At 35.4% G+C, this 60,948-nt stretch overlaps 3 protein-coding genes across 5 annotated transcripts; 1 reads left to right on the forward strand and 2 right to left on the reverse strand.

Annotated features, from left to right (window-relative positions):
* Positions 1 to 2,921: 2,921 nt before the first annotated feature.
* Positions 2,922 to 21,706, reverse strand: LOC109104128 (echinoderm microtubule-associated protein-like 2). 3 transcript variants are annotated; one of them, XM_042739671.1, is made up of 22 exons: positions 21,213 to 21,706; positions 17,319 to 17,504; positions 16,881 to 17,007; positions 16,055 to 16,159; positions 12,067 to 12,095; positions 11,168 to 11,297; positions 10,074 to 10,223; positions 9,246 to 9,315; positions 8,393 to 8,503; positions 8,129 to 8,224; positions 7,401 to 7,535; positions 6,861 to 6,960; positions 6,491 to 6,645; positions 6,091 to 6,216; positions 5,611 to 5,742; positions 4,948 to 5,015; positions 4,687 to 4,775; positions 4,355 to 4,452; positions 4,168 to 4,255; positions 3,983 to 4,078; positions 3,657 to 3,787; positions 2,922 to 3,561 (listed from the first exon to the last, which is right to left on the reverse strand). In XM_042739671.1, exons 1-22 carry the CDS (start codon positions 21,280 to 21,282, stop codon positions 3,436 to 3,438), a joined length of 2,418 nt encoding a protein of 805 aa, XP_042595605.1. In that variant the 5' UTR covers positions 21,283 to 21,706; the 3' UTR covers positions 2,922 to 3,435. The 3 variants fall into 3 exon arrangements, with proteins under 3 accessions (XP_042595605.1, XP_042595606.1, XP_042595607.1); XM_042739672.1 differs by lacking the exon at positions 21,213 to 21,706 and adding an exon at positions 18,951 to 19,123; XM_042739673.1 differs by lacking the exons at positions 16,055 to 16,159; positions 16,881 to 17,007; positions 17,319 to 17,504; positions 21,213 to 21,706 and adding an exon at positions 14,350 to 14,539.
* An 11,776-nt stretch (positions 21,707 to 33,482) lies between these two features.
* Positions 33,483 to 52,238, forward strand: LOC109103160 (gastric inhibitory polypeptide receptor-like). Its single transcript, XM_042739674.1, is given in 14 exon segments — positions 33,483 to 33,734; positions 41,839 to 41,998; positions 42,541 to 42,637; positions 42,983 to 43,090; positions 43,938 to 44,056; positions 45,400 to 45,506; positions 45,871 to 46,024; positions 47,748 to 47,907; positions 48,055 to 48,122; positions 48,219 to 48,287; positions 48,768 to 48,856; positions 49,475 to 49,613; positions 49,768 to 49,809; positions 51,095 to 52,238. Coding segments are annotated over 13 exon segments (1,563 nt in total). The 5' UTR covers positions 33,483 to 33,734; positions 41,839 to 41,941; the 3' UTR covers positions 51,449 to 52,238.
* A 1,691-nt stretch (positions 52,239 to 53,929) lies between these two features.
* LOC109103161 (cytochrome P450 2M1-like) lies at positions 53,930 to 60,317 on the reverse strand. Its single transcript, XM_042739677.1, has 9 exons — positions 59,975 to 60,317; positions 59,191 to 59,353; positions 58,936 to 59,085; positions 56,853 to 57,013; positions 56,240 to 56,416; positions 55,889 to 56,030; positions 55,622 to 55,809; positions 55,389 to 55,530; positions 53,930 to 54,205 (listed from the first exon to the last, which is right to left on the reverse strand). Exons 1-9 carry the CDS (start codon positions 60,164 to 60,166, stop codon positions 54,021 to 54,023), a joined length of 1,500 nt encoding a protein of 499 aa, XP_042595611.1. The 5' UTR covers positions 60,167 to 60,317; the 3' UTR covers positions 53,930 to 54,020.
* Between the last annotated feature and the right edge of the window lie 631 nt (positions 60,318 to 60,948).

A 60,948-nucleotide genomic window follows, 5' to 3' on the forward strand; every position in this document is an offset into this window, starting at 1 on the left:
AGTTCACAGTATTCATAAAACAGTAGACAAAAAGTCTGCAGTTGTTCTACTATTTCTCGCAGATTTTGATGTGCGTATCAGATGGACAATTTACTATCCCATGAGGCCATGGAACAGTATTTATGAAAAGCCAGTCAATCACACCACCAGATGGCCCTATGACCCATCAAGAACATTCATGTTCTGCCAACTGTGGCAAAAAAAAAACTCTATACTCATTGGTTGCCACAATCTTGAAAATTATGTCAAATGATGTTTCATGCTGAAGTTGGGATGATCTGCCACAGGTTTAAAAGTCTGATGTCTAACTTGGAACAGGGTTCGAGACATCGAAAATTCTAATTTGTCTGGAATGCAGCATAAGCACATTTTTAAAAAATACATTCCATTTTTTTCCTATTCCACTGCTTCAATCTCACGTTTTTCAATGCAAAAATACATCCTGCTTGAACGGCCCCTTTAGTATGAATACTGCCAAATCAAGGTGGTCATACAGTATCGCAAATCAGCTATTAAAAGGGAAAAACAAAAAAAAAAGGAGAAAACATAACAGGCGTCTACATCAGGATACTGCTGTCAGGGTTTCTTTTGCCATACTGACAGGGTGACTGTACTGTATCCCGCATATTAGGTGACTACTCAAATAAATACGTGAAGATAACATTGATCTGAGTTTAAATTATAATCTTTATCTGTATATTATTTTAGAGCTTCCTCTAAAAAATTTCAATACTGTTTGCACTGGATAACTGAAACAAAAGATTGCAAGAGACTTGTGCTGTGTTCGATTTGTACTCTGAAATGACAAATTGCCAGTATTAACTTTTAACTGGAATGCCCTCCCAAGTCAGAGTTCCGACTCGGAATCTCGGAGGAATTGCAAAAACTCCCAGCTTCAGAATCCAATATGGCTGCTCAGTCCATCAGCAGAAGAGTATATATTGTTTATTAGCCCTTGTGTCTGTCTGTGTCTCAATAAACTCAGTGGTACACACAGTACTCCAACCTGAGGACATGATACTATGGCGTAATCTATGCAAAATACCACTTTTTATTACATTTTAATTGACTAGTATTGCTAACAATGGACTTTTGGGTTTTCTGACTTCTCTACTGGAACATGGTCCAAATTGTTGTGATGTCATTACCAGCTCCGACATCCGACTTCTAGTGTAAATCGATTGCAGCGTTGTATAGCCCCAGTTTCAGTTACCTGGATTAGCGGTTTATACTCAGCATTGCAATGAGTGATGGGAAACATTAGGAAATATCAGACCTCTGGGTGGGGTGACTGACCAATCAAAATCAAGCATTCTAGAGACGCACTTAATAGTAATAAAAAATCCATATTTTTTTCTTTTAATATAGAAAGCAAAGGGGATAAAACTAGGCCCAACACATTTATTGAACAAATGCCTCCACTTTTTATGACTCAAAAGCAAGTCTTTTTTAAGCTCCCATTAGCTTTAATCTCAGGCTGAAAACACTTGACGAAGCTGCTCATCACAGTGGTAGAGCAAGCTCCATCCGGCTAATTCTTCTCAAGAAGTGTTTGTCTAAAAAGAAGAGGGAAAGGCTTTTCATTTCACTAAGAAGCAGATATTATTTCCCCTCCATTCAGGAGATGGAGAGCTGTAGATTAGCGCTCCCACACACAAGGGTTTTAAAAGCCAATATCTAGTGTGTCGTTGCTGAGCAACCAATTATCCAAGATTTGCACTTCCTCTTTGAATGCTGTTAGCTATTAATGTTAGGAATATTTTTTTTATTCTAGGACACTGTAGTGTGTGAAGCATGTCAAGATACAGGCATGCCAGCTTTTTGCACAGCAGACATCAGAGAATTAGATTGCCATAATGCTCAATTAATTATTAATTGTCAGATAAAATCTGAAATTAAAAGACAGAGGCATTTTCTGGCGTAAACTGATGCCAGAGCTCTCTTTGCCTCCATGCTGTGCTCAGCTGTAACAACGTAGAAGAGTGGAGGGGTGTAAAGAAAATTGTTGACACTTTCCCCATTCAATTCCAGAGACACTTACAGTATGCTTAGAGAGAGGGAAGAAAGAAATGGAAGGGCAGATGTTCTGCAATTTCATCATTTGCCACAGCAGAAAGCAACTCATGCCTCCAGGAAATAGGCCTACTAGGACAGTCTATTTATGTACCCACACACATACTTGGAATGAGGTGAAAGTACTAAGTACTTTAATAAACACCAAATAACTATGAACAAATAAGTATATTTGCCCAGATATACACACTGCAGAGTTTCTGTTCTGGCCAGAATGTCAACACTTGAAATTGTAGATGATGCAGGTGGCTGTTTATGGTTAAAGGTTTTAGCCGATGACCTTTCTGACAGTCTCCATGTAAATGTTGGCTGTAAATACACTTCATATTCCTAAATAAACCTCTACTAGGAGAATAGAATGTACTAAAGAAAACAGCAACAGAGCTTTACTCTTGTCATTTTGTTAATATGTCATAACAAATTTAAGTTGTTATGGTATCTATGTAAGCTACTATATATAATACATGTTTATACATATACTGTATATTGTATACATGATTACATGAAATAATTTTGAATCTATGTATTATTGAAATATTGTGTGTGTGTGTATATATATATATATATATATATATATGGTCACATATATTAATTTTAATAATTTCATTTCATACAGTACACAAATGCACACATATACATATGTAAATGTATGCACATGCACACACACGCATTTCTCTATATAAATACATAGTAAAATATACAGTATTTAAATAATAGATTCTGAACTATTTCATTTGAATATTTAAGTCAGTAGATAGATAGATAGATAGATAGATAGATAGATAGATAGATATTCTACAATTAGATGTGATATTAGATCTACCCTTTAAAGATTTCAAGGAAATTCATTGCTATATGACAAACTTTATTAACAAATAAAAGGCAAAGCACAGCTTAAGTTCACCCCTAGATATGCACCAAAAGCCAAGTGCCACAACATTATTATGTACTTCCAATATTAAAATACAACCTCCACTAAGTGACAGCATTATATATTTTTATAGGTTTCTGCAACACAAACAGCAGCTAAAACTCTTTAAATAGGCTTAAATAGTGTCAACAGTAGATAACATGCATCTTCTCCTGCACCAGAGCTCCTTCTAGTGGTGATTCAGCAAAGTGTAATTCACTTTAGACTACAGTTTGCCAAATAGCACTGATTTAAGCTCAGCCTTTACCCCTCAAACAATCACGGTAATTGCATCTGGACCAGAGACAAAACTGACTCTGTACCATAATGTAATGGAAAACCTAATAACACAGCACACAATACAGGCAAACAGGACAGCAGAGAAGGGAATTAGGCACAGCAGTGCTGCCCTCTAGTGGACAGTGAGGTTGTAGCAGGAGGCTCAGAGGTGATTAAGCGAGCACCCATTGAAGAATGCTGGTATCCTTCCCACCAGTAGAGAGAAGATGACTGTCGTCATGGAGAAAGGCAACGTTGGTCACATGGCTGCTATGCCCACCATAGATATGGCTGGAAGCCTGTGGATGAAGTGAAAAAAAAGTTTTATTTATAAAGTATGATTTAACTGATTGGCCAGTATTGAAATTAAAATGCAAAAAAGAAAAAATCTCACCCTTGGCTGGGAACAGGGGTTAGAGAACAAGTGCACTTTGCCAAAATCATCAGCTGAGGCAAGAAGTTTATTGTCATGTGACCTGCATACAGCATTAATGTCTGTGCCATCAGCACCTTCTGGCCAGATTCCTTGGGAAAAAAAATAAATATTCCAATTACATAAATAAGTGAAAATAAAATGGAACAAGTAAAGGTAAATCTATTATTTTGATAATATCCAGAAATCATTATTTCAATATATCATAGCCATTTACAGAAAAAAACTATTAATAATGGATACCTAAGAAATTGCTTTTTTTTCATATTATGTATAAGATGACTTACCAAACACACTGAAACCCAGCACACAGGTGGAAGTGGCCCATTCTAGATTGCGCACTGCATCAGCACTAGTAATATGCTTCCCACTGGATGCTTCCCCTTTTTAACAGGAAAAATAACCAGCCTTTAATACAATGACACCTGAGCTTCATTTAAGGATTAAGGTGTTAGGTGAGAAAACAACTCACAGAATAAGATCTCATAGTCGCCTGAGTTGGTTACAATAAAGTGGCTGTCGGTGGACCAGTCGAGATGAGTGACAAAACTGGAGTGTCCCTACGGATGCAAGACACAGCATTAAACGAGTGCTAATGGTCTCAAATTAATTTGAATGAACAGAAACATATTTGGGATTCATTTTCTTGCAAAACTCACAGTGCATTTGCCAACTCGGCTGTATTTCCTGCCGTTCTCAGTAACAGAGTAGATGTAAACAAAGTTGTCATGGGAAGCCACAGCCAGGTACGCCCCATCTATGAGACAGAGAGGATGTGAGTAGCAATTTTGGACACATACTCTATCAGTCACAAGTCTGGGGTTGTTTTTTTTTATTTTACTGTATTTTAAGTATGCATTAAATCAATGAAAAGTGACAGTAATGGCTGTGAAACCTCAGTTTTGCCATCAATAAATTATATTTTAAAATATTGAAATACTAGGAATAGCTGTGACTAATGGCTAAAAGCACAAAAGAACACTAAACACACCTGGAGAATATTTAACAACGGAGATGATTTCATTGCCGTCTGTATGCATAAAGACAAGATCACGGGTGTCAGTGTCCAGCACCAACCACCTATAAGACAGAAAAAAAAAGGTTTCAATACTGAGGTGTCAAATTACTGTGTTTTAATTACATATACGGTTATGAAATGAAAATTTTTAAAGCTGTTAAATCTTTTGGATTTATTTTTGGATTTGACATGTTAAAGTAAGTCAAAACGTAAAGTTCCCGTGTGCAATCATACCTTCCTGTCATGGTGCCCACAGCAAGCACAGTGCCACTGGGATGAAATCCAACGGCACGCCCAGGGTCCTAGAATAAAATATAAATATAATGTAAAAAACAAAATATAATATTTTATATTTATAATAACTCTATTGTAAACCATATGCATTTAATTTTTTATATTTTAATATAAATATTAAACAAAAATAAATCACAAGTATGTTTTATACAATGTAACATTTTATAATACATAACATTATGAAACATTTTAAAATATATGCATTTAATTTTTAGAATTTAATATTAAACAATAAAAATGAATAAATGTAAAAAATATATATATACAATGTAAAAAAGTAAATACAAATATTATAAAATATATTTAATGTCAAATTACATTATTTTTTATTATTATGTGCATTTAGTTTTTCATATTTTAATATAAATATTTAAAAAATAAAAACGTAAATCAATCTATCTATCTATCTATCTATCTATCTATCTATCTATTATTAATAAATAATAAAAAAAAAAAAATAATAATAAAAAAAAAAAAAAAAACAGACATCTGTCCTCAAAGTGAACATACAGTATGCAAAATAAAACTTGCAAAGCAGATGGGATTGTTTTTGATGTTTATATATTACAGGAGTGTATAAGTAAACACAGAGTTCATTCAAACCTCAATGGCCTTGCTCCACAGAGGCAAATGGGAAGAGGTGTCCCAGAGATAGACCTGCTTGTCTTGACCACATGTCACAAACTGTTCAGTACTGGGATGCACATCCAAGCCCCACAACTCATCAGTGTGACCCTTTCACAGAAAGAAAACAAAGAAACCAGGGTAAGAATGGAGATTTTCATCTGAACAACAAGTCTCAGTCCAGGAGGCCATGTCCTGTACTAATTACTTCTGGGCAGGTAAAACTGATTACTGTGCTATAACATAGTTCAGAAAAACCATATCAGGCATGTAAACACATGTAACTGTGGCTATGTTACATCTGGTCTTATCCTGTTTAACTGGGTGTTTTTTGGCCACTATAAGCTGCAATATGGTCCAGGGCATATGTCGTTTATAATCAAAGGTCTGCCTAGAAAAGACTGAGAAAACGTGGTAATCTTGTTGACTTTTGGCGTAGATATTAGGTTGACAACCTACCTGAACAATGGGAGTGAGGGACCCAGAGAAAGAGCCCCGCAGAACAGAGTTTCGAGTCGTTCCCACAAACAGCTCGTCCTGTTTTCCTTCAGCTAGAGTGCGGACAGGGCCAAAAGCCTCGGGAACCTGATTACACACAGAGAAATATATTAAGGAACATATAATCTGTACATCTCAACTAAAACACGATTAGCACAAATTGTTCTGAATTAAGTGAATTCAGTGCTGATGTAGCTGGATCTGATAAATAACACAAATAAATGCCTAGATTACATTTCAGTACTAGAAATATGATAACATCAAAACAATAAAAGTCGTATTAGAGAGTAAAAATGAGTGTCTGGATTTCATTATGAATGTCAGTAAAGCTTTCATTTGTTTTGTAAGAACACCACTTCACCTCAATTTCATTCTTTTTGCGGTAATCATGGTCCCACAGCAGCACCCTGCGGTCTTTTCCTCCACCTGACACCAGCGTTCCATCTTTCAGCACACACAGAGAGAAGATCCCACCCTCATGGGCTCCCGAAACCACCTGGCTGATCCGGTTTCCACCTTTAAATCAGAGTTTATCACCAAATCAGAGGCTGCACTGAGGAAGTATCTCCAACAGCAGTCAAAAAGATGGATGTATTGTTTTTCTGATTGCCAGTAGACAAAAACATGGATTAAATGTAATTTATTTCTTAAAAATGTGCCATCTGAATAAATATAGTGGCAGGGCAAAAAAACAACACTTTACATGTATAATAGCATAATTATTTCCTGACCTTTTGCCCAGATGTAGATGTTTCCGCTAGAATCTCCAGTGATTGCATCTCCATTCTCAGCAAAAGCGACACAGAGTACATACTTGGGTTTTTCATGTTTCTGAAAGCATACCAAAAATAGGAATACATTAAATAAAATTATTATAAAAGATTTTTGTGCCATAGGGATTTAGAATGCAACTTAAATTTATTTTTTATTAAAATAAAATAAAATATGCACGCAAAGGCATCATTTAGAATAAATAAATAAAAATAAAGTAAAATTAAATTACACTAAAATAAAAAAGAACTGGAATGCAACTTAAAAAAAACAAAAAAATAAAATAAAATAAAATAAAATAAAAAACAAGGATTTACAATAAAATAATAAACCGAAATTTAGAATCTAACTTTCAAAATTAGATGAAAAACTAAATAAAATATAATATTAAATTAAAAATAAATTAAAATAAAAATTTCAGATATAGGCAATCAACTCAAAGATCCCTCTGTGCTGTCTTTGTATTTTAGTCGGAATACGGAAAAATAAATCTTGCAAACCTCAAACAGTCCCTGGCGTTTTGTAAGAGTATTCCCTTCCATTGTCCAAAAGTTGATGTGGGACTTCCCGCAGGTGACAATAAGGTTAGCCTCCATGGGGTGGAAGACAGCACCCAGAACTGAGTCATTGGAACACTGGAAAATCGTGAGTGAATATTTTACACAAAATATGACGCATTCTTCATTTGATGACGTGGCAATTTTTTTACCACTTCCCAATAAGCACATATACATCACCAAGACATCTGGGACAAGCAACTGCACACTAGTAAAACGATCACATTTGTGTGCAAACATGATCATTTTAGCATTTTAAACAAATCTAAATACTTTCAAATCTACCTGAAACAGCCTGAAATGTAATATTCCATAAAAATTATTTATTTGATCCATTGAGAATTGATTGGATTGTGAAAAGTGTGTGTTGCATAATAGGATAGAGCCCGGCAGTTGGATTAGAAGGGGTTAAAAAAATAAGGGAGATTGGTGATGTTAGGTCATTACATTACAAGATTAAAAAAACAATGCAGATGTCAAAAAGACGTCATAGTGCAGGGTTTTAAACAACTCGGTCTGTGAACACTCAGCTTTCTGTTATTGAAAGACAAATCACACAAGACACACTATGCCAGGAAACTGTACATTATTAGGTCTAGTGTTGCTGCATTGTATTAACTTCTTCCCAGCTCACACACACACTCTTCATAGAGCATGTTGCCTTGCCTCACCTTAACCTCCGCCAGTTGCTTTTCTTTCTGCCAGTCCCAAACAGACAAAATGTGGTCATTTGCATCATCAACCGCACACAAATGAGCACCACCATTCTGTGAAGAGGAGAGGTATTATATCCATGTAAAATGCCATTGTTCATTCAGCCATTATCATTGTTCAAACAGTCTTTATCTACACCCATTGTGCAGATTTCTCATATGTCGCATGGTGTCAAAGCACATAGATTATTTATCCAGAACTTAAAAAACAAAAAAGCTTACCGACTTTGAGAAGGCAACGCAGGTGACAGCTCGGTCAACCACTCCTGCTCCAATCACATGAAGAGTGTTTAAACTAACAGAGTCCCACACACGGACATGAGGCTGCAAGGCCTGATGGGAAAATAAATATTGAGCTATATGCATATGATTGGAGCATCTCTAAAACAGATTAAATGAATAGTTCACATAAAAACCATTCATTATTTACTTATTTTATTTACTCATATTTTACATACACTACAGTTCAAAAGTTTGGGACAGTAAGATTTTTTTAAATGTTTGGTTGTTGCTCACCAAGGCAGTAAAGATACAGTAAAAACAGTAATATTGTGAAATATTATTACAATTTAAAATAACATCTTTATTTTTATTATATTTTAAAATGTAATTTATTCCTGTGATGCAAAGCTGAATTTTCAGCAGCTATTACTCAAGTCTTCAGTGTCACATGATCCTTCAGAAGTCTGGTGCAATAGTTTCTAATTATTAGCAATGTTTAAAACAGTTTTGCTGCTTTATATTTTGTAAATACCATGACACTTTTTTTAAAGAATTATTTAAAGAATAAAAACATAAAAGGAACAGCATTTAATTGAAATAGAAATATTTTGCAACATTATACATTTCTGTACAGTCACTTTTGATCAATTTAATGCATCCTTGCTGATTAAAAGTAAATTCTTAAGGCTACCATTCATAAAGCTAACACACTTTGTAAAATGCTAAAACATTGAGGTAAGTTGTGATCACAGTGGTTTTGCTCCTGATCACACCGAGGACTGGTTCAAGCCACGAGATCAACATATATACTGCTAATATAATATACTGCTAGGGAATGTAAATGTGAACTAACTTTGCCATCTTTGGATGTTCCGGCAACTTGTCCTGTTGCTATGGTGACCATGTCTGGATGGATGGCCAAACTGCAAAGAGAGCATTGTCAGGATCAGTTCTTGTCAAAAAAGATTTCCCATCTCTCTCCCCCTCTCACTAGCGAAACAGTAATATGAATGCAGACTGATCCCAGAAAACGCAGTAAACAGGCTGCAACTGTTTTGCAAACCAGCAGGGATTCTGACAGTCACAGAGAGAGAGCATTCCAGTGTTATTTTAATGAGTGGCAAATGCTAATTAACTAATATTTCACAACAAATAGCATGTTGACGATGTCCACACTCTGTTACAGCAGAAGAGATCTACATAAAACGGTTAATTTTACAAGCATTGCCTTGCAGCCAAACAGAAGAGGAAAAAACCAGATGGCAGAAAAGATCTGGTTTGATTGCAGGATATGTATTTGAATATACTGCAGGATTCACTTATCTTGAAGATAAGAGTCTGCTAAGCGAAGCAAGATCTGGCCCTAAAAATGCAAATTTGCTCAGAAACTGGCAACACTTCCTGAGTACATTGGCTCTTTTTGCTGAATGATAGTGCAAAATATTTGTTCATGTAGATGATAGCGTAATGATAACATCTTAGGGACCTTTGAACAATGACCTAGTTTAAGAATAATCTACATATGAAATTGGCAATGCTTATTTTCCCTGTATGACATCAATGTTGGACTGATTTCGCTCCTGCAGTAGTTCAACCAGTGCTGTTAATATTAATTAACAGTACACCAAATGACCAAAAGCATGTGGAAACTACCTAAAAAATCAATATAATGTATATTTACCACTTGACATCATCATTATGGCCCAGATAGTGTCTTTGTTGCTGCTCTTCTACATTGTAGAGCACCACTACGGAAGCATTAAAGTACACAATCTCTCCCGTTGGCAGCAGGTAGAGGTTGGAACGGCAGTCTCTTCCCCTATAGCCGTAACTAATGGAGTGCGTTAAGAAACAAAATAACATTTCCATAGACTGCAGTAAATGACCAAACATGTGTGCTATTAAATTGACACTATTTTGTGTCACATTTAAAATGGTTTCCATTCTAATTAGAAAATTAGCTCAAATTTACTTTTAAAGTCACTGATGCATTTTAATTATTAATAGAACTTGAAAAATTGGAACTCATTAATTAAATTCATTTTCATTATTGGCTATTATTGCAATACTTATTTAATTTTCTTTATTGGTTATTCTCATTTTTAAATTACAGCAATAAATTAAAGACTGGATAAATTCAAAATGATCCATCAATCAAAATGCAACATAATTTAATAGAATCATTTAAAACCTGAAAAATTAACTTCAGTTACATGTAAAGGAGACCTATTATGCCCCTTTTTACAATACGTAATACAAGTCTCAGGTGACCAGAATGTGTCTGTGACGTTCCAGCTCAAAATACCTCATATCATTTTAAAAATGAGTGGAAGCAGAAACACACTATTTTGGTGCATGTCTCTTTAAATGCAGATGAGCTGCTGCTCCCCGCCCCCTTTTCCAGAATAGGGCTGGGTCTTTTCTGCTAGTATCTCAGATAATCTGCTAAAAACATGTGTTTGGTTTGGGTTATCATGTCTATCACGCTGAAATCATGCGTTTTAAACCATATTCGTTTAAACTTCTGATATACGTTTTTTTTTTTTTTTATGTAAACACGTCTAAAGGACACTCGCACAGAAAGCGGCTGTCACATGGCATGCTTTCATGTCTTTTTGCGCTTAAACTGTCAAATACAAGTTTATGTTAAAAACATACGAGTTACAAAAACAGTTTTCTAGGTTGGTAGATGCACCAGGCACCTGATTATAGCACTTACACAGAAAAAGTCAGGTTTTCATGATATGTCACCTTTAAAAAACATCACAAGGATACACCCACTGAAGTTTTAGCTTGCGCTCTGGCAGCGCCACCTTTTGGTCAAGGCTGTAGCTTTCCCTCAGCTGGTCTGGAATATGCATGGTGATTGGACGTCCACGAATGAACATCCTCACGTAACCATCATCTGTTTAAGAGAAGCAAAACGTGAGTGGCCAGACAAAAAAAAGCAGTTATGTAATGTATTGTTAGGGATGATTTGTCAAATAATCCAAGCCCTACTGACGGAACTGTGTTCATTAAGAGACCCATTAAAACACGAGACTGACTGGAAGCATTATGGCCATCCAAAATGGTTTTTAGCTGTAATGCAGAGGATAATGCGATCCAGTCAGGCTAATTTATAAGGGTCCTTTTCCATAACATAGGGCTCAGTGTCTCTATTTAAACACAGATTAACAAATATTACATTACCATAGATATAAAAAAAATGCATTTCCTCAAAGGGAAAAGGAAACCGCAACTGAATAAAAAACTAAACAATCATATTTATTGCAAAACTTACTGCCATGGTTCATATGTACAAGTGTTATTTTAATTTTATTTGTATACTAGTATACTATTTATACATTTTTTGAATTATCTTTAAGTTTTAGTAATTGTACGTGCTTTTTTAGTTTTTGTAAGAGTATTTCAACTTTAACTTATTTCATTAGTAAGTTGCCAAGGCAGCATTTCAGTTTTAAGTTTTTCATCTGATATGTATATTGCAAAGTTTTATGAACAGCACTGACATGCAGTTGCTAGTGTATTGTTAAGTAGTTGTTCGTTTGTTCTTGGCAGTCACATAAAGCACTAAAGGCAAAAGACCAAAAACCAAACATCTATTGATACTGAGCTCTCAGCTTGTTTTAATTAAATTATATTACTTTAAAAAGAAATTGACAAACACTTACCAGCATTGAGGGTGCACTCTTTGGTTTTGCTGAAAGAACAAGGAGAGAGATTTCTGTCAGTTATTCATCCCTTCAAAGACTATAAGCCAGACAAAAAGACCACATAAGTTAAACAAAAACTTTCGAAAAACATTTCTGAAAAGTTTTGTTTGCTGTCTTTGACCTGTGCTTTGTTAGAGGATGACTAATTCATTGAGCTCATCCATTAATCCTGACCCAGCTTTTATGTGGACTCTCACAGAGCTCTGTGTAATGTAGAGAACACTGAATTAAAGTGACAGGATCAAAGGGGGCCCAAAACTGCTTTCAATTTTAGTACAGGCAGTTTACATGACTAAACAGATTTCGGGGAGGTTCCAGGACTGGAGGGGATTTTGCATCAAAAACAAACAAACATCGACACAACTGCTATAAACTGTTGGCTTTGATTAAAAAAAAAGGAAAATAACAGAAAAAACATGTTCTGTTTGTGTCTGAGTGTGCGTGCCTTTTGTAACCACACAGTTTTCTACTTCCTGTTTGCTGGTGCATGACTGTCACGATTGACAGTCTGTCTCAGACAGTGAGACGCAATAAAGTAGACCCATCAATCCAGTACTATTTGCTGGAATCGGTTTATAGGACTCAACTATCCACATGGGGATTAGAACTGACAGCCATCAGTGTCTCTGGCTGGACGTTTCTAGGGCAAAATTAGATGTTATGTAAAGGGAAGACATAAGGATCGTTGGTGCAGATGAATAGAAATGCTCCCACAATGATCTGTTTGTGTCCATGCAGTCCTGCAGAAACCATCCAAACACTTAATTAAAGAAAAACCTCATCTCTAATAACCCCTTTTCAGAGTGGTGTACTGTAGACAAAATTATACAATACTGCCATATATATATATTTTACTTTTCCTTGCATTATTATTGGGCAAACAGTGTTATTTGCATCATCATGTATCAAATGAATTGTCCATCTCTCTGTAAAACTGCATCTGTAACAAAAACATCAAGACCTATCATTGTGTTCATCATTTTTTTCCATCTATGTGTAGATGGCTTAATGTGAAGAACAGTTTTCGTAAGTGTTACCACATTGAGTTCTGGAAACATAAATGTTAGGTAAATATTCAAATATTACACAAAACAGGCAAAATATTTTCTTAATGGTTTGATCTGGTTCTGCATGTGTTTCAGTCTGAACCATGAATTATGCCACTTTTTACTCTCATTTGGACTTAGTGGGTCATCATGATTATTGTAAAAAGAAATCTATTTCTATTTATAAATGGGATTTTAGGAACATTTCAGGACTCCACACACCTGATTTAAAGTGATGACACACAAAATGGCAGCTGACCTGGCAACAAAGCCATTTTCTCATTAGCACATACTGGAAAAATCTGTTTTACCAATAATCACTCTAGGCTGTGTAGCAACCATAACTGAAAATGATGCTGTAAGCATGTACCACTAATGTGCTTGACCTCAAAGAAGCTTTATACTAATGCACAGACTATGCACACACCCGTCGATACCACACACAGCATTGTTGACGTGTTCCAATTTGACAATTTATGTCTTTTATACATTAAAAACACAGCACGCAAAGTATCTCTATGGATTATATTGAATTGCAAAGAAAGTGATTCACTACAAGGAAGTTCTCTGGACATGATGTCCTTCAAACCATTTTCTTTCCTGCAGTAAAGCATTCACTCTAATTTGCCTTTAAAGCTGTCTGTGTGCATGTGCGTGCGTGTGTGTGTGTGGCAGTGGGTGGGTTCCATGTTTAATACCTGCAACCTAGCAGCAAAAACGTTCAGTATCTGTCTCAGACTGCACTAAAGCAATTATTAAAACCCATGCATTATATGCAGCATATCTTCAACTTGAATGGAAGTTGAATGGATAGCTTTCATGTTCATGATAATCAAAGCCAGATGGAAAACATGCACATTTTTGTTAAGTCTCACAAAAAGTTGCATAAAATATACAAAACTGAAGCCTTGCAACAGCAAAGTAAAATCCATATGCAAAAAGATGTTTGATTCTAGACAGCCATGCTTTTAAAGTTTATTGTTCCCATTTGGCAAGTTAAAAAACAAACTCAGCCCAGGTGCGTTCGCTTTGTTTATCGACAGAAGCCATGATGCTGAGAATATTCCTGTTTGCCTACCTATGTTTGCTTTGTTGTGGGAAGCTGAAAGCAATTCCATTATCAGCCTCACCCTAAAACTACCAAAAGTTTTTCTTTTGAAGACCTGAAAGCGCTTAACAAGAACTTCAGCTTTACCTGGTTGACCTCTTCATGTTGTTTGTCCCGTTATTCCGTTTAAGTGCTAGCTGGAATTTGCAGAAGCGTCAGGCAAAAGACTGAGTTCCTTGTCTGAGTTAACTTCAGCTCTGGAGAAACATGGACCTCGCAAACCAATGGCAGGACACTTCCTTAGTGTGCATGACAGCCCCTTTTTGGCTGACCACACCCCCTGTGCTTCAAAGCAGTAATATGAAGCACTCTGTGGTCAAGAGTTTCAGTGGTAAGTGTGTCAACCAAGTGACTGCGCACGGTTGCCATGCACCATACAAAGTTTAATCTCAAACAATCATCATGGCATATATAAAACACTACTAACGTGTCTTATCTGCCATACAAACATCCTGCAGGTGCATGGTGGGTAACTTGTTGGAACTAATACTTAACCCTTTAGTAGACTGAAGCTTTCATTAAGTAGTACTTTGTGATAACAACAAATTCTTACTAGGGTTATTGGAATTTTTCTCTGCTCAAATGTAATTTTTACATAATTCATTCCAACATGAAAACATATATATATATATATATATATATAAAAAAATACTTAATTGATTTTAACACTATATTAAGTGGTAACATGGTTAATGGATTTGTGTTTATGAATGTTTAATGAGAGTTTTTCAGTGGTTGTTATACAGCTCTAATAGGATCTCAGTCAATAACACTTCTATTGACAGATGTCTAACCTGAATATCAGTGTTTACCCTCCTTCCTAGAAATCCATGTATTCACACCATAAATTATTTATCACTCTTTGAACACATTCTTCCTAAGCTTTCTTTCTGTATGCACGAGTAGACTTATTAGTTAAAATATCTTTCTTATTATGAAATGCTTAAACTTTTATATGAAATATTATTACTTTTCAATATGAAATATTTTCACAATTTAAAAGAACTGTTTTCTACTTAAATATATTTAAAAATGTTATTTATTTCTGTGATGGCAAAGATGAATTATCAACAGCCATTTCTCCAGTCTTCAGTGTCGCATGATCCTTCAGAAATCTATCTAATATACTGATTTGCTGCTCAAGAAACATATCTTTATATTATCAATTTTGAAAATGTTGCTGCTTAATATTTATATGGAAAACATGATGCAATTTTCAGAATGAATTGATGCATAGAAAAATGGAATACTGAGCTATTTGAAATATAAATCTTTATTGATATTATACATGTCTTTACTGTCACTTTTGAGCAATTTAATGCATTTTTTTAACTGACTCCATACGTTTAAACATTATTGTAGTCAGAGCTAAGTTTAAAGCAGAACACACAATAGTAACCTAACAATTGCTGATTGTTTTCAAATCCTGACTAAGGTGCTCCCTGACATTTTGTATACTGTACATGTATTTCATAACATTTCAAATCAGCAGTAAAATGACAATGATTTCACACATGGTGCTGATTTAGCTCAAAACATGGTATAAAATAGTATTTTACAAATGGTTTTCTATGGATGGTCCACCTCTTCCCCCTTACACTGTCTCTGGTGTCTTGCTGACCACAGGTCTGGATCTGTCATCTAATTAGACTCTGAGGTAACCTCTATTTTTAGCTCTTTTGATGTCCTGTACTAGCCTTAAGGTTCGGAGGGAAGGAGAAGAACTGAACTTTTATCGCTTCGCATAGAGCAATCATTGAGTTTAATGCACTTTATTTAGATGAAAAGGTACCTGTCTCTCTTTCCACATGTTGAGCTGCTGGATGAGGTGGTTCTGCTGCGGGAGTCTGCTATCTCCTTCTTCACCGTGGACAGGCGTTCTGTGGACATGCTCTTCCTGACACATGGAGACAAGAGCATGAGGTGGAGAAGAATGAGTGAGGCCCAATGCAGAGGGCAGGAAAGAAAGACATCAAAGAAAAGAACAAAACTGCATGACTGTTTCTTGAACATCAAATCAGGGTATCAGAAGGATTTCTGAAGGATCATGTGACACCGAAGACTTGAGTGGCTGCTGAAAATTCAGCTTTGCCTTCACAGGAATAAACTACATTTTAAAATATATTAAAATGCAAAACTTTTATTTGAAATTGTAAAAACAAATTCACAATATTTCATAATAACTGTATACTATTTCACCAAATAGTATTGCAGTATATACTGATACTGTAGTAAATAGGGAGTATGATAGTATATAATTTACAGATTATGTCAGTTTAGAAGTATTAAACAGCACAACAGACATCACATTACATATGATTAATATTAATTATGAATTATTATATCAACTATTATTAATTCACCATACATGCATAAGATTCTGCATTATTATTATAAGATGCATTATTCGTTGCGTTCATGTGATTTTGAATTTTTATTTTGATTTTTTTTTATTAGTATCGATACTTTGAGGTAAAAGGTCCATGTTGCATTAATGTTGTTGGTGTGGAAAAATGAAAATATTTTCAACAAGTGTGATACCAGCATGTGTTCTAATAAATTGGCTTTGAAAAATAATGAGCAATAAATATGATATATATCTAGCGCATAACTCCCACCTTTTGATAGACACCAGCACCTCCTTTTTCGGAGAGGAGGGAGAGGATGGATAGCCACTCAAGTGTTTTGTTTGCACATAGCCATTTGTCAGAGGCTTGGATGGCAGAGCTTGCAGTATCTGCCGAACTACATCAGGAAGGAAGAAACAGAGGAACACAAGTGAGTTCACATGCAAATTATCTTCACCTCCCACATGGAAACTTTTTATGTAACCACTATGTTATGCTTTACAATACATCCCTGTAGCTCTAAGGGTTGAATTATCTTAATACTTAAGAACCTAGGATGCTAACACAAAGATTGCATTGCCCTTAGACAAGGTTAGCCTCGTATTTTTTTCACTGTAAGTTGCTTTAGATAAGTATCTTTCAATTGGCGGCTTTCTAGGCTCTAAAGACATAATGGCAATAAGCAGAGGGTCATGATGAAGCTCTGACCTTTAGTAGGTCCACCTTTCTTGCTGCTTGTCTGTGTGATCTCCTCACAGCAGCCCAGCCTTCTCAAAGCATCCGCCAGCGCCGCCTTCAGCAGCTGAATCTCATCCTCCTGCAGCTGCACCCTCTGCTCCAGGTGAGAGATTCGGTCATCCATCTCCATCCCACTCCCGGCTGACACATTATCATCTGAAAGAGCCAGACAGAGAGTTTTCATATAAGAATTTGTAGAAAATTTAATTTGTAGAGTTTATCCATATCTGTCTAACTTTCTTTCTTCTGCGGAATAAAACAATTATATACTCAAAGACAAAAGTCATACAGGTTTTGAAAGACATGAGAGTAAATGATGACTATCCCTTTAAACCAGTGGCTCTCAATCCTTTTTGACTCAAAGGCCCCCCATAGTCCAACACCATATTCAAAGGCCACCCAAAATAAAGTATATAAGGTATGATATTATAATATTTCCTTTGGTGCCTCTGAAGCTGCTTGTTTTCTTTTTTTTTCAGAAACTTGAATTTATGATATATTTATAATTTACAATTAATTGTGTGATTTCAGTTATTGTAAAAACTTTGTTTTAAATAAATAAATAAATAAATACATACATAAATAACAAGCAATAGTTATTAGGAGTGGGGTAAAAAAAAAGAAATTACTATTAATATATGTAAATTTTATTTAAAAAATATATTACATTAAATCATCCTGCTGTCCCTTGAAAGTTTGCCGGGGCCCCCTAGTGGGGCTTGGCACCCTGGTTGAGAAATACTACTTTAAGGTATTTTTTAACAATTTTTATTATTATTATTATTATTATTATTTAATACAATTTGGATAGAGACTGCAGAAATAATTTGGTTCAAAAAGTCACCCCAATTATCCTAAAGTGGAAAGTCCATTTTAATATAAAATATTTCAACATTTAAGCCATTAACCCTGCTAGGACACCTGTCACTTCATACATCCACTATAACAACACTGGGATCTAGTTGGTTGTAAGTAATTGAAAAAAAAATAATAGTAGTTCAAAGAAAATCTTGTTTGCACAAATAAAAATGTGTGCATTTTTAAGTGTCAAAACATCTGTGATTAAATATATTTATCCATCAAAATGTGTTCTTACCAAAAAATCAATTAAAATCACAAAAAACAAAAAAAAAACTGAAAGCCTGAGCAAACAATTGAGTTTCAACAATGCTGATTCACTGCGGCAGCCATCAAATGTGTTTCAATTAAATATACAACTTACAAATACACACAATAAACTTTTTTTTTTAGCTCCTCAATATTTCACATAAAACAGTGGCTCCTTGTCCCTTGTTTCAATCTCAAGGGCAATGCAATGGGCTCCACGCTAAGTGTGCATATAAAATAAACCTCTTTTAGTGCCTGCACCGCTAACACGTGGAGATCACAGCTGTAAAGCAGCATTAGCAGGTGGTGAGCACGTCAACTGAAATAATAAAAGTGAAAGAAAAATGGGAGGCAAAAGTGGAAGGTGAGAAGAAAGCGGGTTAAAAACTGAATAGTGATGCTGGAAGACAAACGCAGTCTGGAGGAAACTGGATGCTCAGTGACTGAGCGTGTTGAAATATTCATCATCCCGCTCTGCTTGTACTCCCCACCTACCTGCCATTCCAGTCAGTACTATGTCCACCTGTCAGTCACCCGCTCGGACAGCCTGATCCTCTGCAGCTCTCTAGGGGGTTCCTAAAGGTGCCAAATGCCTCCCCGGCCAAGGTTTCTTTCTCCCACCTTCCCCTTGGCTTGCTGGATGGATGATCCTGTGTCTGGACCTTCCTTTCTCACCCTCCCCCACCCCTTTACCACTCAGTGCTGTGTGTAAAGAGTAGAAGGGTGATGTTTGTAACAGGACACTGATTCCTGTCTCCTATGCGGTAGAAAACTGCTGGTGGTGCTGTTGGCTGAGAGAGAGACAGCTTTGGCTCGACTCCAGACCTGTCTCATGCATCAGCCAGGCACTACCAGGAAGTGCACTGACCAGCCTCTCCACCAATGGGACGCTGAAGTGTGTACATGTGTTTGACAATTTATGACTAGTTGCTTTATACCCCTAGGGCGCATGCTCATTTCTCGATTCACATTAGGGATTTTTACTGTACAAATTGAATTGCTAATATAACCTGACCTCAGATAGCTATGCAGAACCAGTGTTTAATATCAGTCAAAACCATCCAACTGTACAACACCGACAGACACTCTCTCTGACCCAGGCTCATCTATACAGTCTACCCATCCATCTGTCATCCAGCCAAACCATCTGTCACAGAAATTGACCTACTGGAAACCCCAAACAATGACAACTATGTACACTGATACTTATCCTTGAGAGAACCTGTAATTCACAAGAACGAAGAGGAAATAGTCGTTTCTAAGTGACACCAATACCAACAAGCTGTGCACAATGGGTGTTAGCATGAGGATGCCATAGTGATAATAAAGAATTTTCAGTGATTGATTGTATGATATTAAATTCAAAATTTTATTCAAGCACTTTAACTGTCTTTATCTATTTTATATATACAGTTTTATGTATTTGTTAAATATTTTCTTATATGTTTGCACCAGCTGCATAAATAAAGATACATATTTATAACATATTAGAAGATATTAAAATGTATTTTATATCAGTGGTTTTCAAATAATGGACAACAACCCACAATTAGTTACAAGTCTGTTCTTCAACACTAGGGGAAAAAATGTTCAATGGAAATAATAAAATGCAACTAACCATATAATCATTAAACTAGGGTAGCAAACTCAATAGGGTTATTGTCGCTAAAAGGGAGGAGAAACATCTTATCTTATCCACATCTTTTGACAGTCAAAGGCCATGCAATGTTTTAGACACGTACATCACATTTCTACTGTTGTTTACAGTATGTATTTATAAAATTGTCTGACATGATGCATATCATTTTGCTTATGCAATATTTTTTTTCCCTGCATTTCTCTTCTTGAGCTTGATTCCTAATCCACTTATCTAATCTAGGTGTTTAATAAACCTGCCATTGTATATAATAAATATTGTTTGCTCTTTGAGAAATTTTTTGCTTTGGATAAAAGCGTCTGCTAAATGCATGAATGTAAATGTAATGTTTTCATGATAAAACTATATTATAATCAAATTTGGTGCTCTGCTCGTTCACAACATGACAGTGTAAAATCTGGCTGCTTTTTGAATAAAAATCTTTTGGTTAACGTTTGTTAATGATTGAATCTTACTGCAATCCCATGTCAAATCATAATCGTTGCATTAATAGTTATTATAATGCTGACAACAGACAAGATGTTTACTACTGAGCTTTATCATGTAAATCCATCGTAATGTTACACACTAGATTACTGGATCACAATAAATAAGTAACTCGGTACATTCTTTCCATCAAAACATTATGCATAGCTGAATCAGATAACAAAGGCCCAGAGAAGCAAACTGCATCAGAATAAAAGGCTCAAAGAAAGAAAAAAAAATGAATGAAAAATGTAAACACATGAGAAATCTCATACTGAAATTCTCTAATAACGTTAGATGTTCATTCTATCTTGGCACTTATCCCAACCGCACATATGCGATAAGAAAATGTCTTAGGGTAAAATAAAATTTGCATGTAGGCTATATAAAACTGATCATAATTTAAACAAATATATTCATCACCGACAACACTGTTTCTTTTGTTGCGCCCTCGCAGGCAGTGACAGGCCGACGCGTCAGTAACATTACATTGCTGGAATGTTCATGTAAAAACTGATTAATATCAAAGACAAAATTCGCCTACGTTATCGACCTGCGTAATGAAAACAAACCATCTCGTGAGGCTCTCTAGCGCATTCATTATGAATGCCCAGTCAAGTCGCTGCCAAACTTACCGTTGCAATACCGAAGCAGAAGCGTGTTCGTGTCACACAGGTTCCCACATGAAGCTACTCGCTCCGACATGTCCTTTTTCTGATCAGTTCCTTTATTTCTTTTAAATCACCAGTCCTCAGATCCGCCTGCCTACTTTCCTGACATACGAGTAAACCTTCTCTACCTTTCCACCGAACAACCCACGACAACCTGTGCTGCCTGCGTTTCTATAGCAACAGCCTCACTGATCTGCTACCCAGAGGGAACAAGAGAGCATGTTTACTCTTGGAGTCCCATAATATGCAGTCACTACTTTCATATATTTAGATTGGTTAGTCAAATTAGCAAGGCCTGGGGGCAAAGGCTACAAAGATATCTGACAATTGTGCACAGGCATTAAAGAGGTGAATAGATCATTATTGTCGCGTGCATCCGGTATAGAGATATTTATCTTGGGAATTTACTTGTTAATAATTGGCCATGTCCTTGACAGTCAAGCAACTGTTTTTCTATTCTCTAACAGTAGATGGCGGTGTAGGTGTGATTAAAACATATCAACTCCAAATGTTTTTGTAGGCAATTTGGTGTCCCATAACATGTTAAAGCACCAGCGCCACAAATCCCCGTTGCGATTAACTATTATCTAATCAAAGAAAACATAAATAAAAATAGCGTTGATTTTTAATCAGTCTCTTACAAGGTGGTGATGATAAAAAAAAGGAGATAGTGGGGGAAATATTTTCAGTTCTAGAGAAGCAAAACATTTGCAAGAAAAATTAAAAGCATTAGTATATAATTTTTCTCATAGGGCTCGATTTTGGACTGGCATTTAGGGCGCCATCTCTTGAGAGGAGCCAATTTACCAGGTAGGTCTTGGCACGAACATAAAAATCTTATCGATAAATCATTGTCTGACTTGTGATATTACCATAAGTCGACTTGAACCATGCCCTCATTAAATTTAAGCAATGTCGCGTATCCAGTGTTTCTTTCGACTGTTTAGTGCCAGACTAGTAATGTCCGATTCACGAATGAATCACTCTGTTGAGTCTGTTCAATTGTTTCTTTCGACTGTTTAGTGATAGCTTGATTTGGATCGCGATTCCGTGTGAATAATGTGAACACGGCATCGTTTGAAAGAAAACTCCAAACTTCAGAATAACAAACAAATTGACCACTTAATGGGGTGTCAAACTCAGTTCCTGGAGGGCCGGAGCTCTGCAGAGTTTTGTTCCAACCCTGCTCCATCACACATACCATGTAGTTTTCAAATAAGCCTGAAGGTCTTGATTAGTTGGATCAGGTGTGTTTAATTAGGGTTGAATCTAAACTCTGCAGGCCTCTGGCCCTCCAGGAATTGAGTTTGACACCCCTGACTTAATGCAATGGATCATCCACCTCTATCCATTGAAATAAAACCTGCAACTACTATCGTTTGCCAGTGATTAAGAAAAACCTTTAAGTTCAACACCTGGACGTGCTGTGAATGACTTTCTTCCTTCCTACTTCAGGGCTTGTTTAAAATAAGTATACTTATAGCACACTTGAATAAACTTCTTTTTCGTAAGAGGGTGAATCTTTTTACTTGAGTCAGTGCACCAGTGACTAGAAACGCCCCAGGTAGGCCTATATATAATTTTTAATATATATGGTTAGATGTCGATCAATTTTTATTGCATGGCCTATTACAAGTTTTAGTTGGGTTGCTTGTATTTTTCATATATTCTGTGTGGAAACTTACTGTGTTTCTGAAATGAGATCACAGCTTTAGTAAACATATTGCAAACTTTGGAAAGTAAATCCTTATTTGTTTGTTTGTGATTATTTTTATTTACAGAGCTGCTGGGAGTAAACAAGCGTACATCATTGCACATTCTGTACTTTCATGTTTTTGCTCTTGTTGGTGTGTCTTATTTTGCCTGATCACTGAACAACTATTTATTTTTGCATCAGTGAGTTGTGAATTCAATTGACACTGAGGCCTCAACAGCCATCTTTGTGTTTGTTTATAATTTTCCCTTTCATTAAGCCAGAACAAGTGAGGCTCTGCAGTGAGGCTCACATGTTCATTTTACCATTTAATCATGAAGTGACTTAAGCCAACCAATTCACAGACCATTTTTGAGCAGTTCAATCACACCCTTCATTCATGAAATAAGAATGGTTATTGTTAATAGTGATTTGTTAATAGCTCTATGGGTGATGCTTATGCACGATCATTATGGTTGGCAGTTCAGGCAAATTGATAACTGGTATATTGACTTGATGTTTGGGGTTTATTTGCATGTGCACCATTGCTCAATTCACTTCTCATTTCATCCCTCACTGGCAACGTGCCAGGGGGAGAAAGAACAAAACTCTCATTTGGATGTCAAATAACAAATGCTTTATGTGTGTGTGAGTGTGTGTGTGCGCGCTCACTGTGTAAGGTCAGAGTTTTTCTGGAGCAGAAAGAATTTTAATTGGTTTGTAGACAAAAGGAGAATGGGAAAGATATGCTCTGTGAATTTTTTTTATTATTATTGATTTTTCCTTCATTCTACTAAAAGGCCCCACTCTACAGACACTGCAGCATTTGAAGGATTAAAAAAATGGTAACTTAAGTCTCAAAGTACTACAGTACATTTTCTTGACAAAGTGAAATAAAAAGCACAAATTACACTTTGATATACTTCATAATTTGATGTACATTTCAAAGGCTTGGGAAACTTGTTTAAATTTGAAGAGGGATAATTTTCTTTAAAGAGATAATTACACTCTATCTGCACAAAACTAGAGTGTTTTGATTATTATTATTATTATTATTATTATTATTATTATTATTATTATTTTTTTTTTGTAAATGTGATACGTCTTAGCAGTTGTAAAGATATTCAAATAATTAATATTTCATCCTCGGGAATCAGTTCTCTGTTGGCATCCATTTGAACTTATAATTTAATGGCAGTTGCTTGGCTGGTGCAAGAAGTGCAATTTGCAATCTGCCATCACAGTCCATTACGTTCAACTGTCAAGAATATGATCGATTGATTGATTTATGCTTGACATTAACCAGACAACATATTTTCTCCTTGTAAACATCCTCCCATTGAAATTTCCACAAGAGATTTGTTGTCTTGTCATATTTCAATAGAAGTTACATTTGTTTGTCATACACTTTCCAATTGTGTAACTTTGAAAAGTAGTTGGTCCATGTGTGGAAGAGTGAATATGCAAATGATTTTGGACTTAAGGAAATACACTTTAAATCTTATCAGTTGGTTGGTATTATGAGTAGAGAATTTTCAAGTCCAATAGTACATATGCATACTTTAAGTCTGAAACTCTATGATTATGACTCACTAATGAATTGATCACACTTTCAATAGAAATGGTTTGGTTTTTGTTTTTTTCAGTGTATAATCCAGGAACTACTGTACATTAAAAGGTGTGTAAGTGAGTCAGTGGTTTCGAGTCAGTTGTAACACACTATGTAAGCCATATTAGTTTTTTTAAGTTTATAGTTGTGTAAGTGATTTAGTTTTTTAGGTTTAGTTGTAACACACTATGTAAGCCATTCTTGCAGTGTGTATAGTAATTAATATACAGATATAGAGTGATAAAATGATCTGCCTGGCTAACATAAAGGTTTTGTAAAAATTAAAGTAATGTCCTGTGATTGTTAGCATCAGTAAGAATAGGATGAAAATGACAAACCAATCAGTAATGTGTTTTGCCCGTATGCCATTTCCAGCAACTGTGTTGGATTGTGTGGTTTATAAAAGGGGTGTCCAAACTCAAACCTTGAGGGTCGGTGTCCTGCTGAGTTTAGCACCAACTTGCCTCAGCACACCTGTCTGGAAGTTTCTAGCAACAAGACCTTGATTAGCTGGTTCAGGTGTGTTTAATTGGTTAGAGCTAAAACTCTGCAGGACAGTGGCCCTCCAGGAACAAGTTTGGACTTGTATAATTAAAATGATTTATGGTCAGAGTTTTTCTTTTTAATTATGGTACAGTAACAATATAATTTACATCTATTAATGGAAATCTATGTAAGCCATATTAATATATATATATTTTTATTGTATACGTTAACATTTGATGAAGAAAATGTTTAAAAATGTGTATATAAACTATATATCAAATAATTTTAAGATGAAGTTAAAAAAAGGTTAAAATCAATTTAAAATAAATGGTTTTTAATAATTCATAAACAAATATGTAAACATTTTTGTGCAAAGTAATTTTAAATGTTGGCAGGGCAAGTGGGACTACTAGCAGAGCTGATTTTGGCCTGTTTAGTCTGATATTTGCCTTACTGTAATAGATAGAACTTTGATCTTTTGGTCAATTGTTGACTCAATCAATACTGTAAATGTCACTTGAGATGCAACACAAACTAGTTTTGACAATACATGCCGATCTTTTTATCAGTTATACTTGTTTCGTCATGTCAAAGACACTGCATACACACATACTGTAAAAATATCTTAATGAATGAGTAATACTCTTGATATCCTTATTTTTTTATCTAGAATTTCTGCTTCTATACACCTGTCAAGACAAGTTCTTTGTGAGCATGGCACTGTTGCCATGATAATAGTAAACAAACAGACCTGCTAAACAATAGATACACCTGAACACCTTTGCATCTTAATTCCAATTACTAGCTCTACGTTTTTGACATCTTGGCAGGGTAACATTCCATTAGTTTGACGCATGGCCTATGAAGCCTAGAAGCCATTTTCATTTCAAGCAAATGTTGCAACGGGGAGGTCCCGACTGGGGTAGGCCTGAAGGTTCAGCTGTCCTGCTCTCAAAAAGGAATGCCCCAAAAATTCTCAGTCTGCCAATGTGTTTTCTTATGACTAGCAGCATGACATAACCACACAGCTGTTTCTGCCTGGAGTAACTCTGCCATAACTGAGTATGTCCCTGTGGTAGTTAGTTACCCTTCTTTAACCCAGTCTAGACTTTCAGTTTTCCATCCTCATTATGCAAGGTTTACCGTATTAACCTGCATGGACCAAGGTTGAAGAAAGTTGGATGTCTTGGAAAATGATTGAGCTATTATACAGTAGATATGTTTTTCTTTAAAGGGATATTTCTGTCATCATTTACTCTCATTCTACAGCTCTATGCATTTCTTTCTTCAACAAACTCTAGATACGATATTTCAAAGGACATCTGGAAACAAATGACATTAAAGCTTCCTGACATCCACTGTATGGGCAAAAAAAAAATCTTTTATATTTCAGAGAAGAAAGTAAGAATATAGGTTTGGAACAGCGTGAAGGCGAGTAAAAAAGGTAAGGATGAATGTAGAGGAAAAAGTGATTGTCAGTGGGACTGCACTTAAGGAAGAAGAAAGTGCATCTAAAAGCTGTGACCCTGCCAAGAAATGTCCTGCATCTATTGATAAGAATGTCTTGGCAATCAAGTACCTTTGCTCTTACTTGTTGGGCCTTGCACTCATCACGGAAACACTCCAGCTGATGGTCCATGAGTGAAATGCTGGTTTCTTTGACTCTGAAAGAGTTCCGCTTTGCATTTAAGCGTGAAGAGCAGACATGTTGATGGTGTCTGGTAAGATTTTTGTCCTCTTCTGATTTTCAAAAGACCTGTCATCCTGTGATTGTTCGCATTATTGTGAACAATGATGTCATTTCACAAAGCGCTTTAATATAGGGACCAATTCTCAAGTTGCGTATGAGCATGGCTATTATTAACATACTGGCTGTTTATTAGTACTTATAAAGCACATATTCTGCATGACCATATTCATATATGAAAACATACTTTTTTTGTGCAAAGAAAACAATAGCATAGACTAATTTATTGCTGTCTATGGAGGATCTGAGAGCTCTCAGATGTCATCAAAAATATCTTAATTTGTGTTCCGAAGATGAACGAAGATCTTATGGGTTTGGAACGACATGAAGGTGAGAAATTAATGACAGAATGTTCATTTTTGGGTGAACTATCCCTTAAATATTGGGAGGTTATTGAGGCTAAATTTGTAGTAAATGGTTTGTTAATAGCGAGAATTAAACCATAAAATGTTAGGTAAAAAATTTATAGTTTGAATGCACTGTAAGTCGCTTTGGATAAAAGTGTCTGCTAAATGCATAAATGTAAATGTAAAATTAAGTGTGACCAATATTTGTATCAATGCCATCTTATTCTCATTACAATAACCCCTTAAAACCCCTTAAAAGAAAAGTCAGTACTTGAATTTTCAAAGCAAGGCTGCAAAAAAGGCCCATATAATCATAAATGGCAACATAAAAAAATCTACAATTCAATTATTAGATTGATTTAAAGAAAAAAAGCTGTGTATCCGTGCTGGCATTTCCCAACAGATTTTAACAGCCATGTGTTGATGTCAGAAAAATGCTGGTAAAAGAAAACAAAGATTTCCAATTTAAATGTTATGTTATGAAAGCTGTTGCCACGATCACTAGAATGAATGTTTTTAAAGACTCTGACCGAAATGGCATTTTCATTTTGATTTTATATTTAGGTCATTTATACTTAATCCTATTTCTGTCAGTTCTGGTGATCAGCGTGGATTGTAGGTATAATGGTGCCAGATACTGAGGTAATGGGAATTAAGAATGCAGTAAATCTGTGCTGGCAAACTAGACTCGTCAGATCAGCTCACTGACATTTTCCTGGATGATTTTTGGGTTTTGCTTCAACTGAGCGCAAAATTTCTTTTAATGGTTTGCAATAGTACTATTTTCTATTGTTATACTTTATTTATTTGGTATGATGTCAGAGAATTTTTAGCAAGTTTAGGTAAATCATTTTGTTTACAACTGTATTATTTCAGTTGCATACAACAGTGGATCACATCTTGTTTTCCATCCCATGTTAAATGTCAAACAATTATGATTTACCAGCATGCCAACACAGGATGTAAATTCTCTGCCACAAACACACACAAACAGTCACTCTTTGTCTTTTTGCGTGTCTATATGGGGCTCCTCTTTTTTGTCAGCATGCTTGCCTGGAGGAATCCCAGATGAAGAGTATAATCTTTTTATTGATTAGTGAGAGAGACCTCCAGATAGCTATTTGTCAATTTCATTTGCTGCACACACAGAGCTTTGCATTTTGATCCTGGCATACCTTGGGTAATCAAGTTTAGGGTTAATTAGCTGGCTGTTCAGGGTACAGGTGGCGGTAAGTTAGTCTTGCTTACTGGAATACACATTTGGTGTAATGTGGGTTACATGCAGTATAAGCTTAGAAATCACCTATCTAGCATGTTTAAAAGTAATTTTTTAACTTTTTAGACAAACCTGGTGCCAGTCACATGAGAGGAATGTGCACACACAGCTACCTGATTCATTTAATCAGAGAATGTTTAATAAAGGTTTCAGCTTGTATGTCTTCAAATATATTTTATGTTTTGTGTTTTGCATTAAAAATATATTTTTTTTCATGGTTCTCCAGACCACAACTACATGCTTGAATAGTGTGTACTGTGTTCAGAATCTCATTTTGTCACTAAACCCATCATTACGTAGACTCATGTGAGCAGTTCTAAACGCTCATTCCATTTTAATCCAGCAGTAATACAATAAAGAGCTCAAGTGTGGTAAACAAACACTATTACAGGTTGACCTGCCGACCTGTGGGGAATTAAACTCTCATGAAATTTCTCCCTCCAGCATTTCTCTGAGGTTACCTACAAGGCCAGACACTCAGCCTTCATTTATTTTCCAGTCATGTTCATCTAACATATAAACATCCATAGTTATTCAGAGCATAACAGAAATGAAAATGCTAATTTACTCCCACAAATGTTACCAGCAGGACAAATCTCATTGTTCTTATCGGTTGTATGTTTGGAGAGGAATACTGAGGATAAGTGGAAGGTATTATAGTGCAATTCAAAGTTACAAAGACTAAAAGAGGAATGTTGTGTATTTGTAAAGATTTACTAATGTTAAGCAGGCTTAAAGCTTTCAACTGCTAAACTAATGCCTTTCTGGACATGCTGATTATAGAACATACTGGAGGTTGAACAAGGTCTTTTTAATGTTTTTTTTTAATATAATATTTGAACCTTTGATGACCCCAGCACACACCTATCTATCTATCTATCTATCTATCTATCTATCTATCTATCTATCTATCTATCTATGATTTTGTCTACAAATTTGTATTCAGTCACTTTTTATTATAAATAAAATATTTATGAATCACTTTTATTATATAAATAAGTGAAGGGGAATAATATTGTTTCTAAACATCATTTAGAAATTTCATTTTCAATTTGTCTTGTTTTTTTAATTGGTCTGAATTAAATAAATGACAACTTTCAATAGGCAAACATTTCATAATTCTTGTGCTCATAATTCAGGCCATTTTTTTAAAAGAGTAAACTCTTCATAAATATCTGACAAAGTGATTGCCTCAGAACAGACAGTTCTGGTACTTTGCTTTCTGCAATTCTTGCCCTTTTTTAATACTAGAAAAAGGTTTGTCAACAGTGCTCAACAGACATCAATAAAACATGGACACTGTCATCGCAGACCTGTCTGGAATGTGTTCATAAGCTAGAATATTTATCATTAAGCTACCGCTGTCGAGACCAAATGTCACCTATTGTGAAGAGATTTTTTTTTTTTTTTCATCTTGTTATTTCATTTCCTCTCAAAGCTCTGCAGTTACTTGGCAGCTTCAGTAGAAAGTGTCAGCTAGTGGAAAGTAGACTTAAACTTTTGGAGACAGGAACCAATGTCTGGAGCTCATCTCTCTCACCAACACCACAGATTTCTACGCTGTCAAACATACAGTATATTTGGAAATATGTTTATTTTCTGAAGGATTGTGTCTATAGAGAACAACAGGTGGGTTCCTGAGCTAAAAATCCCATTCATTTTCTTCATAGAGAAATAGATTTTAATGATTCTAATGATTTTAATTCATAGATTTTAATGATAATGTATATAAACCTTTCAAAACAGATGTACCATGAGCTCGGAAAATATCAGTCTGATATACTTCTGTTAAAACCTTCAGCCAGCATATCGTCTCTAAAAATTAAATCTCATTCTAAAATAATATTTTATTGTTATGTTCTATCTAGGTGATTAACTTTATATGTTTTTTATATATTTAACTAATAATTATAAATCAATTTGTTTGATTGGATTTGTTATTTGCAAAGGTTTATTGGATTGTTGTTCATTCATTCATAAAAGATATTAAGCACAAAGACTTCCTGATTTTTGTATGTTTATTCATTTCATTAATATTCAGAATTTATCTTGGAGCTGCTTGTTATAGTATTAACTGTATTAATGTAGATTAAGAAATTTGATTTAACTGTAATGATAAAAATTTTGAAATCCCAATGAAAAAAATGAATGGAAATATACTTCCAGAACCAAGACCATTAGGCAATTACATTTATGAGCTATCGCTATACAAATGTCTCTAAGCAAAATTGGAACATGTGAAGTGAAGTGAAGTGAAGTGATGTGACATACAGCCAAGTATGGTGACCCATACCCAGAATTCGTGCTCTGCATTTAACCCATCCAAAGTGCACACGCACAGCAGTGAACACACACACTGTGAACATACACCCGGAGCAGTTGGAAGCCATTTATGCTGCGGCGCCCGAAGAGCAGTTGGGGGTTTGGTGCCCTGCTCAAGGGCACCTCAGTCATGGTATTGCCGGCCCGAGACTCGAACCCACAACCTTAGGGTTAGGAGTCAAACTCTCTTCCCCAAGTGTATGAAATATGCAACCATCAATCAACCCTAGAGTTATTTTTATTAATGATATTTTATATCCAGTTTTACTGAACCAACATAATATTATGTCCTTGTGTTTGTAGCCTTCTAAACTCCCTTTGATGATAAGGAGGCCACATGCCATGCATTGTCCATTTCTTCATCCTTTAAAATGCAGATTTATGGTGCCATTCCTCCTAAACCAAGGTTCTTTTCTTGGTGTTGCAACTACTGTGAAATCAATATGCCTAAGTTGTTAAGAGTGGCGATTCATCTTCATTTACAGCTCTTAAACATGTTGTAAATATTCCAATGGCTGTCATTCCCTTTGGGCAAGGATACAATTCTAGAGTATTGCTGTATTTCCATTGCTCTTTCCAGTGTGGACTGATGAGAACTCCAAATAACATTTATCCATAAGACTGTCATTTGTTTCTATACAGATAAAGGATAGCACATCAGCCCTTGCTCTCGGACGTTCACTGCATAAACATGCTCCACTAATGTCTCTCATTTTAATAATGGATATTAATGAGGAAAAACTCCCTGCCAATGAGGTTGCTGTCAGCATTTAGCCTGCATACTGTACAAGCAATATGTACAGATCCTTGTTGAATGTGACAGATTTACAGGTATAAGCTGGCATCTCATCTTAAATCATCCAAGAACAGTGACTTGTTCTCGTGCACTTGTGCATTTCACAGAGCTTCACCACCACAGAGCTGTGTGAATAATTGCTCCAGGTCGATACACGGTTTTATGGATTGCAATAAATAATTGGTCCACTCCTATCCCAGACAGTTCAGTCTATTTACCCTACACTTTGCTGCTTCTGACATTTCTAGGACACTACTAAATTAATTGTTCACCCAATAATGAAAATTCGGTCACCTCATGCCACTTTAAACTTGTTTGACCTTCTTTGGCATGTTATTCCTATATTCTAACTATTCTTTTAAGGAAGGCAGAGTAAATGTTTAAAGAAATGTACATTAGAGCTGTCCAGAATTGTCAACTCTTCATTTAACATGCAGATTAACATTAAACAAAGTAAATGATTTGAAGATCCTGAGATACTCATTAACCATTGTGTTCTTGTACCTGTGACTTTAAAACTGATTTAGTCATCTGTGTCATATTTATGTTCACATTCGAACTTAACTTGAAGTGCAAAAACTCAACCCATCTGAGTCTTATACATTATACAAAATAATATATGCAAAATGAATATAAACTAGCAAATTATTCCTTATGTCTGTGTAGATTTGAACAATCATCCTATACATTTTCCTTAACTGAAGTAGTAGTTTCACCTTTTCCTAGTATAAAATAACAGATAATACAAAATAAAAATTACTTGATAGAACTAATCAGTGAATTCAATTCTGGAGCCTAAATTCTCTGCGAATGTGTCATCAGAGAGAGAATATTAAACAATGGTTGTAAATCTCAAAAGGCAACTAGCATGAAATATATTAGGGACTATTACTACCGATGTACATTCCATCTCTTGGCAAATATTCATTGGAGTCATTCTGGGTTTGGCTCATATCACTCTACTTAGTAATGTGTTTTAATCGCCCATCTTTACTCCTGCCATTGATTTGGGTGTGAAAAGCAGCCAAAATCCCTTATGTTTAAGGCAGGGATACAGGTTGGAATGCCAAACCTTCTCTACCAACAGTGACTCAACTGATACGGTTTAAAAGTAGAAAGTAAAATTAGATGACACATTCATCCCAAAATGTACCAGTAATTGCGCTATGCATTAACAGTGAATCCCACTGCAGATTTTCAGTTGTAAATGTATATAACACATTTAGCCTGGTGGAAAGTGGGTCATTTGTGATTTACATGAATACAAAGGCTAAATATTAACACTGGGCTAACATTTTGTTAACTGTTAATTGACATCAAACCTGTCAGCTAACCTGCCATAAATAAAACTGGATTAGCTACAAGACTTGATCAATTTCTGCCAAGTAAATGTTTTATACATCTATCCTTTTGTTTTAATGCTTATGATTACAGATGTGTTTCAAACATACAGTAATATTTATTGTTGTTTTTGGATGCAAGCCATGCAAGTGCAGTTTTCACATGGAATGTTAGTTGCAGATATGTGAAAAAAATCAAAGTTGGGTGCGGATTTGTTTAACGTAATTGCTATTCTGGAATGCTGAATGTTCAATAGCCTGAATGATATTGTTGCTGCTTTGTTTGTTTTGCAAATGGCAGAATGGTAATGCTGCTATTGATAGCTGATGATAGATGATGACCTATATTCGGTATGATGCAGAACAAGCGTTGGGTCAGCCCATGTTGAGGAAAGTTTTATAACAATACAAACAAACATTTCAACACCAACAACATTTTCACGCCCACACATTTTTTATCCATATCTTTTTTTCTTTTATGTTTTCATTTCATTAATTCGGTGTAATTTCCCAGGAGTTAACGATTTAGTTTATGGTGTCAATTCTCATGAAATGTGACGACGCATTTTTGGCTCCTGGCCCTTTAAAGGACAGGAACATCCTTCTGTCTCGCACAGTTTTGTAGGTGACGCGCGTCCACACGCAGCGTTGTGCGCGCTCTCAGACTGTCTGTGTGATGGACGTGTGGAAGCGCAGATTCATTTCTTCTGACTTTGGACTTACAGAATGATTCATTTTGCCGAGAAGCCGAGCGAAACAACTTTTCTCATTCACTGAGGAAATTAGATTGGCTCACAGCGCCTTTCAACACGACCAAAGGAATTCACAGAACATTTCTTGCTACTCAAGAACATGTTGTTACTCTGAACGGTAGGATGGTGAATATTTAATATATTAGTGAAATTCTGATTTGGGTTATATGTGTCTATACACTATGCCTGTTATATGCTTGTAGCTATTTAATGCGATTCTGATTTTCACCTAAGTGACAAAATATGATAATGTCTTCATATGGGTAAATTGAATTTCTCATGCTGTTATGCATATGGTTCATAATCGACACGCGTTTCACTTGCAAATTAATTTAGGTTGTCCATATGCTTGACGTGACAAGTTTTTAACAGTCTAATTCTCTCTGTCTGTGTTATGGTATTTAGTATGAATTATTAATAATCTCAGAAGAACTTCCATTGCTTGGCGTTTTGACTAAATGTGCTCTTCTTCGCGATAGGAACCAGTAAATAACTCAGCTAATAGAAACAGACTTACTATGCAAGTATGTCTGAAATTGTTATATCCATAATCAAAGATGTTTATATAACCTAATAGGTACGAGATGATGTGCTATTTGTGTGTAGTCGCGGCCAAAGGGAGTTGTTAGTCACGCGCTGCATTTTAAATGGTGTTTAGGCTACATTTGTTATAGCCTAACATATTTATTTTTATAGCTTTATGTATATTAACCGTTGCGCGTATTAAGGTCTGATTGAACTTCATTGTTTCACAGAGCTTTAAGTTTATTAACGGGGTGCCAATGAAAGGAAAGCACGTAGGATAGTCTTGAAAAAACAAAACATGTCTCAACAGAAAAGACTGCTGAAGAAAGACTCCTCTCGTAGGCTACTGTCTGGCCGGTTCTATCCAAAGACAGAATAAAGACTATAAAGTGTATTTTAATACCCGTGTAATATGTCAAGGAAACGATGGAGCACAGTGTGTGGCAGCCTAAATAGAAATATAATCACTTTCTCACATTTTCTCCATTGTAATATTTAGTGCAATCTCAACCTGCACAGCACAGTGGTTTATGATAACCCTGAAAGGCTGAGGAAGACAGGCTTGTGTTATTACAGTAAAATATGCTATTGAAATGTCAACATTACAAATGACCCATACAACTTACCATTTTATAACATCTGAAATATTTTAAATAGCCTAGTAAAATGTATTGTTGTTAATGTTTGTGAAGCTATATTTGAAATAGTTATGTAGAGGAGCTTGGCCAGGGTTAGAATTGATCTAAATTGTAATGTGATAGGCAGTCAAAAAAAAAAAAAAAAAAGGACAAAGGAATCAGATGACCTTCTTCCTCATAGTATTTAATTACATTATTACTGGCATTTTGGGTAGATGCATAACAGTTATTCATATTCTAGGCTGTTTGGGGTTTTTGCTGAAAGTAGTTGTTGTTGTATTTGTTAAAAGTCTGAGCTTTATTGATTTGACTAAGAAACTTCTTTATTTTATTATGCTTCATATTAATATATTCTCCTCTCCTACTGAAGTAATTCCTGGCACTGTTTTCGTGCAAATATGAACCCATTCATATGAGCTGAGTGTTAAAAGGAGACGGCCTTGGCATCACAGCAGGGGCAGAAAAATACACAGTGCTAATGTTTTTCACCACTTCATCATAATCATTATAATAAATAGGACTGTGTGTGTGTGTGTGTTTGTGTGTGTGTGTGTGTGTGTGTGTTCATGTGAGCACTTTCCACTCTAAAGTGAAAGCAGCTAATGAAATCCCATCTTTGAGTCTTTTATGCTCACACAGCCAAGAGTTTAGTCTCTCAAATCATCACTGGTTGTTCATTAGGGCATGCATACAGTAGTTTTTTTTCTGCCAGCTTTACATGCTTGATTTGAAACGCTTAGAGGAAACAATTACATATGCTTTGAAAGAAACTGTATCCATGATTTGGCTTGCAGAATTGTCTGTTGCAGTTCCTGTAAAGACATAAATATGCCGTAAGACCTGAAGAAAGCACTGTCCTATTTGATTATGCACCCTGTTTTCAAGAGCCAAAGGGTTTTACACCCCGTACTTTTTTTGGTTGTCTTTAAATATTAATGTTCACGGCCTTCTCGTCGTATACCGGCATCAGTGTTTGATTTATTCCTGGATCGTACAATAGTGCTATTTTGATCATCTTGTTTTGTATTTCACTACTTTGGGATACGCCAGACTGATCCTGACCACAACAAGTATAATGTTCCTACAGCTTTGGGTCTCAGGGGTATCTTGCATTTGCTTTTACCAGAAATAGAACCTAACTAGAATGTCTATTTTCAGATGATGTGTTAATGATTGTTTTGAAACACATGTTGTCAGAGAGAGAGAGTGGATGTGCTGTGAATGTGGTTTGAATGTTGGGGGAATATTGCAGTGTTTCACGGTTCAGTAAACGTCCACCGAATAGCCGTTTGGAGAAACGTATCAGAAAGGAATTCAACACATGATTTTCTCATTAAAAATGAGAGACTTGAAAATAAAGGTGTAGTTTTTGACGTTAGCATTTTGTGAGATGGAGATTTCTGCTCTTTAAAGGCAAAATGCAGATTCAGAGTAAACGTGCATATTTAAAAAAATTGTTATTTTCTCTGTGTCAGTGTTTTGCCTTTGTAAGGCAGTATTACAGTCTGAATTGTAATAGGAAATCTATTATTTACAAATTTTAGGAGCATAGATCAAATTATGTAAGAAAAATTGTTTAAAAAAAAAAGGCACATAAGATCTTGGATATAGAGGACTTGGACATTGGGAGGTACTATTATGTTCTTACCAACACACTCTCATGGCAGTTCATAACTATTTTACATTTTGGCAAATTGGTGGTGACTTTTTATGATTTTTTTTTATGATTTCAGTCATACGTTTTAATGCAATATTCTTACTCCCTGCTAAAAGTTAGTTTTTAGAAAGTACCTTTATTCTTATTTTTTATTTAAAAATTGTACGCATTCATATGAAATGTAAAATAAGTTATGATTTCTCATGAGATTAGAACAGGTACATACTCTGTTTTCTAGCAAAATATGGTTTCACTATATGCTTATTTTGACCTCACAGAATTCTTCTACATGTTTTTGGCTTCCTAAAACAAGCAACTCAACAAGCTACTGATTTGCTGCTTATTAATAGTTAGTAAGGTAGTTATTAAATTTAGGTATTAGGGATGTAGAATATGGTCATGGAGAATATGTGCTTTATAAGTGCTAATAAACAGCCAATATGTTATTAATCGACATGTTAATAAGCAACTAGCCTAGTTAATAGTGACAATTGGTCCTTACTAAACTGTCACCAAACTATTACATTCTTGTGGAACTTATTGTCAGTTCCAACTTTAAAAATATATTTGATTTTATTTTGAATATTTCTGAATCACTCTCCAAACAAAGGCTGGACTGCATATGCCCACAGATAATGCATTACAGTCCTGTAGATATAAATAATCTGATAATGCTAATGGAATATCCACGTTTTTACTTTTTGGCCCTTCGAACTATGGGAATGGTTTTGGGAAACCATTTTTAGTGTTCACAGATCACTATAAAAGATGTAGTATAGGAATGTTAGACAAGCTGCTTTGAACAGAGAGTGAATGCCGTTACATTTGGTGCAAGGAGGTCCTTGGATTCAGTGCTTTAATAGCTCTCCAAACATGCCCATTGTGCATTCCAGTTCTCTGAGCGGAGAACAACACTCACCCATCAAACACAACACAGACCTTTGATGATTTATATGAATTATATTTGGCTTGTCAAACTAACAAAGCAACATCTGAATCAAACTATCCTGGGGTTTAAAGCAATGGCTGTCTATTCTGTGCCGGGTGAGCTAGAGCTCCCAAATGCCTTTTGCAAACCGCTGTGAACTTTGACGTGTTCTGTATTTGTTCACATTATTCTTTTTCAAACTTTTGTGGGTTTTCACTTGATAGTGCGCGCCTGATGTAACCATTTTAAAATTCATTAAAGTAATAGTTCACCCAAAAATAAAAATTTGCTGAACTAACTTTCATCCAAGCCATCCAAGATGTAGATGAGTTTGTTGCTCATCTTATACATTATATACATCGGAACAAATTTGAAGAAATGTATCTCTCATTATGACGGCACCCATTCACTGCAGATGATCCATTGGTGAGCAAGTGATGTAATGCTAAATTTTTTCAAATCTGATCTGATGAAGACACAAACTCATCTACATCTCGGAGGGCCTGATGGTGAGTATATTTTTTTGGGTGAACTACTCCTTTAAAAAGTGCATAGATAGATGCCACTGTAGGATATGTTTTTCTACTTACACGGGTAATAAATGATGGTGCATTTGAGGTCAGACTGCAGGCAGCCTGTGAGTTGTGTAAACAAGTATATAGCTGTAGCTAATCTGGCTCACTAATGTTGTTGCTGCTTTTAAGGTTTAGTTGTTGTTGCACTTATCAGACACACTGTTAGTGTGTGAAGGTCTGTGAGTGCAGGACCGCCTAAGACATAAGCTATTACTCTGGAGAGAAAAAAACAACAAAACTCTCTTTTCACTTTCTATTTCTGCCAGAGCGTTAAGTGAAGGGCAGGTCTCTTATAAGTCGACAATCCAAAATTCAGTTTGGGTTGAATTTCAAGTAATTTGAAAAATTAAGATGCTTTCCTTAACTTGCATTGATTGTTTGCTGAAACATTAATGATATTTTTGCATAATTAGACAAAGTCTGGTCCTTACTGCAGATTATTTTACTTGATATGAAATACATGATGTCACTGACTTCATGGTTGAATTTCTGTCTGTACAAAAGTCATTATTTTACAGACAAAATTAAGTCATAAACTGTTCAAAAGTTTGCATTATTAAGGCTTTTTTTTAAAATAAATTAATAATGTTATTTAGCAAGCATGCATTCAGTTGATCAAAGGTGACAGTGAGTTTTATTTGCTAAATGACTACACTGACATTCTCTCTTATTGTTTTTCATATTGTGATGTACAGTTAATCAGCGGGCCTAGTTGATTTGTCTGACCAAAATTATAACTGTCTTCCAGCAGCTCTGTGATGTTGTGCATGAGCAGTGTTGCTCTGTTGATTGTCTTATGGAAATTGATATGCCTGCAATAAAACACACTTGCCAGCTTAACTGGCAGACAAATGATCTTGCCTCATGTATTGTCTTATGACCTCTTTTCTTATCCTTAAATGGTTGCTAGTGAAATGTCAGTTGGTGTGCCATAAGGGTTGGCAAACTGTTGTGATTTAGAGTCATTTGACTGTGTCCAGGGTTTGGTGTAATTATATTTTTGGCTGGGGCACAAATGGATATCCTGGGTTAAGTATACTCGATTAATTAATCAAAAGAACTTTAAAGGTGATGCAATACAAACTTGCCGAATTGGTTTCTGGCCTTTATGGCTAATTTGTTGCGTACCTCTATCTAAGAGTCATGCAGCACTCCCCAATTAGAAATAATTTGTTTATAAATGTGCCCAGAACTTTAATGGTAGCATGACAACACAATTGTTACATAAATAAAGGCTGATGACATGCTCAGAATTAAATTCAACAATTAAGCAAAATATGATTTAATAGGGAGGAAAAGTTTTGTTGTTAATGTTACTGTATTTTGGCACAAATTCATCTCTCACTTGGCCCTCATCATTATCATCATCAAAAAATAAAAAATAAAAAAAAAAAAATCCTCAAAAAAAACCATGGTTAATCATGAATTGTGCCAAACACATTATGCAAAAAAAAGCATGACACTTTTGAAATATTGGAGATATTTAAATAATAAAATTGTCCATTTTTATCTATTCTGTTAATGTGATACAAATAGTTTTGCACAAAGATGCGTATAATAAATTCAAATATTTTGGTACTAATTTGGGTCAGTATCCAAACATTTGGGTACTGAAACAAAACCAGTTCAAAACTACTTCATTGTATCACTATTTAGGGAAACCTTTGAAGGAAATATTACCAGTTTTCATGTTTATATAATCAACTACATAACTAATTATAAAATCATAATTACCATCTCAAGCAGTAAGACTGTACAGATTGTGCTCAAGGTCAAAGTTTTCCCTTTTCGTTTAATAATTGAAATTACGGTTGAAGTTTAAGAGGAAGAAGAAGTAAACTCTGTTTATATTCCCCTAACAATGTGATTAGAGTGACTACATGGGTGTCCTCTTCCTGAATTTCCTTCTTTAAGTCCACCATGTGCGTTTGTTTATACCCTTAGCACTTTCCAGCCTGTTTAACACAAAACCAACTAAATTATTCAAGACCAACCTGATCATACATGATTCAGCAGGACACTCCTTTATTTACATCATCTCGATTAAGCATTCTGTTTCCTCCTTTCGAGCACGCTTGACTAGACTTCAGTCAACTGTTTCTCAGGAAAGGAGCTCAAATGACCTTCCTCCATGAGCCATGATTGATTGAGCTGAGATTTAACAGCAGTGTCTGGATTTTGTTGTCTGCTGAAGGGCTCAGTCACCCAATTTTGACAAAGGCTGTGTAAATACTAGAAATACAAGAAAATAATAATCTTTTATGTGGTTTCCTCATTTATAATTCATGTTCTACACTGTAAAAAAATGATTGTGATTTTAACAGTAAAAGACTGTTAAAATACTACAGTAAAAACCTGTTAAATGGTTAACAGTAAGTTTCCATACTATATTCGGTGAATAAATGTAATTAAATTTAATGTAATTTTACAGTAAAATACTGTTAAAATATGGTTTTTGGAAGTGAAAAAGAAAAAGTCATTGTATAATTTACAGTGAAAATCTGTAAATTGACACTTCCAGAATCCCCTGCATTACACTTCATATTTGATGTTTTTTGTTGAAATAACGTTTCTTCTTAGTTTTTTCTTATCAGTTGTGTACATTAGGGTTTAATCTTACATCTAATGTAGTGAAATTAATGTTTATAGCATTACTTCAGTATCGTGTGTCACCATAATGGGGTTTAGTGTTTGTGTGAATGAGACTGTGCACCTTCTATATATAAGTATTGCCCTCCTCAGCTCGTAGAAAAGCTGTTTGTGAAGAGCTTTGGTTCATCGTGTGATTTTCTCATCACCAGCAGTTTTTGGTGGTTATAAGTGCATTACAATGGTTCAAAACAGATATTAGTACTTCAATATATTGGTTTATTAACATTACATTACAGTTAATGAATTTAAGTAAAATTTGTAAAACCTAAAATGTTGCTACCATATTTTTTACGGTGAAGTTCTGGCAACCACAGTTGCTGGTATTTTACCGTAAAGGTCACAGACTTTTTTGTACAGTGTAATCCACTGTATTTTCTGAATTTCAAGGGAATTTTCTAGGTGTATTTAGTTCTTCTGGTTTGTGCAATGTCATATTTCTCTGAATTTAGAGAGGGTCTGAAAATTAATAATATTAAAAATGTTATTACTCATAAATGTCTGATATTCTATGTTTTTTTAAAACTCTACATTAATTATATAAGCTTAAAATGCTAAAATAAAAAAATAAAAAAAACGTATAAAAATACAATTTTGGTTGGACCTTATTGATACGTTATCAGTCCTATTGAAATCCTGAGATGTACTTGATAACCCTCAAATCTTGGTTTGTAATATAGTAATGTAACCCACCCGGGTTTTTTTTATTTTTTATTTTTGTTTGTATATGGGTACATCTCGGGCTCTGCTGTAAAAAGTTATACATCAAAAATATTTAATAAATAAAAAAAAAACATATGAAAATAAGATTTGCTCAAGATTGCATTTATCAGTGTTATTAAATAACTAATGTTTTTAAATATTGCAATGAATTAAGCTCTTTGCACACTGAGTCCGAAATTCTCGTCCAAAATTTTTGCACGTTAAAAAATAACAATCACGTTTACACACTGCCTCCAAAACTTTCGTCTGTCATATAAAAACTCAGATCAGGCTCCATTTTCTACGTTTTTGCATCTGTAGCAAGCATTTTGATAGGAAAGGATAACGAATACGGAAAAAAAGAAAAAACGGGCGAAATTTAATGTGTAATGTTTTAGTGAAGAAGATTTAGTAAGGCAGCATAAAGTAGCATATAGGCAGACAGAGACTGGAGGTTCAAGAGCTTGGAGCCATCTGGTTGTTAATTCTTTTGGTGCTGTCAGATCTGTGTTTCCCTTAGTATTCTCTGCTGTGTTTCGATCCTGAAGGGTGCAGATGGTGGCACGTAGGTATGAAAGAATGGCCTACCCTGGTTCTGGTTGGACGAGGGCACAGCTTTAAGATGTATGGCCCCTGGTACCTGTCTCAGTGATGAAGAGCACCCCCACCATCTTCCTCCTCACTCTAGCTGTCCTGTGCAGAGCTGAGGTATTGATCAACATAGACATTTTACAGCAAAAGACAGCAAGTCTGTGTGTTTGTGTGCTTACATAAAAACCTCATATAACCTGCAAGACCTATTACTTATGTTACTTTTATAGTGCTTTTGTGTCATTTTTGAACTTGGAGGTTTCAGTCTTTCATTGTAATAAACAAAAAAGGTTGCAGAAGAGTGTTTTTGCAGGGATGCCTTAACAACCATTTTTGGGTTCATTAAAGACACTTTCAGTGAACAGTTCTAAATAACCATTTTTTCTTAGTGTTATGAACATTTATTGGTCTAAAGAACCTTTTATGCAATGAAAAGGTTCTATGGCTGTTGAAGGTTCTTCACTGAACCGTCGATGTCAATAAAAAAACCTTTATTTGTAAAAATGTGGCAAAAAGCATGAAAATCTGTCAGAATTTCTTGTATGTAGGGGGATGAATTTAGGACAATAATACCAATAACTTGTATCAAAGTAGTAAATAAGGGCAATTTTGATTTCATTTTCAGATAGATGTATTCTGGTGTCATATGTGTCTTTCAGAGTGTGAGTGGGAAGACGGTGAAGGACACAGTGCAAGAATGGAACAGGTATCGGAACGAGTGCATCATGAAGATAAGCTCACAACCCACCCCCTCGGGTAGGCTTAAGCTCATCCAATCTAAGTGTGTGTGTGTGTGTTTCTATATCAACATCGGAAAAAAGCTAGTTGAGATTTACTGTCTATAAAGAGACGTAAACACACAGAGAGAAACGTTTCACTAACTACTCTAAATGTTTGTCGTGAATCTTTCTCGCTATATAAATCTTGCTTGCCTAAGGAGTGTCAATAAGGATAATGTTACACTTCTAACATGGAATTTGACAATTAGATTTTTGACAATTACAATTCCAAATATAATGTAAGCTCTAACAGGAGTATATAGAAGTATTGAACCTGTCTGGATCAGTGTCATATTCACATTAAGTCTATTTTCTCCATTAGGTTTGGTTTGCAAAAGCATGTTTGATATGTACGCTTGTTGGACAGATGGAGTTCCCAACACAACTGTGAAAGTGCCGTGCCCCTGGTATCTGCCTTGGTATGATCAAGGTATGGCTGCCAATAATCGTGCCTATTGGCATGGAAAAATAAAAATGTGTTTTACAAATTTCATGCACTTCACCAATTTCATCACATCTTAAAACTTAAAGGGATAGTCTGCCCAAAAATGTTGGCATCACTCACTCTTGTGTCATTCCAAACTTAGACTGACTTATGTGAAACGTAAAAAATGATATTTGGAATAATTTTGTAACTAAACAGTTTTGTTTTCCCTTGACTTTCAATTTTCAAACCCTTGCTTTCCTTAAAATCATGTTTATGTTAAATCCAACTCTGGGATTTTCTGAATGAATCATGCCAAACCTGTTGGTATAATCCTAGGGTGTTGTGAGTGAGTATCAGGACATGTATATGCAGTTTCTAAGCTGTTCTTATTGGCATTTTATTTTCTGCCAGGTAAAAACCATACACCCTCAGAAAACAAAGATACAAACTGAGGTGGTACCCTAAGGTACAAGAGCTAAAAGGTACATCTTTGTACCTTATTTACCCCTAAATGGTACATACTGTATTTGTACCTAAAGTGTGCATAGTAGTATTCTGGTATTAGCATTAGTACAAGTACAAAATACAGTACTTTTAGTATTAGTATTTTGAAAGGGTACTGCTTCAGTGACAGTTTTGTACCTTTTTCAGAGAGTGTTGCATTCTTTTAGAACATGCTAACCATAAGAATGAGCAATAATGGTGTTTTTGTTAGCACATTATGAATTATGCCATTGGTTATTATTTATTTGACTGTGTTCAGTCAGGACTGAATTAATAAAAAGGTTCATAGTGGACTCTCAAATATTAGACATGTTTAAAAGCTGTTGTCTGTTACTGTCCTCTGTAGTGCGTAATGGGTTTGTGTCACGGGAATGTGGTCCAGATGGCCAGTGGCTCACCGTCAACGACAGCCATACATGGAGAGACCACTCACAATGCATTGCAGATGACAACCAGGAGAAACAGGTAAAGAGACCCCAAACAGAGCATCAAATGGTGTGTAAAATGAGAAAGAAACCTAAAATGAGTGTGTATATGGTTTATCAGTGGTCCTGAAGACCACTAATAGATTTTAGTAGATTGTATTTTTTTCTATGTACTGTAATGTAAGGTTTTCATTATAAGAAAATATTTTTTTATTTATATTGTGAAATAATAACTAATAATAACTTTATTCCTTTATTCCTGTCAGTGTCACATGATCCTTCAGAAGTCATATTAATATGCTGATTTTCTGCTCAAGAAAGTCTTATTATGTTGAAAACAGCTGTTCTGCTTAATATATTTTTGTGGAATATCATAATTTTTTGGGATTCTTTGATGAATAGAAAATTCAAAAGAACACCATTTGTTCGAAATAGAAATCTTTGAAGCATAATAAATGTCTGCTGTCATTTTGATCAATTTAACGCATATTGCTGAATAAAAGTATTAATTTCCTTTTAGTATTTTGAAAAAGGATATGACAAATAAAGGTTTGGTAGACCTCCTTTAGTGATACTGTATGGTATTTGTTTTTGACTGTTAATTTTTATGACCGTTAAGAGAGCTTAGTTTAGAGAAATATGACTAATTAGTTGCTAAACATATCTACAGATTGTGAAATAAATAGGCTTTATTAGTCACGTTAATTATGTAATTATTCATGTTATGTTAAAGCACTGAAATTAGTTGTTTGGCTTTGTTCAATTCAGTAAATTCCACTTCCTGTTGTTCAAGTTCAAATTAAAATTCCAGTTTAACTTCCTGCCCTACCAGATTATTATATAAAGTCATTGTCATTTCTTAAAATCTGAATTCTTCAGTGCCCTGTCAGAAGTTCATGCCATTATTCAAAACAACTAACAAAATGTTCACTGAAAGAAACCATGAAATTAATTTAACAATTTAGATTGTGATACATAGAGGATTTATGTAAAATATGAAACAAGCTGCATGAATTTTATGCATTTCTGTAATTTCACCACACTAGTGTCGTTTGCAGAGCTCTGCACTCATTTCTTATTGGCACAGCAGACTTTATCTCCTGCTCGCAGAGTTATTTTCCAGAGTTATAGACTATTACTCGCTAGTGTGATCCATGAATATAAAGCTGTCATTACTCTGCGCCTGAGGCTTTCAGTGGCTGTCAGTATGACAGAGTTAGAAAAATGTCTGAAAGTCTTTAAGAATGAATTACTCAGGGCTCTGAAGCTTTGCCTTCATGTCCCACACAAGACGTCTAAGCAGGTTCTTCTTTCAGAGCTGTCACATGAATTAAAATGACTTATGTCTGTATAGTGCTATTCTTTTGTTCACTGTCTTCACAGGAGAATCAGATGATGATCTTGGCCTATTTCAGAGTGATGTACACAGTTGGTTACTCTCTATCCCTGGCCAGCCTGTCTTTAGCCCTTGTTATACTTCTCCTGTTCAGGTGGGTGACAAATAGAAAATGGCATGCAGAAGAGAAAATGAAACAACCCTCACAGTAGATCTAAATGAGTTGGCCAAAAATCATATTATATCATAATATACCAAGCCTAATTCATTTGATGATCATAAAGGTTTGATGATCACACAAGTCCATATCATAATTAAGATTTCATCTCAATTAATTGTGCAGCCCTAAGTATGCAGCATGCAGTAATAAATGTGTGATTTCCCTGAGGATGTGTAGTCCTAATGACGTCATGTTATTTTGTACTTTTACATGAGGTTATTAGCTTAGCAGCAGAATTGCAGTTTTAAAACTTCATGAATAAAATGAACATTTCACTGTGGTCTTTGTAATATTGCAGGAAGCTCCGCTGCACACGTAATTACATCCACACCAATCTGTTTGCCTCTTTCATCCTGCGAGCTGTGTCCATCCTCACGAGAGATGCACTTCTCATGAAAGACGCTCCTGAGTTCAGGGACAACAAAGATGTTTCGATCATTCTGAGCGACCAGGTAAGCAGAAATACAGTGACTCTACACAAAACTTTACTAAAATAACAGTGGTGTTCTGAAATGGGGAGACAGTTCCTCAGGGGTGTAAATTCATGTTCCAGTTACACTTAAAGGGATAGTTCACACAAAAATGAAAATCTGATGTTTATCTGCTTACCCCCAGGGCATCCAATATGTAGGTGACTTTGTTTCTTCAGTAGACCACAAACCAAGATTTTTAGCTCAAACCACTGTAGTCTATCAGTCTTATAATGTAAGTGGATGGGAATCCCAGCTAAAACATACAATAAAACTAAAAAAAAACATACACAAACAAAACCAAATTAAACCCTGCGGCTCGTGACAATACATTGATGCCAGGTGGTGGTAATGCACTTATAAGTCTGCGATCCGCCATAAAGCAAGAAGAAGAAGAAGACGCCTCAGCCTGCTGCTTAGAATGCGCATAGGAGGACGCACTCAGGAGTGTTCTAACAGTTCGGACATTGCGTGGATCAGAGGTAAAAACGATATAAATACTGTTCAGTTTCTTGCACAGGCCGATCGTTTGGTGTCTTTATACATCAGTGTATCCTCATGACCCGTAGGGTTTAATTTGGTTTTGTTTGTGTATGTTTTTTTTAGTTTTATTGTATGTTTTAGCCATGATTCCCATCCACTTACATTATAAGACTGATAGACTGCATCGGTTTGTGCTAAAAATCTTGGTTTGTGTTCTACTGAAGAAACAAAGTCACCTACATCTTGGATGCCCTGGGGGTAAGCAGATAAACATCAAATTTTCATTTTTGAGTGAAATATCCCTTTAATGTTGACAAATTTTGCTGTATAAATAAATGAAACATTACTTCTATCTTGTATTTTTGCATTAAAGTATGTTCTTTTCATTAAAACCAAGTATAAATCTCCCCAAGCATTATTTATTCCAAAATAAAAACTATAAGAATGCAATAACAAATTTCAGATTTCATGTAGATTTTATTTGTGAACTGATATCAGCTGTTCTCTTTAATAGTCAACTTACTTTCTTATCATCAGTCATCAAAATTTGGTAAACACTGGTCACAGATCAGCTTATGAGTCATATTTTCAAGTCTTTTCAACTTTGATTTTGACATGACATAAAGGAAGTTATCTAAGTGTGACAGTTGTGCATACACACTTTTTAATTAGTTTTCCCATTAACAAAATTATTTATTAATTCAGACCGATTTGTGGATGCAGAATGTGCATAAAAGTGAGGCGAAATTTATCACATTAACAGCATGATCAATTAAAGGATATTGGAGGCATTGCCTTCTCTTATGGGACTTTTCCCCATTCATTCCCAATTACCCTCCACGAAACCCACCACACACTTTAGTGGATGTGTTAAAACTCAGTGGGCTCAGGGGAGGTTTTGCGTGTCAGTGTGACCATTAAAGCAACATTGAACTGTAAACATGCAAATGTAAAAATATTACATAAAGTGATTTGGCTAGCAAAAATATTTGTTTTCATACACGGTCTAATTGCTTGAGAGGTGCTTTCTTAATAAATTAAGAATTATTTGCTGCCATCATGTGAATAATATGTAATCAAGTAATCCATAAAAAGTAGCTAATCTGATTATGAGCATTATAAAACGTAATATACTCTAATTACAAGTACTTGATATTTGGTCCAGATTACATTTAATCAGTTACTACCCAGCTCTGAGTAAGCCTCCATTAAACTCCCACAGGTGATGTCAGGCTGCCGTGTGGCTCAGGTCCTGATGCAGTACTGCGTTGGGGCAAACTACTATTGGCTACTGGTAGAAGGTCTATATCTTCATAACCTGCTGGTGCTGATGGTCTTCTCAGAGAACAGCTACTTCTGTGTATACCTCTTCATCGGCTGGGGTGTGTAATTTGTGTGTAAAATTGGGTAAAACTAAATCAATTATAATATTATTATTTAAAATATTAGCAAGTGAAATATTTCATTCAATATAGATATTTTCATCTTGCTGTGATGTTTTGTATTTCATCTGTTTTGTTTTCTAACAGGAACACCTGTGCTCTTTGTGGTGCCTTGGATAGTTGTTCGTTACCTTTATGAGAACACCAGGTAAGATGTGCCAAAAGTATTGATGCAATAGCTTTCTTTAATTTGGTTAAAGATTAAAAGCAGCTTTGCTTAAGCATTACAAATGTGCCTGCACATTTCTCAGTGCTGGGAGATCAACGAAAATATGGCATATTGGTGGATCATCCGAACGCCAATCCTTTTGGCGATTTTAGTGAGTCTTTACCTCAATTTATCTTAAATTTGAATTTATTCACTGGTTGTATTGATAGTCACTCACCTATGCTTACAGATAACTCAGAATGTGGAATTCTCCCACTTCCACTTGAAAGCAACCAATGGAACATCTATGTGGATCTGGCCCAAAACTTTGTTCCAGTGGTTATTTTTAAGTGAGAGATCGGTGGATTCCAAGTTCCGAGTTGTCTGGAATGCAGCGTATGAATAACCAGTTAAATATACTCTCGTTCATGTATTATACATGGATGACTCATTAGTCTGGGGCATTCTTGAGGATTGTGTTGAGGAACTGTTTTTTAATGCACTCTGAAATGATTGTGGCCTGCCACACTCAGTTGGAATAATTCATGCATTTTCCTTCATTAAACTGGATGAGAAATCGTGTGTATCTTTACACTGAACTTTCTATGTGTAACTATTTGTATTTAAAAAGAATTATGACCATGTTTTGCAGGTGAACTTTTTTATATTTATAAGGATTATTCAGATCCTCGTCTCCAAATTAAAAGCACATCAGATGAGATATACAGATTATAAATTTAGGTAAGAATTTGCCTGTTTTCGACAAAATTAATTTACATTGTTTTCATCAGTATCTGTCAGTTTATTTTTCAGATTTATTTAATCTATTGGTGTTTGCAAAATGTCTATGTATGAATTCATCCATGTTACGTAAAATGAAAATGTGTCACATAAAGTGCCCTATAGCAAGCTTTTGATATTTCAACCTTTTTTTAAAGTAAATCTTTCATTCTCTTCTTCAAATAACAGCCTTGAGTGTAGCATGTATTTTAAGGAGCTCACCAGAGACTATATTTCTAGCCATCAAGCTTATATCCTGTTTATGTGTAATGGAATAAAATGTGGATTGAAATCTTGGACATTGGAAACAATAATAGAGGCCAGTTAAATTCTGCCTCACTGTTGTCATTTAATCTGCCTGTGAAATCTCCCTTAAAAAAGAGTTAGATTTTTTTGTTTTATTATTTTTTTTCATCTGAAAGAATTATTGTTAAAAAAAAATACATTCTTTCTAAAAAGAAATGACCCTTCACCTGTTATTACAATTTGGTTTTAAAGAAAAGCTGATGACATATTGAGGTGAAATGGGCTGGGTTGTGTTTTGAATAATCTGAGTCTTTAATATTCTTGGTCCCTCAGGTTAGCCAAGTCCACGCTGACCCTCATCCCCCTGTTAGGGATTCATGAGGTGGTGTTCGCTGTGATGACAGAGGAACAGACTGAGGGCGTGCTTCGCAATGTCAACCTGTTCTTTGAACTCTTCTTCAATTCTTTTCAGGTACAGCTAAGGGAATCAAGAAAGACAGACCGTGTCACAACATGGCCTAGTTCATACAGTGTACTTACTTTTTTGTTTACCATGCACTATTAGAATGTAGTGAATGTCCTTACAATTAATGCATTTTGACACAACAGTTGCTGTCGCCCCACAGGGTTTTCTGGTGGCCATATTATACTGCTTTGTCAATAAAGAGGTAAGAGGAATTTATTGTAATTATTAATCTATTATTTTTAAACATCATTTTAATCATATATATATATATATATATATATATATATATATATATATATATATATATATATATATGCACATACATATACAAACATATATATATATATATACAGTTGAAGTCAAAAGTTTACATACAAAATGTTGATTATTTTACCAAAATAAGAGGGATCATACAAAATGCATGTTATTGTTTATTTAGGACTGACCTGAATAAGATATTTCACTTAAAAGAAGTTTACATAAAGCCCACAAGAGAAAACAGTAGTTGAATTTATAAAAATGACCCCGTTCAAAAGTTTACATCCACTGATTCCTAATGATCCATGATTCCTAATATTGTGTTGTTACCTGAATGATCCACAGCTGTGTTTTTTTGTATAGTGATAGTTGTTCACGAGTCCCTTGTTTGTCCTGAACAGTTAAACTGCTTGCTGTCCTTCAGAAAAATCCTTCAGGTCCCACAAATTCTTTGGTTTTCTAGCATTTTTGTGTATTTGAACCCTTTCCAACAATGACTGTATGATTTTAAAAGACAATCTTTTCACACTGAGGACAACTGAGGGACATGAAAGTGAAAGTGAAAGTCGTGAAATTTGTCAAGTATGGTGACCCATACTCGAAATTGGTGCTCTGCATTTAACCCATCCAAGTGCACACACACAGCAGTGAGAAGTGAACACACCGTATGAACACACACCCGGAGCAGTGGGCAGCTATATCCAGCGCCCGGGAAGCAACTGGGGGTTCAGTGCCTTGCTCAAGGGCGCTTCAGCCATGGGTACTGAGGGTGGAAGAGAGCGCTGTTCATTCACTCCCTCCCACCTACAACTCCTGCCAGCACCGAGACTCGAACCTGCGACCTTCTGGTTACAAGTCCAAATCTCTAACCATTAGGCCAAAACTGCCCCTTAACATGCAACTATTACAGAAGGTTCAAACGCTCACTGATGCTCCAGATGGAAAAAAAACATGTATTAAGAGCCGGGGGGGGGGTGAAATAAATAATATTTTAAAGTATATTAATTATAGAAAGCCATTATTTTAAATTGCAATAATCTATCTATATAGTTTGTATTACGTTTTAGTTTTTAGTTGTAGTTTATTTAGCTTTAGTTATTTTAGTACTTCAGCAAACTAAAGGAAAAATGTTTTAATTTTATTTTTCATTTATTTAGTATTAAATGAGTTTTGTTTTTTTAATGATTTTAGTTTATAATAACCCTGATATATCCTGTCTTTGAATCCAGGTACAGTCAGAAATCAAAAAGAAATGGCAGCGATGGAAATTGGGTATAAGCATTTTGGAGGACCAACGTAATACAGGAAGCAACACACAGCAAGGAGGTGCAGGTCCTCGGTGTCACCACGACCCAGCCTGCTCTCCAGACTGCCCTCTGGACAGTGGCAGCCAACTGTCCTCGGACCCAACACCCACAGCCACCCAACTGCCTGTTCAGCATCACTACCATCCCGGAGCAAAGAAAGGCAAGGCGTACTGCTACATCTCTGCCCGAAAGCAGGTTCTGAACGGGCTGGATGTGCCAGCATTACCCCAGTGCACCGGAGAGGGAGCAGTGATGTTTTCTGAGAGCTACTGTTGAACTGTGTGGACTGGACAAACAAAGCCAGATATCATGGAGTGTCCCATTGTTTTTAACTATCAAAAGGATATTACTACATCACATTTCTCACATTATGCCTGGCAACCCTCTTTATTTGTGTTTTCCTTGTTTACCACTATACCTCATTTTGGACACTAGATTTATTCTGTTATGTGCCAACATTGTGGATCAACTCAAAGACTGCCTACTTTACCACAAAGTCATTTATATTTATGATTGCATGAGGATTATCTGTTCAAAGTCTTCAGGTAAGACACAAACATCACCTAGCCTGGACAATCACCAGATAGCCATCAGTATGTTAACCCCAAAACATTTTGGATCCTTAAGCCACATATCCAATACCATTTAAGAATTTGAGGTCAGTAGTATTGGTAAGAAATTACTACTTCCATTCAGCAAGAATACATTAAATTGATCAAAAGTGACAGTGAAGACTTTTCCAAAGTTACAAAAGATTGCTGTTTCAAATAAATACTTCCTATTCATCATAGCATTTTGAAAAAGCACAGTTTCTAATATTAAGCAGAACTACAGTTTTCAACATAGATAATAATAAGAAATGGATTTTAGAATGATTTCTGAAGGACAATGTGACACTGAAGACTGGAGTAATGCTGCTGAAAATTCAGCTTTACTATCACAGGAATAAATTACTTTTTAAAATATGTTCAGATATAAAACAGGTTATTTAATTGTGATAAGAGTTTACAAATTTAATGCTTTTACTGTATCTATGAATAAAACATTCAGCCTCTGTGAGCATTAGAAACTTGGGTGTATATTTGTTTTAAACATTCAGCCTCTGTGAGCATTAGAAACTTGTTTTATATCAGCCTCTGTGAGCATTAGAAACTTGTTTTTAAAAATTATTTAAGAGCCCAAAATACTTTTTGGGGAGACTGTATGTACATACAGTATAAGCACCAATAAGTGAATTTTTTTTTTTTTTTTTTTTTTTTTTTGTCCATGAACAGCAAATCAGTGCGAGACCTCAGTTCCCTTGACATTGTCACATCCTCACCCTGATTTGATATTGTGCCTCTGGAGGTGTTAAATATCTAACATGAAGGTTTTATATGGCTCTTATGTAACCCGCTCAACCAGGCGATCTCTTAAACAGCAGGAAATCTAATTCCTTTTATATGCTTCTGCATTCCACTCGATGGCCTAATCCCCTTCTGTTTTGTGCCATTTAGTGACATGACTGTGAACTGTTGTGAAATGTTTGTGAACTTTAGAGTTTATTGATGGTTATTTTGTTTTATAGGCAACAGTAATAACACTATTAAACATAGAAACTGTTTGTTTCCAAAACTTTAAGAAAGTTTTGAATCATTTTTGACGCCTTCTTTATTTGTTACTTCACCTGGACATTCTTTTTCTGTCAACATGATAGAAGAGTGCAGTAATAATAGTGATATCTATATTGTACAGTACCTGAGATTTCACTGCGATTTAGACAATATATTATGTTGTATCTAAATTCAATTGTATCCATCAAGTAGAGGTGTTTTCACAAAGGGTTGAGGTTAGTCCATGGCAGGGTTGCCAGGCTTTCAGAGCAAAACCCGCCCAATTGTTACTCAAAACTAGCCTAAATCTAGCCCAATCGCTTTCAGGGGCGATCCTCCCAGATTTGATCCCTCGGTGAAACTCTTTTTTTGCTCGGGTTCCCCTGGTAAAGGTTGCATTCTATGGGCTAAATATCACGTTATTGGGGTCGGTTCAACCCGCGGACATGAAAAACATCCCGCGTCAAACCGAGGACTTGGCAACAGTGTTCCACGGCTCCGTTGACAACTAACGCCACCTAGTGGATGCAGTGAAAACTGCACAGATGTGTTGTAGAGTTGTGTTCGTCTCTTTTATCACATTTGTAGTGGTGAATGGCATTAAACGGGTGCTAAGAGTCTGTGGTCATGCATGAATTTGTCAAAAATATTGGTAGGATGTCTTTGTTGTAATGTGATAACGTTGGTCTAGGTCTCATGAAGCCACTGTTGTTAAACATTCAGTACAGGGTTATTTATCACAGTTCTTTCACTTATGTTTTGCCCAGTAATCAGAGTTTAAAACATGAGATGCAGGGCAGTGAAATGGGAAACTGTAGACTAGTGGGCTTTTTTTTTTTTTATTATTGCACTACCCTGCATCTTGTGTTTTTAAATGCAAATATGAATTCTGTGTGAATGGCACTTAAGTGTGATAAAATAAAAGCACTGTGCTGACTTAAATGTTAATCAGTTGTTAGAAGTGCCAGTATTGTTTGACTTTTAAAATAGTCATTTATGTCTTTCACAACATTCCACGTCATGTTAGGACACCTAATATTGTGTATCAGATCGACGCCCACTGCAAAAAGTGGGTTAACTGGCTAGACTCCTTGAGGACACGAACATGTATGCTAAATATCAATGTTGTATTTGCCAAAAAAAAAAAATCACTTGTGCAATAATATCATTTTGGACATATTTATTTCCATTAAAACATCAAACTTAAATGAGAATAAGATGAATGTTTTCTTTGTTCATTTTGTGGGTATGCTCCTTCATTTCCTGGGAATGGCATAGCAGTTGTATGTGCGGGGTATGCGGCCAAAACTGCAATTAGTTGGTGTTGTGTCGAGTTCCTCTGCTGGCACTGTGGCTTTGAAGGTGAAGTGCTGAAGGAGGGAAGTGAAGAAGATAAAGAGCTCTATACGAGCCAGAGCCTCACCAAGACACGCACGCTTGCCTGTCAAGAGAGCAGACCGAATAGGTTTAAAAAATCTTTAGAAGAAATTATTCCCCATATATCAGCCATTTTATTGTCTATAATTGTCCCTTTAAAGGAATAACTGAGTTAACATGATTATTTTTGTCCTAGTATTAAAACAGAACATAATTATTCAGTTTTCTATGGAATCCTGTTTCTTCCACCAAAAAAAAAAAAAAAAAAAAAAAAAAAATTGTGGGACAAAAAGTCACAATTACTTTGCTTTTTTTCACTCTGTTGGAAACAAAAAACAGAATTGTGATACGTAAACATGGAATTACAAGACAAAGTCAGAATTCTCAAAGTTCTGTGTTAATATTCTGACTTTTATCTCAGAATTGCAAGAAAAAGTTGCAATTACCTTCTTTTAATTCCATGGCTAAAACGGCTTCTAAGGTGGGTTTTGCTTTAAATAAGGTCTTTATTATATCAAAATTTTTGATACCATAGAAATTTCATAATTCTTGTCACAAGTGTCAAAATCACAAAAACTAACACTAGCCTAAATCTTAAAAATATATAATAAAATAAAAACCTCAAGCTCACTGAAGACAAGTAAACAGTCAGCAATTAAATAATAAGAAATTAATTACAAACAATAGGACAAAAAAACTACAGTAAAAAATAAACAAGAAATGCCACATATATTGTAAAAAGTAATTGAATGAATAAAAACACTTAATATTCTTCACTGTGTAAATTAAATTTCTTATTATTAAAGTTAAAAAAGTTAATTAGTCAAAAGCAGTGAGATTTTCTCTCTTTTGTTGTTTGATTAACATGAATGACAGACAGGAGGAATATGAGACTTCTGTCCCTTTAAGAGCTGCCTGGATCCAATATACTGTTACACATGTGTTTTCTTTCTAAGCTGTTTGCTTTCAAGACCTATATTTCTGTGTTTATGAAGATACTTGCAAGTGACTGCATTTGGACACATACAAATCTTTCGATTTAACCATTCAAGGCCTATAAAGCAGCATAAAATAACTCTGTTCAATACTCCCTCAATCACGTGCACGCACCTCTCTGACAGCGCACACTTAGTGAATTTCTGCCGGTTAATCGTGTCTACCGGTATATCGCCCACCCCTAAGGGTTAGTTTTCATATAAAGCACAAATTTTTATGGTCAAATATGCACAATGAAGTTCAACACGCACCCATGCCAAATACAACGAATGCATCGTTTTTCTGAAATCGGCCATCTGCATCCAAGAAGTTCTCTGGATCAAAGCAATTTGGGTTCTTCCACAGTTTCGGGTCCATAAGCACAGATGATAGCAATGGGTAAACCGTGACCCCCTAGAAAAAAAGTTTATTTAACAAATAGACAGACATAAATAATAAAACATAGTTAATTAATGAAGATCATATAAATACATAAGAAGAATACCTTAGGAATGACATAACCATTGTATTCAGTGTCACACATCATCTTGTGCGGAACAGCGATGGGGGCGAGATCCATATTGCGCTGAACCTCGTGGATTACAGCATCTGTATATGGCAGGATTTGTCTGTCCTCTATTGAGGGCCAACGGTTCTGTCCTACAATCTCATCAATTTCCTTCTGAACGCGCTCTGTACAGAACAAGCCAAAGTAAAAACAATCTGGATTCCGCTTGATGCTTGAAAAGAGAAGACATTTGTTTGATCTCACCTTGAACGTCTGGGTGCTTCATCATCAGAAGCAAAGCGTGTCTTATGGTGGATGAAGTGGTTTCTGTGCCGGCACTGAACATGTTCCATATCACAGAAATCAAGCTGTCAAAATGATATTCTGTGTTAGGCTTGTCTTTCTCCTGCAATAGAGAATGAAGGTGAAAATGAAAATGAATATTATAAAACTGACTGTCGGGATGTACCTATTCTAAAACTTGTATATGAAGGAAGTTATCTGGAATTGACATCATGTAATAGTTTCACCACCAGAGGTTGTAAGTAAATGTATTGAGGACCATGGCTATACTGTATATGAACGTTTTAAATGCCATTTCTTTTAATTATTTACCTCTTTCATTTTTAACACAAAGGCCTCAATGAAGTCCTGTGGGCAGGAAGAATCCAGAATATTCATCCGAGCCTGTGCCTCACCCTTGAAATACTCTCTGGCCTCTTCTAGGCCTTTAAACAGCTGATGGTGTTTACCAGGAAAAAGACTAACTAGCCTAGGGAATATATTATAGATCTGAGAAGAAAATAAAGAATGTGTGTATGTCATCTTCTATTTTATAATACTTTTATTTAGCAAGGATGCATTAAACCAATCAAAAGTTACAGTAAAGACATTTAGAATGTTACAAAATATTTCTATTTTAAATAAACCCAGTTCTTTTGAACTTTCTATTCACTAAAGGATTGTGTTCCACACAAACATTAAGCAGCACATCTGTTTTCAACATTGATAAGAAATGCAGCAAATCAGCATATTAGAATGATTTCTGAAGGATCGTGTGACACCGCAAACTAGAGTAATGGCTGCAGAAAATTCAGCTTTACCATCACAGGAATAAATTACATTTTATATATTAATCAAATAGATGCAGCCATGCTAAGCATAAGATCCTTTTGAATGGTAATGCATGAAAAATATATAGATTAAAAACAAATTTTAGAGTACATACCTGTCCAAGAGGACTACTGAGAACACTGAAGTAAGCATTTACAGTTCGAAGGAGAGACTTAAACTGTGGATCCTCAAGTTCAAACCTATGCCCGAAGACAATGCTGCAGATCACATTGCTTACAGCATTCATAAGCATTTCTGCAGGGCTGAAAGCAGAGCCTTTGAGGAGAAAAGTACAGCAAAGAGCAAAAAACTCAAGTTTCTTACATGTAGAGTGTTGTAAAGACTCACACCATGTTCTGGTCTTTTAATTAGTCATTCACTTAGTTGAATGTACTGTATATATGTGACCCTGGACCACAAAACCAGTCTTAAGTCGCTGGGGTATATTTTTAGCAATAGCCAAAAATACATTGTATATGGGTCAAAATTATTGTTTTTTCTTTTATGCCAAAAATCATTAGGATATTAAGTAAAGATCATGTTCCATGAAGATATTTTGTAAATTTCCTACTGTAAATATATTAAAACTTAATTATTGATTAGTAATATGCATTACTAAGAACTTCACTGGACAACTCTAAAGGCGATTTTCTCAATATTTTGATTGTTTTTTTTGTTTGTTTTTTTTTGCACACTCAGATTCCCGATTTTCAAATAGTTGTATCTCGGCCAAATATTGTTCTATCCTAACAAGCCGTACGTCAATGGAAAGCTAATTTATTCTCAATTTAAAAAAAAATTGACCATTATGACTGGTTTTGTGGTCCAGCGTTACATAATTTAATTACAAAATAAATGTAACTGTAATCAGTTACAGTTACTAAGAAAAAATTAGTAATTAAATTACGGTTACTTATGAAAATGTTAACGATTACAAAGGAGATTACATTTGAATATTTACTCACATCCACATACAGATTTAATTGATTTCTTTCCTAAGTTGCACTGACTACACTGAGAAATACGGCCCTATAATTTCCACGATGTGGAAAACACAGTCTGGTTCGTAGAATCCAGTCATAAAATATATTGTAGTGATGTACTAATTTTGACATGTAGAAAATATAGTTTTGTTAAATCTTGCGTATTAAAGTCATGAGAGAGATAGATATCAGGGCAAATAAAGAGACTGGAAAGAAAAATGTAAGTGAAGGTGCAGTTCAGGAGAGAACTTTTAATTATTTTGCATGTCCCCTTTTTTGTGTGTGTGTCAGGTCCATACAAAAAATATGGTTGACAATGTTTCAGAATTTTTTTTTCTGAGATTTCCTGCTCTGAATATTCTTTCCCAGTCCGTCCCTCGTGGAAATGAATGGCGCAGACATGCGTTTTCATTTACTACACATAGGCCTCCTGAAGCTCAAGGTGTTTTCAGCCTCTGCCGCCTCAATATATGAGTACATGAACACATAAACATAATCTCTAGAACTGCTCTGAGTCACTTCATGAGCATTTGACTTATTTTGAGAAAACTATCGTCATATCATAACCAAAGAGACAGCAATAAATGGCTGCCCACTGCTCCTTGTGTGTGTTCATGGTGTGTGTGTGTTCACTGCTGTGTGTGTGCACTTTGGATGGGTTAAATGCAGAGCACGAATTCTGAGTATGGGTCACCATACTTGGCTGTATGTCACGTCACTTTCACTTTTTTTTTCAATTATTATTATTTTTTAATTAAATATTTTTTTTTTCCCAAACCATTGTTAGATGCATTGTTTCCTGAAGATATACAAAGATTTGGTAGAAAATAGAAAATAAACATTCATTAGAAATTTAGAAAAGTAATCAAAAAGTAATCAAAAGTAATCAGTTACATTACTTTAATAAAGTAACTGAAAAAGTTACACTACTATTACATTTTAAATAGGGTAACTTGTAATCTGTAACCTATTACATTTCCAAAGTGACCTTCCCAATACTGCATATTAGATCTACACACGGCACTTTTGCTTCATGAATCTATTGTACACGTTGCAAGAACTTGTTCCAAATGTTTTGTTTTTTTTTCTAAACAGTGCGACCACTGATTATTTGAGTTTTACCGATGCATCCTGCATCAGATCCTTTTGTAGTTTATGCCTGCAGTTTGTTTCATCTGATAATCTAAATAAAAGATCATATAACAGTGATTTTACCTTCAAATTTTTTAAACATTTCTACAAGATTCTCAGCCTCCTCCCTGACTCGTTCTTCAATGCTCCTGCGGCCCATTCCAAAGTTCTTCAGTGTCATAAGTGTGAACCTGCGCATCTCCTTCCAACGGTGTCCATCGGTGGACAAAACCCCTGCACACATAGAAAATGTTAACAGCTCTTTTGGTCTTCTTAGAATAAAAACAAAAATGTTCAAAAATGTTCAAATAAACCATGTAAAACAACAAGCAACCTCACCATATCCATAAGTGGACTTCATCAACAGGGGATAGACGGCCCTGCCGCTGAATTCGTCACCAAGACCAATCATAGTGTCCTTTAGGGCTTGATATCCAGAAATGATCACCACAGGACTGTTTGCCAACCAGATGGTGACAACAGAGCCATACTTCTTACTCAGCTAAAGTAAGAAGAGTTTTATGGGTTTGATATGGGGCATTTCAATGTTATATTGTATGTTAAAATTATATGTACTTTAAATCATCTAAGAAATTTGTGACTAACAGCCTTAAATAGCCTATAGTTAACATCATTCTGTCGTAATACAGACATATTAGAGCATTGTTGTTTGCAGGGTTTTGTTTGTAGTGCAATTTCGGATAGGTAATTAGCACTCTTTATGCAAATATAATATATCACTGTATACTTAAAAGTGGTATTGCTTAAAGTTATTTAAAGATTCCGTGTGTGAAAAATTAAAAACAAATTATCTTTGATAATTTTGTCAGCCCTTTGAAGGTAACAGCAACCAAACTTCTCTAGAGAGTTCAGAAATCCCAGAATAGTGACCCTCACCTAGCAACGGTGGGGCAGTGATATAATATTAATCAAATAAATAAAAACCGCAAGTGTTAAAAAAAAATCCATAATAGAACAGATGATAAATGCTCCTCATTAAATTGTTACATGGAGAACCTTTAACGTCATTGGACGGTAATTAACTTGTCTGTACAGGCAATAGCCGCCAATATTCGGACTTATACAGTATAACTGAATAATAATATTGGATAGGAATGCTAACCTCTAGGTAATATTTGTAGGCTTCTTTGATATTAAACTGAAATAAATTTCCCAGCAGTGGATTAGTCGCAGGTCCTGGAGGCAGCCGCTCAAAACTGCTCTGCTTTCCTCGAATCTTCCACAGCAATAAGAGAGCCAAGACAGCCATGACAACAGACACTACATTAGTCTTCAATGCCAACAATATATCCATCCTTCAGATTTCAACCACGGTATATTCTGGCAAACTGTTTACCAATCTCGTTTCGCAATCAGCAAAGCAAACTGTGGTACACGCCACTACCAACACGCGATGGGTAACTCGCAAAGCACAATGTTCCTTTGTGTGTTTTCCCAGCACTATAACACAGAAAGTACGAGGTTTGAGAAGTAGAAGGCGGGGCAACAGTTAAAAGTTCCAAAGTTAAAGTTCCAAAGTTAAAGTTTATGCAAACAGATAGGCTATTAATAGACAAGTTTCAGTCAAATATTGATGGTTTAGACCTACAACAAAACCCAGTGTTTAAAGCAGAGCACAAACAATTATATTTGTAACATTAGAATACTGTAGGCCAGAGAAGGGTAAGGCCCCCCAAAAACATAGCAAAAGCTTATTTTTTTCAAACTGAATTATCATGAAATATCTTAATTCTCACCTTGATAGGTTATGATCTATAGTGGGCGATGGTCAAGGTAACTTAATAATGTAATATGCATTAAAAACCTGTGTAAGGGAAACAGGTCAATTTAGCTCAAAGGGAATCATTTAAGATTTTAAAGGGAATTTGAACAGAATCACTGTTTCACGGCTGATAACTTGAGCTGTTATGGATTTATTTGATGGTTTGTTTAGAGTGTGATCTGAGATGGTTATTAATATCCAAAGTATAGTGAAAACACTATTAATTAGCACAGTAACAAAATCGGCAGTTTAAGACATTAACTTGTAAGCACAAAACACAAGATACTTCTCTTTTCAATATGAATAAGGCTTTA

The sequence above is a fragment of the Cyprinus carpio genome, chromosome B15, assembly GCF_018340385.1.
Source record: "Cyprinus carpio isolate SPL01 chromosome B15, ASM1834038v1, whole genome shotgun sequence".
In the NCBI taxonomy this organism is placed as follows: Eukaryota; Metazoa; Chordata; class Actinopteri; order Cypriniformes; family Cyprinidae; genus Cyprinus; species Cyprinus carpio.

Coding starts and splice junctions, on each gene's coding strand:
- LOC109103161 (XM_042739677.1), bottom strand. CDS start 60,166: ATGGATATATTGTTGGCATTGAAGACTAATGTAGTGTCTGTTGTCATG. Junction 59,354..59,974: donor CCTACAAATATTACCTAGAG/GTTAGCATTCCT, acceptor TTCTTACTTTAG/CTGAGTAAGAAGTATGGCTC. Junction 55,531..55,621: donor ATGGTTATGTCATTCCTAAG/GTATTCTTCTTA, acceptor CTTTTTTTCTAG/GGGGTCACGGTTTACCCATT.
- LOC109104128 (XM_042739671.1), bottom strand. CDS start 21,282: ATGTCGGAGCGAGTAGCTTCATGTGGGAACCTGTGTGACACGAACACG. Junction 9,316..10,073: donor CATAATGATGATGTCAAGTG/GTAAATATACAT, acceptor CTCTCTTTGCAG/TTTGGCCATCCATCCAGACA. Junction 8,225..8,392: donor GCGTTGCCTTCTCAAAGTCG/GTAAGCTTTTTT, acceptor TCCTCTTCACAG/AATGGTGGTGCTCATTTGTG.